Source organism: Sphaeramia orbicularis, chromosome 3 (assembly GCF_902148855.1).
Source record: "Sphaeramia orbicularis chromosome 3, fSphaOr1.1, whole genome shotgun sequence".
In the NCBI taxonomy this organism is placed as follows: domain Eukaryota; kingdom Metazoa; phylum Chordata; class Actinopteri; order Kurtiformes; family Apogonidae; genus Sphaeramia; species Sphaeramia orbicularis.
This window is the reverse complement of record NC_043959.1, coordinates 23,707,299-23,779,387: the sequence shown is the minus strand read 5'-3', so window position 1 is coordinate 23,779,387 and position 72,089 is coordinate 23,707,299. Positions and strand designations below refer to the sequence as shown.

At 36.6% G+C, this 72,089-nt stretch overlaps 1 long non-coding RNA gene across 1 annotated transcript; it reads left to right on the top strand.

Annotated features, from left to right (window-relative positions):
• The first annotated feature begins 19,281 nt into the window (after window positions 1-19,281).
• On the top strand, window positions 19,282-47,193 carry LOC115413372 (uncharacterized). The gene is made up of 3 exons (XR_003934458.1): window positions 19,282-19,732; window positions 41,769-41,774; window positions 47,182-47,193. It is a non-coding gene; the product is annotated as an uncharacterized LOC115413372 (long non-coding RNA).
• The last annotated feature ends 24,896 nt before the right edge of the window (window positions 47,194-72,089 follow it).

The window sequence follows — 72,089 nt, the reverse complement described above, 5'->3', positions numbered from 1 at the left end:
GAAGTTGTCATTAATTATAGGCATAATGTAATATTATTTTTTTCACATCAAACCAAGAAGAAAATATAGTCATTATTTTTTATACGTTATTATGCTGTTATTTTACTGTAGATCATATTGGTCTGTATGTGGAACCTGAACTAAAATGAGTTCGACAGCCTTGACTGTGGAATTTTTATACTTTGCAAATTCATCCCATGGGCCGCATTGGAACCTTTGGTGGGCTGCGTTTGGCCGTATGTTTGAGACCCCTGCACTATGGACAGTGGTTGTATTGACAGCGACTACACAATAGTGGCTGGATATTGGTAGGGACATGCCCCTAGCGTCCCTACGCAATTCTACGCCCCTGGTTTGTCTGTCTGTTAGCAAGATAACTCAAAAAGTTATGGAAGGATTTTGATGAAATTTTCAGGAAATGTTGATACTGGCGCAAGGAACAAATGATTAAATTTTGGTGGTGATTGGGGGGAGGGACACTGATCTGCCTTGGCAGAGGTCTGTGCTCTATGAGCGCTTTTCTAGTTTCCTCCGCCAAGAGCTAGTGTGATCGCTTTGCTTTGTGTGCGTGTTTGTTTGTTTGTTTGTTTGTTAGCAAGATACAGTCTACTCTCGTTATACCGCCAACTTCCGTTCACAGCCAAATTGGCGGTATAGCAAAAATGGCGTTACAACGGGTTGCGTCCATAATGTGCATGTCTTTACTATATGATGTCTATGCTGCCTCCGTTAACCCGTTCTAATTGCGTTTCTAAATAAATCTTGATTCTGTTATGTTGTAAGGGATCATTTAAAGTGGGGAAACATTTTAAGCATTATTATACCGTGTCGGGAAATGACACCCCATCATCTTGAGGCTTTGGCTTAATCCCACGTCCTCTTCCCGACATCCTGAACCTACTGAGTGTTCTGCGATAAATGAACGGTGGCCGTTCCGTAGACCTACTCGTAGCTTGTCGCGATCAGCGTCTGGCGCGTTTGTTTCAGTGCATTGTTAAAATTTATGTGTACTCGATGGCAATCACGCTGGCGGTATAACGGTCGGGAAATCAATGGTATAAGTGTTGTTTGTGCATGGAACTGGGCTGGCGGATGGCGATAGGCGGAAATGGTGGTAGCTAATAGAATAATGCATTGGGGATTTTTGTGCAATGGTTTTGGTCGGCGGTGAGCGAAAATGGCGGTATAACGGCGGGCGGTTTAACGAGAGTAGACTGTAACTCAAAAAGTTATGGACGGCCACCCCCGATCACCACCAAAATTTAATCATTTCTTCCTTGTGCCAGTATCAACATTTCCTGAAAATTTCATCCAAATCCATCCATAACAGTTTGAGTTATCTTGCTAACAAACAAACAAACTAACTAACTAACACACACGGGAGGCAGATCTGTCCTGGCAGAGGTCTGCGCTCTCCGAGTTCTTTTCTAGTTTAATTATGCATATGTACTATTTTAAAAATAAGCAACTAGAAAAGCAGACCTCCGTCAAGGCAGATCAGTCCCTCCCCCCTGATCACCACCAAAATTTAATCATTTGTTTCTTGTCCCAGTATCAACATTTCCAGAAAATTTCATCCAAATCCTTTCATAACTTTTTGAGTCATCTTGCTAACCGACAGACAGACAAACAGACAAACCCAGATGAAAACATAACCTCCTTGGCCGCAGTAACAATTACTCCACATTGCCTTATAATAGTAACTACAGCAGTAAGAATAACCAGTGCAGTCCAGACACTCTGCTTGAAACACAAAGATTGATGGTCTGTGGGAAGTTCAATAGGAGACACTTCTAATCTATTGTACAACTTCTGTCAGTGTTGGAAACCACGCTACCATCCTGCATTCTCCTTTCAACTACAACTGCCATCTCTGTGTCAGACATACTCTCTAAGCAGCCACTGTTAAATGTTACTTTCTGCTCACTGGTGATGATCACATGTAGGGTTCTATGTGGTGAGGAGCGTCTCCGACATGGCTCCCATCTTGGTTTTAGAATCAAGGACGGATATGTCGAGGTGGGAGGTGGGGGATGGGGGATGGGGGGTCTGGTCTATATGAGGGCAACTGATTGGAACCAGCTGTCTGTCTGGTCATTGAAATGGTGTGAAGATATCCCTACAAAACACACATGGGACACACCTGCAGGTAAAGGCATTAGTAGGAAAAAGAAGATCACTCTCTTTCTTCTTTTACACAACAATGAGGTTTTCTACTTCAGTGGAGAATAGGGCCTGGTAAAACTTAAACCCGTGGTATAGACCAGATTAAAATATGTAGAAAATGTCCAGGAGTATGTCGGATGTTACTAATGTATGTTTCCAGCACTGTTGATATTTCAGACAAATGCATCAAATTATTAGTTGTTATGGCCCATCCCTATGAATTAACATTTGACATAATGTGGCTATTTCATTTATAAGTTGCATAATCGGGTTGTGGCAAAAATTACACATAACAGTTTAAATGACAGTATTAGGTAAGGACTTATATGACACATGCCTGCATCATGAGCAGTGCCCGTTTCATCGTGTTCTTGCAATGTGTCATTTTGCACAATTTCATTAAAGACAATTCATTCATTTATGTGCACATTCATTCATTCATTCATTCATTCATTCATTCATCTCTGTGTAGTGTACTGTATATGCACTGCAAAAATCTAAATCTTACCAAGTGTATTTTTCTCATTTCTAGTCAAAATATCTGATTACACTTAAAATACGACATAATCACCTAAAGAGTAACTTTTCAGTGAGATATAAGAACTTATTTTTAGACAATAGATCTTGAAAATAGTATTTCAAGTAATCTTACCAAGATCATTTTCACTTGTTCCATTGGCAGATTATTTTTTGCTTGAATTAAGTTAAAAAAATAAAAAAAAAATCTTGAATTAAGCAAAAAATCTGCCAAAGGAACAAGTGAAAATTTTCTTAGTAAGATTTCTTGAAATAAGATTTTCAAGATCTATTGTCTAAAAATAACTTCCTATATCTCACTGAAAAGTTACTCTTTAGGTGATTGTCTTATTGTAAGTGTGATGACATATTTTGACTAGAAATGAGAAAAATACACTTGATAAGATTTTATTTTTGCATATAACATCAATAGACTATTCTTCCAACCTGTGATTTTACTTATTAGATGCAATCAAGCATTAAGAAATATTACTGAGCAATTTAAGAGCTATTTTATGTCAGCTTTACAGGTTCATTCTTATTTAACATGGCAATCTACAAATCTCCATCCTCCAAAACTTCGAACAAGAGGACAATTTTCTATAAGATTTAAGGGTGTCAAGGTCTGGAAAATGATCGTGGTAAGATTTTTTGAAATAACATTTTCAAGATCTATTGTTCTTATATCTCACTGAAAAGTTACTCTTTCGGTGATTATGTCTTATTTTAAGTGTGATGAGATATTTTGACAAGAAATGAGAAAAATACACATAGTAAGACTGGTTTTTGCAGTGTGGCAAATGCATTGCTCTCAGGGGCCCTTTTAATACCTGTGTTTCTGAATAAGCCTACATATAATGAAGATGTGTCCTGTTTGTGTAATCAGTCCAGTTCTTAATGTGTTTTGTGTGGATAGTGGTCGTAAAATGAACACGCATTAGCAAACCTCAGTTTTTAAAAGTTCATTGTGTAGGATGTAATGTAAACGCACCATGTACAGTATTTGTGTAACACGAGACACGTGGCCCAAAATGAGCTCATGATGTCTTATAATTGTAAAACATGGTTAATTCTCTTGATTTCTAAACAAACTTTGTGTTCATCTCTGTGAGTGAGCACCTGCTCAGTGATCCAGTGATTCCACCCACAACACAGCTGTGTCATGTCCAGATGCTGCTTGTTGTAATGTCCGTCAACATTGTTTTTTTTTTTTTTGTTTGTTTTTTTAAATTCACATAACTAGTTGCAGAAAAAGGTCTTTCCATTGCAGTTTTTTGTGATATACCAATTGTGCTATGGCCAAAAAAACCCACCTCTTGCCAGCGCAAAAACTTTTAATTGAAAAATGAGAGCTTTGGCAAAATTGTCATTTTTCCATTAGGTAAATTTTTAAGCATAATTTATTTTCGCACAATTTGAGGGTCAATGGAAAAGCGACTATTGATCCAGTGATCCCATCCACAACCCAGCTGTGTCATGTCCAGATGCTGCTCAAACAGCGTTCACAGTATTCAGACACTCCTTATACTGGGGACAATAAAAGGACACCTCAAAATGTCACAGTTCCTCAGATGTCACCATGACACAGATGTCGCAATTCAGGTGGGAACGGTTCCGGATAACATCCCACAGCTCCGTGTAGCCCTCAAAGAGGAGTGGAATAACATGCCACGGGTCACAAATAACAATATTGTCAACTCCATGAGAAGACGATGTGTCTCTCTACAGGAAGCCAATGGTGGGCACACAAGATATGGAGTTGTGATTTCCTTCAACCGGCCCCCACTGTGTCCACATGAGTGTCCCTGAATGCCACATGCCACTATCATGTTCTAACGGACAGTAATCTGTAACACACTGATCAACAAAATAAACTGTGTGCGATTTAATATAATGTGCAACATCTAATACTATTAAAAGTTAAAGTGCCACATGGTGCATTTATCGTTTTGCTCAGTGTAACTACACAGTCTCACTCCCAAATTTTCCCATACAGTTGGTAATTTTGATACACAGAGCAGATGCATAGACTGAATATATTTAGTGTATGGACCCGTCACATGTCGGTTTCTGAACTATGTTATGAAACTAAGAGTTTGTAATTTGGGCATCGCCACATTGGGTTTTTGAAGCTGGAAGTGACCATATTTGGATAAACAGGGAGGGACTGTGGGCACACGAAAGATCACCAGTGAGCTAATGCTATACGCTAGCTTACTTATTCTGTAAACCAGTAAAGTTCATAAAGTATTGTGTATCAAAGTAATGTTACAGTCTTAATCAAAATTATTAAACACAATTAAATGGAGCTGTATGTCAGGGGAAAAATGTAGTTTAAATAAATAAATAACGTGAAAGCCCAGCTTTTCAGGTGAGCTACCTCACATCAGAGCTTCTATTTGACCTGAGTTCTAATTAACCCTCCGGTATCCCGTCCAGCAAGGCCCTTATTAAGCACCAAGTGTGCCTTTTTGGCACACTTGTGGAATAATATCAAAAAAAAATTCATACAGTTTGTTTTTAATTCTTTTACACTTTTTTCTATTTCACCAACTTGACCCATAAATAAAAATACCAAATACTCAATAATTCTGACATTTTTTAACCCTTTAAATGCTGTGTTTGTAATGTAAACAAACCATTTTTTTGGATGCAAAAAACACAAAAAAATTATTTTTTTCAATATACTACATAAAACGTGGATCACATATTATTTGACTTTTGCAGCCTAGCATATGTCAATGATTAACTCCAACATTGGTTAATTTGCATTATTATTTTTGGCGCTAGGTCAAATGTTCAAAAATACTAGCATCTGTCACCAAGTGTGCCAAAATGGTGCACCTATAAATCAAACTATTAAATATTATACATTGATTGATTTGTCTGCTCTAATTTGATTTTTTTTATTATTATTATATTATTTTCTGCTCTAATTTGATTTTATTTTTGTAAATCAAGGTCAACATACATATCAAATGGAAGAAATAGTGCATTTTAGGCACACTTGGGAGACAGATGCTAGCCTTGTAATTTTCTTTTGTTTACAATGTGCAAATTTTAGTTGGTGGCCAGAATTTTAAAGATCATGCACCAATGAACAACTTTTGAATTCTAACCTTATTTAAATTGTGAAAAATAATATGAAGTCTTTTAACACGAAATGCCAAGTGTGCCTAAAAGGCTCACCCAGATACCGGAGGGTTAAGGATGAAAAGTTGGACCTGATTATTAATTAGGGGTTCCAAATAATACAGATGAAACCAGATTATCTCCTGAAAAATAATAAAAAACTAAATAAATTTATAAAGAAAAAAACATTGATTTAATGTTGTCTCAGTGAGGTCCAATAGAGGTCTATTGCCGCGTTTCCACTGCATGGTACCGGCTCAACTTGACTCGACTCGGCTCGGCCTTTTTGCGTTTCCATTACAAAAAAGGACCTGGAATCTGGCACCCGGTACTAGTTTTTTGGTATCACCTCCGCCGAGGTTCCAAGCGATACTAAACCGTGACGTATCACACTGCAGACCGCTGATTGGTCAGACAGTTTTCTCTGTGACCCGCTGTTTTAGAAAAAACAGATGCGGAAGTGGACAGTAAATATAGCGGTACATTAATCCACATGATAACAGCCCAAAACTACTCCATGGTCGGTCGAGGAGGTTCAGTCTTTGGTGGCCGATGTAAAAATTCAGACGAGACAACACGCAACAAGCGAGTTTTCAGCAACTCTCTGAGCAGACAACACGGAAATAATGTGCCGCATCACTATGACGTCCAGGTACTGTAAAGTCAGTTGTATCCAGTAAAGGAAACAGTCTGCAGGAATACCGAGTTGAGTCGAGCTGAGTCGAGTTGAGCTGGTTCCACGTAGTGGAAACGCGACATATGGTACCAAAGGCATTTTGGAGCCGCCCCTAGTGGCCATCAGTGGTATTACAACATTAAGATACAGTCTACTCTCGTTAAACCGCCCGCCGTTATACCGCCATTTTCGCTCACCGCCGACCAAAACCATTGCACAAAAATCCCCAATGCATTACTCCATTAGCTACCGCCATTTCCGCCTATCGCCATCCGCCAGCCCAGTTCCATGCACAAACAACACTTATACCATTGATTTCCCGACCGTTATACCGCCAGCGTGATTGCCATCGAGTACACATAAATTTTAACAATGCACTGAAACAAACGCGCCAGACGCTGATCGCGACAAGCTACGAGTAGGTCTACGGAACGGCCACCGTTCATTTATCGCAGAACACTCAGTAGGTCAGGATGTCGGGAAGAGGACGTGGGATTAAGCCAAAGCCTCAAGATGATGGGGTGTCATTTCCCGACACGGTATAATAATGCTTAAAATGTTTCCCCACTTTAAATGATCCCTTACAACATAACAGAATCAAGATTTATTTAGAAACGCAATTAGAACGGGTTAACGGAGGCAGCATAGACATCATATAGTAAAGACATGCACATTATGGACGCAACCCGTTGTAACGCCATTTTTGCTATACCGCCAATTTGGCTGTGAATGGAAGTTGGCGGTATAACGAGAGTAGACTGTACTTAGGCATTAGCTTTGTTTTGGATTTGGGATCCTTGGCTCTTGGGTAGATGTCATTTTTCGACACCTTTGTATGTCTGAAAGGCATCCTGACATTGCCGTGGTTATGGTTTGGTTATGTTTAGGCATTAAAAAAACAACTAAGGATGGGGAAATGGTTGTGGGGAGGGCTGAAATAAATACGACAGAAAACACCATCACCACCTGAGCCACATCCTGTTAAGATTTTTGCTGTTGAACTATGTCACTTGGACCATATCGCCAAGTTCTGACATCTACAAGCTTACATTAACTTCCGTCAGGGAACATGTGCATCAAAAATTAATGCTATGGGACTCATGAGCAGGTGGTTATATGTTACGCATACAGAGTATATATGAGCCCCATGTAGTGGAATGTGAAAACTGCAACCAACTCAGTACTGCTCATGTCACTACATCAGTACTAAAAATCTAAATTACCCAGCATCTGTTTTGTCCATTCTGAGCTTTTTAATTGAGAGGGCATTGTCTCCAATCCACACTCTAACATAGAAGATGAAACACACCTGGACCTGCCTCTTCTTTCACCACTGTAAAAGGAAGTCCGTTTGGGGCTAGTGTAGAAAAAAGGCTCATTCTAAAGTTATGTAAACATAGAGATTATTATTTTCAGGTTGTAATCCACTAATTAAAACAGAAACATGAATATTATATCCCATTTCTGGACAGGGACACCCCTAAGTCTTTAATCAAGATATTTTCTTAGAATTAAAAATCAATATTAAAGTATTTGGCTGGGCTGTGCAGTTGGCAGTAAAGTAAAACTCTGAATATGTGCATGAATTATATGCATTCATCCAATGGCTTTTGATATTACTCTCTTGATCAAATATGATAGACCCAGCAACAGACAGACTAATGCTGTAATCCATAATACTGCACTCCTAGTATGGCTAAAGATGTACTAATTTAATTGCTAATAATACTATGCAACTGCTTCGTACTACATGGGGGGGAAGCAGTAGCTCTGTTACTATGGGTAGTTTTAAGGAAATATTGATGTTTATAAACTATATGGACAAAAATATTGGGACACATCATTGGCTACAGCTGTAAGAAGTCCTTTTCATGCAGATTTGAGATATATACATCAGTATTGCCTTAAAATTTAATAGCAGATTTAATAGAAAATGATAATTTACAGTCGTAGCACGAAATATATTTTAGAAATTTAGAGGTAGAATCAGAGGTAGAATCAGTCATAGATAAGAAAAAAAAAAAAAAAAAAGAAAGTAAAATCAATGTTGAGAGAAATTAAGTAAAACCATCTCATTTTGGAAGCAAAGATAATAATTTAAACAAAACTAACCAATACAATGATATTTATCACCATATAAAACTATATTATGACATTTTTCATTATTGTTTTGTATTCCAGATCCCTGTTAGAAAAGAAACACCTGAATTCAACGTGTCCCAACACTTTTGTCCATATAGTGTATCATTCAGATCATTAATCTAATACTAGTCATTGCTCATTTCATGGAGGTAATATGCAAAAAAAATAAATAAATACATAAATTTTATGCAACCCCCCCCCCCCCCCAAAAAAAAATAACAACAACAAAAAAAAACAAAACTGTTAATTATAGTCTCATAATAATAACAAGTAATTGAGTTACACTAAACATGTTAGTACAGATCAGGTTTATCAAGAACAGCAAAGTTACAGTAATGGTCTGAATGTTAGTGTATTATGGGATGGTGCATGAGCGTCCACTGTGTTGGCTCATATGGAACTAAAACCAAACCCATGAATATACAAGAGAACAGTTGGAGAACAGCTGTCTACTGTAGTGACCACTGTGCATGAAAGGGTTAATTTTTATTATTATTATTATTATTATTATTAACAACCCATTTTTCATGGAGTTACAAAAATTGGACACCATGCATTTAATTTTAGAAGCAAAGAAATGTATTTACTGATATACTGTGTGAAAACTATTAAATAAAATCATTTTAATGCTGCTAATCTGATGGGTTTTTTTTTACATTTTAACATACTCCTATACTAGTTATGACTTACTTCATGGAGATAATATGCAAAAAAACAAAAACAAAAAACAAACAAGTAAAAAACAAATTTTTGTTTAAAAACGCAAAAAAAAAAAAAAAAAAAAAAAATCTGTTGTTTACAATCTAATAACAATTTGCATTTTTTTGCACTCAAACATGTTACTGCAGATCGGGTTTATCTAGAACAGCACAGTTACAGTAATGGTATGAATTACAGTGTATGGGATGGTGCGTAAGCGTCCACTGTGTTGGCTGATATGGAACTAAAACAACAAATTCCATGAATATACAAGAGAACAGCTTTGAACAGCTGTCCACTGTAGTGACCAATATGCATGAAAGGGTTAAATGCATGGTGTCCAGTTTTTGTAACTCCATGAAAAATGGGTTAATAATAATAATAATAATAATAATAATTATTATTATTATTATTATTATTACCCCCGTGAAGGAGGTTATGTTTTTGCCAGGGTTTGTTTGTTTGTCTGTTTGTTTGTTTGTCTGTCCGTTAGTGTGCTACATAACTCAAAAAGTTATGGACAGATTTTGACGAAATTTTCAGGGTTTGTTGGAAATGGGATAAGGAAGAAATGATTAAATTTTGGTGGTGATCGAGGGGGGCGGGGGGGGGGCGCAGACCAGAAAATTTCATCAAAATCTGTCCATAACTTTTTGAGTTATGTTGCACACTAACGGACAGACAAACAAACAAACAGACAGACAAACAAACCCTGGCAAAAACATAACCTCCTTGGCATGGGGGGGGCCCACGGGGGGGGGGGGGGGGGGGGGGCACTGATCAGCCTTGGCGGAGGTCTGCGCTCTCCGAGTGCTTCTAGTAATAATAATAAATTCAATCACATTTTTTTCATGCCTGAAGAGGAATAAAAACACTCAGGAAAATTTCTTTTATTAAGGTTCTCATTATTCGTGCATGAAAGGGTTAAGTTGAAATGTGAGAAATCATCAGACTGGCAGCATGATAAATGTTTTTATTTCATAGTTTCCTCAGTGAATACATTTCTTTGCTTCAAAAATTAAGTGCATGGTGTCCAGCTGAGTGGACATTTTTTGCAACCCCATGAAAAATAGCTTCACAAAAAAAAAAAAAAAAAATTCAATCACATTATTTCTTTAATGCCTAGAGGAATAAAAACACTCAGGACAAAAAAGATCTTGATTCAGGCTTTCATAATTCATGCATGAAGGGTTAAATCTCCCCTCACATTATGAACCTTCTCTACACTGCCATCCCACGCTGAGGCGACAGCATTTAGTCAGTCGAAACATGGACAACAGATTGATAAAGCTGCTCCCTTCCCTCTCTTCCTTCATCCGTCCATCCCTCCATCCACTCCCAGGAGTCTGGTATTGATCAGACATGTCCACATTAGAGGGAGGGGAGATGCTTTTATGATAATCCACCCACCCTCCCCGCCACTCGTAATGGCTGCATTAGACGCTCATCCCCTCCGCACCCGACACCTGGCCCTGGCTCTCTTCGGACTTACTGTTTGCATTACAACACTGTTTAATGGGCTCTTTAGAGGGGCTGTGGGGGCAGGGGAAGGCAGGAAACTTTCCAAGAGTTTCCAGTAGATGAGGACCCAGCGAGGAGCCACTGGGAAGGTCCGGTACGAGAGTGATAGATGGCACTATGTTGAAGTGAAGGGCGGAGGGAGCTGGAAGTGGGGGTCCATTACCTTCTGTATTACTGAATGCCCTCTCTGTCTAGCCACAGCAGTGGGCTGGGTGTCTGATGGCTAACAAACTCTGGGAAGTGAAGCTTTCGATGAGTGTGTTCTCTGACCGGACCCAGACAGAGGGCCAATCAATAACTTGCTCCCATTACTTTCCAGTCAAGAGAGTTCAGATACTTTCTGACACAAATATAAAAAGTTCGTCTGCGATTGTACTGAAGCTGAAACTGAAGATCCAGGTAAGATACTCGGTTTGGTGAGCACCGGCGCTAATGGGAAAGGACAGATGTATTGAAAAGAGTATACTATCTACCACTGGAATAATAGTAGTGACCAAACCAACTGAGGTAATGAAAATATGTCATGTGACTAAATATACTTACCTGTTTAACTCTGACCATATTTTCAGGGGAAAATGCCTAAAAAGACATACCCACAGTAAATGAAGAATTACTCCACAATAATTAGGTTCATATGGATGTTCTTGGTGTCAATGGACATTTAGAGACCTCACAGAATCTATTCCCATTGTCTGAAATATTGTATCTATTACTATGCCTGAGTAAACTGTAACAAACTGAAAGAGAAATTAGAATTTTTTATCCTCACCTGTTTTTTTTCGGCTGGATTGACGATGATATGCATAAATTAATTGTTCGTGTCGGAGATTTTTAATAGCGTATATTTCACCCCACAAAGATTAAAAATCATGTTTGAACATTAAAGTTTGCATTAAAATACACTTTTGATGTACTTTTATTAACATTAGGGTCTAAACTTTGAGCAAAAGTTGAAAAAAACATCTATTGTCCTGATTTATTATATTTTTATAGTAGATGAATATTAATAGAATTTTTTAGCCCTAATATAATTTTTTGGCTTAACAGTATATGACTCTAGTGCAGTGATTCCCAACCTTTTTTGGCTCGTGACCCCATTTTAACATCACAAATTACAGGTGACCCCAGACATTCAAAACAAAGACTTTTTTTTTTTTTTTTTTGCTAAAATTAATTTGTTTTTGATCACGTAGTAGTTTGCTATACTATGTTGCAAATAAACGCTAATTTTAGATGACATTTAATCTATATAATGTATATTATTATGGATGGAGGCAGAAAAGCCAGGTGTAGATTACTGCACAAAGTGAGAATTTTATTTTCTTGGTCAGGATATGTACAGTCAGTCCAGCTTGGATTTACAAGGCTGACAATTAATACTGAAAAAAAAAACCCAAAAAAAACAAAACAATACCTCAAACTATGAATTATGAAAGAGCTGCAGTATCTTAAGCCGACCACAATGAACATTTGAAAGATAAACAGTACCACAGTGCTTCAGTTTCAGCTTAAGAGTTTGTCATGTCTTTTATGCATTGGGAATGTGTCTGTCAACTCACCATATATTAGTCTTTTTTTTTTCTTTTTTTATCAATTACTAGAAATTTTAGGCAATCCCGTTTGAATTCCAGGTAACCCCACATGGGGTCCCGACCCCAAGGTTGAAAAACACTGTTCTAGTGTGTTATTATCATGGTCCTCCTCTTTAGTTTAACCCTTTCATGCATGAATTATGAGAACCTTAGTCAAGATTTTTTTCTTGAGTGTTTTTATTCCTCCTCAGGCATAAAAAAAAACAATGCGATCGAGTTTTTTTTTCTATAGAGTTACAAAAATATCCATGCATTTAATTTTTGAAGTAAAGAAACGTGTTTAAAACCCAATATCAGAAAGTGATATGAAAACAATGAAATAAAACCATTTTTAATGCTGCTAATCTGATGTCTTCTCACATTTTAACATATTCTAATGCTAGTAATTGCTCACTTCATGGAGATAATACGCAAAAAAAAAAACAACAAAAACCTTTTCGTCTAACAAATAACAATTGATTTACACTAAAACATGTCACTGCAGATCAGGTTTATCAAGAACAGCAAAGTTACAGTAATGGTCTGAATGTCAGTGTATGGGATGGTGTGTAAGTGTCCACTGTGTTGGCTGATATGGAACTAAAACAACAAAACCCATGAATATACAAGAGAACAGCTGGAGAAGAACTATCCACTGGAGTGACTTATGCATGAAGGGGTTAAGTATTTAATGAGCATTACCACTATCTACTAAACTGGAATAAAGGACAGAGTTCCTTATTTATCTGGGAATTTCATGAGATCAATGGTATAGATTGGGGTAGGGATCGCAGGAAAGAGTTTGGAATGGCAGTATTTCAGGCAGTTTATCTGTATTATTTTCCACATTAGAAGTCTATACATATAATCAGAGAACTGGAGTTACTTCTGATATCCAGTAATTCTCTCATGTTTGCACTGCAATGGACACGTGGAGCAAGGTTATTTATGTTAACACATTACACTGGTCAACAACAAATTTATTGTTTAAGTTTTTTGAGCTGATTTAGGATAATTTTGGTGTGCTGAATCCAAAAATCACATTAATTTTGCTCAATCAGGTCAACTTTCTGAACTATGCTACATATTGGCTTTTTAACATTTTTGCTTACATTTATAGGCATTTTCACATCATATGATACAAAATTCTTTCATATTTCTTGCAATAAATGAGTTCTGAAGATTTTACTTTTGCCAATTTATGATAAATGTTTTTTTTTAATATTACAGGTGAATGAAATGGCTTCGACTAGAAGATCTTGCAAAAATAAGCCTGACGTATTCTGCTACAGTTTGTAACACTTAATAAATACATCCTGTTAGAAAATGATTTTTTTTTTCTCTTAAAACCTATTTTGGGTGAGAACTACATAAAAAATCAACTGATAAAGTCACAAAAATGTAATCAATTTTGTGAGAAGATCAAATTTTTCAAAATCATATTAGCAAAAAAACCTGACCTGATTGAGAAAAACAGATGTCATTTTTGGATTTAGCGGTGCAAAATGGTCCTAATTCAGTTGAAAAAACCTAGACAACTTGCAAAAAACATTTTTTGTAACCCAGTGTAATTATACTTTGTGATACGACCACAAAAAAGATAACAGGAACTTCTTCATCAGCCACATTTAAACTAATAAGTGATGATGCAACTAATCTGAAGCCACTAATCCTACTTATTGTAAAATAATGATAACTTAGTGTTAACTAGCAGTATAACCCTGCCTGCCATCACCTGCAGGCTATTGGTCAGGTGGGAGCAGTATTTAGCACATGGATGCACTTACAGTATCATCTCACAAAGTGAATTTCAGCTTAGGGTTAACATGAAAGTTGAAGCCAAACTCTCAAACACCCACGCAAGTAATTGTTTTCATTGATCCAGGTTCACTAAAGGATAAGATAAGATAAGATAAGATAAGATAAGATAAGATAAGATAAGATAAGATAAGATAAGATAAGATAAGATAAGATAAGATAAGATAAGATTTCATTGGTCCCACCATGGGGAAATTTCACAGTTGACAGCAGCAACATACAACACACCAGTGCAAGAGAAAGACAGGTTGAAAAAACAAACAAACAAAAAAAACAAAAAAAAAAACACAAATGAGAGTGAAATATGAAGGAAAATAAGAAATTTGGTACCTATTTGTTGCAACAAGCAGTTTTAAACCACTATGTTGTCATCCATTGTCCTTTGGACTGTAGGTTTGAAACCCTGATTTTGTATGTTGCCGGTCACCATTGTGGTTTTCTGGAACCAGCAGTAACCATAATTTTGATTTTTTTGTATTTTATTAACAAATACTGTCAAGAGAGAGATTGTTTTGGTGGAACATAATCTCATAAGGGAGGATGTCATGTATTTAAAATATCTAAATCTCTACAAAACAAAACAGTACATATAATCAAGTGTGTCTTTGACAAAACTTGCCAATTTCAGGGTGTGGTTGAAGGTTTATGGTAGCTGTTCTTCCATGTAACAAGACAGAGATTTTCAAAATGCACTGTATATGTAAGAAGGATGCCACAGTGCGTTATAAATATTCACCCTTATTCCTGCAGAGTACCAGACTAATGCTACAAATAGACATCGGTAACTGATAAGAACATACATGTCTTAAAGGTCCCGTATTATGCAAATCTCACTTTGTGACAGTTTTCTTATAGTAGTGTGTGTTGCAGTAGCCTCATTATGAGGTTCGAATTTGAAAACTGTCTGTTTCCTCCCTGCCTTGCTACACCACATTTTGTGAAAATGCCTGCTCAAACGGCCGAGTTTGAGTTGGGTCCGCTTATGACGACATAAGCGGATTTAACTCCTCCCCCTGACTGTGCCCCCACCCTGGCAAAGCGAGCCCCACCCTGGCAAAGTACCTCTTGGACAACAAACATGGCGAAGGCGAGACACGCAAGTTGTGCTGTTGTTGGCTGCACACACCAACACGATAGTTTATTTTTGCTCCCCACTTCCGAGCCTCTCCGAAAAAAATGGCTGGATTATATCTTTGATGGTCATGTACCAAACAACATTCCCAAACGCTTGTATGTGTGTGCCCGGCATTTCACGGACGAGTGTTTTTCGAACATGGGCCCATACAGCTCCGGCTTAGCACAAAGACTCCGAATCAAGAAGGACGCAGTACCAACGCTTCGTGACCCAAGTACAAGTGTGGGAGATGTAAGTTCTTATCATTTTTTTGTATCTTTACTGCATAACCCTACATTACGGATAAGCTGGTGGTTGTTGATGTGTACGTCTAACGTTAGCATGGCAGCTAACATAGCTCGGTTACTGCTGCTAACGTTTGCGTCCCCGTTAACATGCAAGGGCTGATAATATCAAGAGACATTCAACATTACTTTGAACACGGGCCTTTTGTGGTTGGCATCAGTAGAGTTAGCATCAAGCTTGTTAGTAGCTGCCTGCATTAGTGGCGGCAGGCGTCTTTCCGTGTCAGGTCCACGAACCCGACACAACACCGCTGTTTTCCGTCGGGGCTCAATCACACCTCAAGGCAAAGAAAGCCAGTGTTTGGAAAGATGTTCTGTCTGAGACATGTGTATTGTAGACGAGAGAGGGGCTTCACAGTCAACATTAGCTCGTAGTACCGCTAGCGTAAGCCGCGTCCTCTCCCAGAGAGGGGAGGGGGAGTGGGCGTGGACAAATGCGTTCATTTGCATACCCGGAAGCAGGCCCAGAAACAGCCTGTTCTGAGGAGGGCTGGTGAGAGTGACTTTTTCGACCGCTGAAACTCCGAACAAGGGATGATTTTGGGGCGAACAAACTTAAATACTATGTTTTTGGGCTCTGAGACCTATATGACGTGACTGAGAAATAGCATAATATGGGACCTTTAATAGTCTGATTATGTTCATACTATCTACCGAAAAAAAATCAACTTTTTTTTCCATCTGTCTAACAAAAAACAAAAGAAATCTTTGTAAACTCATATCTTACAAATGATTTCATAGATATTTTTAACTAAAAATATAACAAACATCTGCCGGGTAATTGTTTCCATAAGCCTCATGATTCTGTAGTACACTGTGTTAACTCTCACATACAACATACCGCACTGTTTATTATGGGATGTAACATGTAGTATAGAGTACTGACATAAACACAGAATATAGTGCCCACTGTTGGATTCTGAACATGGTCAATGACACAGCTGATAGAGGTGGGGCTCTTAAGATGCCTGGCTCATGGAAAAAAAAAAGTGAAAAAAAGGAAGAAAAAAAAAAAAGAGGGAGAGGGAAAGCCACCTGGACACCATCAGTCTCAGCCAAGGTAAACATCTCCGACATTCCTCCCAGCACACTGGCCTACAAGGGTCAAAGGTCATGATGACAAACGAGTGACCCAGGAGCCCTGAGAGGCCAAGAGAGGAGCCTCTGGAATCTCTCAGCAGGAGGACAGGGGGACACAGAGACATATTCACCAGGCAAAAAGTCTCAGAGGGCCACAAATAAATGGCTATTGGGCTGCGGGGTCTCTGGGCCACTACGCAAAACCTTCCCTGTGGCTCTTCAAGACATAAAAGCACATGTGCACGCATTCAGAAAGCACTAAAACCTGCTGGACTAATCCCCAGATCCTCCCTGCCCCCTTTTTTACCCCATATGGTAGTTAATGCCAAGCCATCATTTTCATCAAAGACCCCCACTTATCAGGTTCAACAAGGGCCCATTACAAATGTCAGTTCAGTCCCGAGAAAAATGTGTCTAGAAGTTAAGTCACCTCACATCGGAAAACAAAAAAGAAGAGAAAGAGGGTGTTGGCTTAAGCCCCTCACTTAAGTAGTAGGATGTCAGTGGGAGCGGAAGAGTGTATGATGTTCATGTGTGAAGCATAGTTGGTATGCAGATGTGGGTCTGTGTTCAATGGGCTGTGTACTGCTGATACTAATACTGAGCTAAAATACAAACGCACCATGTGACACTTGAAATTTTAATAGCATTCGTTGTTGCACAATATATTAAATCGCACACAATTAGGGATGGGAATTGATAAGAATTTAACAACTGTGTTCCATTATCGATTTTGCTTATCAATCCGATTCCTTATCGATTCTCTTATCGATTCTCATTGGGTGAAGGAACAAAAGAGTACAAACGGGTGTGTTTGCATTAACTGTCTTTTATATTTCCATCTTTGCACAGAAAATATAACATATATTAGGCCTGTAACGGTACAAAAAAATTTCGGTTCGGTACGTTTTCGGTTTTGAAAGCCATGGTTTGTTTTTTTTTTGGTTCGGTATGGGAAGAAAGAAAACTCCTCAAAATGTCTTTAATACATTTATGAATTTTTGAACATTTTTTCCCCAATTTTTGGACACAATAGAATATAGGAAAACAGGAATAATATAATTCTGCTGCTATAAATCAAATAGAAAATAAAATAAATTATTAATATTACTAAATGTATTTTAAACATTAGTATCACACTTTTCCCTGACAGGTAGTTTTGAACAAACAAGAAAAAGCTAATCACAGTTCTGTCAGTTCACATTCTGCATAAAATGTACAGTGAAAGTGAAACTTAAGACACTTTACTAATTCCTCTATTGCTGCATTTCCACTATGTGGAACCGGCTCGGCTCCCGTTGTTGTGCACCTCATTTCCTTCCCCCTACCTTCGGAAAAGTTGTATTTGAGGAGGCAGGATGTTTGTTGCCCACACCGGAACTGGGCCCGGATGATGGCCTGGTGTTTGCTCTGCCACTAGATTCACAACCGTCGCTAAGTAGCAGATCAAACATGTAACATTCCTGTAAATGAATCACATGCTGTGGACAAATGTTGGAGCATATTGGAGGGATTCCACGCTTTCGAAGAAATGGAAGCTTTGACAGTGTTCCCAGTGTCGTCTGTTTGGAGCGTTTCTGCCTCAACGCCATGTTGGCTACACCCTGACCAAAACAAGGCAGTGTGCGCATGATGTCATCACGCATGCACAACGAAGGCAGAATCGTTAAGCAGGCAGGCAAACCATTCCAAGTAACTGAGCGACTGGGAACCAGTTCTCAAAAAGAACTGGTTCTCGATTCCCATTCCTACACACAATTTATTTTGTTGCTCAATGTGGTCACAGGGGTTCTCTGCATTGAAAACAGATGCAAAAGCTACATGACTAATAATTATTTTTTTTAGTTTTGTCTAAGTTGAGGAGTACAGTGGCCCTTTGAGGACAGATCTGAATGCCTAAGATCCCCACGCAATGCAGACGTTGCATTTCTTTTCCCATAAAAGTTGTCAAGTGGCTGGAAATTGAGATTTTTCTGAAGCTCCTTAATCTAAATTACCATTTGTGCTTAACAACTCGACCTGAAATCTCATCTTTGCAAATACTGTTATGACCAGGTCACTTATTTATTTCCAGGAAAACAGGAGGAAAAGAAAATCAGAAAACATGGAAATATTGAGATAGGAAAGCTCAGGATACTTAAAATCCCAGTAAGAAGTTATAAAACATTTTATTGTCATGTGTACAGTAAAGAAACAGGTTTCCCTGTACAATGAAAGTCTCACTTTGCCGTCCACACTGAATACCACTAGAATTTAAGGTAAAAGTATAAAAATAAAAAATTAAATAGAATAATTTAACTAGGAAATTAAAAACACCAAAACAAAGTGGCAATTAAAAATGGCATGCAAAAGGAAAAGAACATAAAAAAATATAGACTACTATTACTAAGAGAAAAATACATATGTACATAAATGTGCAAAATGTGAGTAACTGTGCAAACTGTCAGAGGTAAATAACATAAAACATGTGCAAAACCGCCTGAGATAAGTGAGATGTTAAATGTGCAAGACTGTCAGATGATTAATAAATGAAAAGTACACTGAGCAAAAATTTAAATGCACCATGTGACACCTTAAATTTTAACAGCATTTGCTGTTGCACAATATATTCAATAGCACACAATGTATTTTGTTGATCAGTGTGTTACAGATTACTGTCCATTAGAACATGATAGTGGCGTGTGGCATTCAGGGACATTCATGTGGACACGGTGGGGGCCAGTTGAAAGAAATCACAACTCCATATCTTGTGTGCCCACCATTGGCTTCCCGTAGAGAGACACATCGTCTTCTCATGGAGTTGACAATATTCTCATTTGTGACCTGTGGCATGTTATTCCACTCCTCTTTGAGGGCGACACGGAGCTGTGGGATGTTATCCGGAACCGTTCTCACATGATTTGCGACATCTGTGTCATGGTGATCATCTAAGGAACTGTGACATTTTGAGGTGTCCTTTTATTGTCCCCAGTATAAGGAGTGTCTGAATACTGTGAACGCTGTTTGAGCAGCATCTGGACATGACACAGCTGGGTTGTGGATGGGATCACTGGATCACTGAGCAGGTGCTCACTCACAGAGATGAACACAAAGTTTGTTTAGAAATCAAGAGAATTAACCATGTTTTACAATTATAAGACATCGTGAGCTCATTTTGGGCCACGCGTCTCGTGTTACACAAATATTGTACATGGTGTGTTTATAGTTGTATTGTGTAGTGTATTTTGAAACTAATTACACACAGCTCTTCTCTAGTACCACTGATGGAATACAAGCTAATGCGTTAACTAGCACATTTTCTAGATCCTCTGATCCTGTTTCATTCCTTTACTTTCTTTACTTTCTTGGTCAATTCCACCGGCATTTTCAGTCTAATAACCTCTCATTTGGCATGTCTGTTTCTCCATATGAAATTTGATACGACAGCATGGCCCTGTTGTTTATTTGTTGCTAGGTAACCCACTTCAGTGATGATTCTATGATTCTGGGCAAGAAGGCGCTCTGTAAGGCTGTTGTATTCCAAAATTACAAATACCTCCCAAAATATTGGTCCTGTAAACTTACCATTTTTGCCAGTCTCTTCCTTAATCAAAAATACATAAATATGTCAAACTGCAGCAGTCAGCTCTTTCCAGATTTTGTGTGATGCCTTAGACACACAGACACAGAGTCCACTTCCCTTTTACTCTTAGGTACTGTACTTAAAAATACATCACCTGTACTTTCGATGAATATGTCAATTTTATTCAGCATCATACATCTACTTCACTACATTTCAGTGGTAAATACTGTACTTTTTACTTGACTGATTTGATTTTTGTTTGATATTTATAAACTACATGAACCTAAGTGAGATGTGAAGAAAGTAGACAGTTGTGGTGGAAAATGATTATTTACAGTCAGAGCACAAAAAATATTTTTGGAAATCTAGAACATTTAAAATCATAGTCATGAATAAAAAGTGATAAATAAACAAAAATTGTAGAAATTAACTAAAAATCATGTCTGGGGCATTTTGGAAGCAAAGATAATTCAAACCAAACTAACTAATGTAGCACAATGATATTTATCACAATATAAAAGTACATTATGACATTTGTCATAATTGTTTTGTTTTTTTTTGCTTAGACCCCTGTTAGAAAAACACCTGAATTCAACATGTCCCAGTACTTTATGTTACATTTCAGATGATTTATTTAGCACCTTTTTCCAAAAGTGTTGATTGTGATTAATCTGATAAACTGAAAACTAAAATGTTTCCTTTATGAGTTGAGTCTGAATTCTCCTTCTTGAACTAAATAAAAGGTTGTAAAAACCCTCTTTTATTCCTGGGAAAATGTATCATCACCAGGCTGAAAACAGGTCTGAGCACAGAAAGAGTTGTTCTGAAAGGACAGTGATACTACAAACATGATGATCTTCTAGAATATGATGTGTCGCTGTAGATAAAAACTACCAATAGTTTGTAAAGTGTTCAAACAAGTTCAACCTTAACCATGCACTGCACTAAAATATAATACAGACATGAATGCAACAGGAAAATGAATCCAAATCATCAGATGTAGTAACAAAACAGAGTGGTGTCATTATACTTAGAGACTTTATATTTCACCGATAATACTTGTAGATACTTTTACTGAAGTGTTTCGATTGCAGGACTTTTGTTGTGGAGAATTTTCACATGGTGGTATAAGCACTTAAACTGAACTATAGTAACTATATGTGAAATAAAACTAATTTACTCCCATTCAGAGTCTGGCTCAGACAACTCCTCTTTGGAAACAAATGAAATGCTGTGGAGCTGTAAAAACTGGGACTAAAATCTCAATCATTAAATTCATGCAATGTTTAGTTAATATAAAAGAAAATAGGTTAAATTTAGTTTTTGCTTTTTTTTTTTTTCCTTTTTCTTTTAAACAATTTTTTCACCAATTTTTAAACTTGCACCTAATGTTGTTGCTTTAATAGATGTACAAGTAATTTTTATGAAATACTTAGTCCATATAACTCCCCTTTAAAACAGGTGTTTAACAAGGTTGAATGAATCTAATGATGGTGAACAATTGCATATGTTTTACTGTATGAGACAAAACATATCAGGCAAATAATATCAGGTAATACTTACATAAAACAGCTACTACTGGACAAATAAGTCAAAAGGACAATGGGATGGATTCAATTCTAAAAATTAAAATGAAGATAAATAAGGACTTGTTTTGAGGATGGTCTATAGACCATCTAGATTAGGCTGTGTTAAACTGAATAAAAGAAGGGTTTCAGTCGGATTTTAAATTTTAAGGGCATCATTCTAGGCTTTGATACAATGAGCTCATTTACATGCACACTAATTCTCTGATCATTATCTGATTTCTGGAATTATCAGATTATTCAAGTGTTTATCTGATTCTGAGAAATCGGATTAACACACCAAGATTTCTCCCCAATACTCTGATGTCAGGTTAATCTGATTTCTTTTGTTCTTTTACATCTATGCATGTGTCAAAAAAAAAAAAAATCTATCTAAACAGAAGTTAAGCAGCAACAACATGAGCCTAAAGAAAAAGATAAACAAAAATGGCACGTAGCAGCAAAAAGTCAGCAAAGACACTTCTGGAGCGAAGAGGAAACAAATTTCATGGTACAACAAATGAAAACTCAACATCCTCCATCTGCTTGACAGGAGGAAATACAGGAATGGTGACATATTCCAAAAGTTGTCCTTTTGAATGTCCGTGACAAGCCCAGATGTTTTGAAAATAACAGGAAGTGTACGTCTCACATCATAATGTATGAACATGCTCCGAAAGAAATCCAATAATGGACTGACACATGTAAACTAGGGTTTTTCAATTATTGCATTTCTGGAGTGCATGTAAATACGTCAAATCTGATTACGACAGTTATCGGATTACTCTCATTTATCGTATTTTTATGCTCATGTAAACGGGCTTAGTGACTACATCTGTTAGTTGAACTAGTTCATTGTTTGTTTGAGTCTTTTCGTTGTTTTTTTTTTTTTTTTAAATTAACAATAACGAAAACAAAGACCCTTTCCAGTGGCCTCCTTTTATTTACACATGCGTTACATGGTGTCGTACATATTGGCTGCTTTGTCTTCACTCTGTGGTCCATCTCATCTCAAACCATCTCAGTTGGGTTTAGGTCAGGTCATCGCAGAGGCCATGTTATCTGACACAGTGTCCCATCACTCTCCCTCTTGGTCCAACAGCCTTTACGTAGCCTGGAGGAGCATTGGGGTCATTGTCCTGTTAAAAAGGTAATGATGGTCCCACTGAGGATAAACCAGATGGGATGGCATGTCGCTGCAGGCTTTGTGTTTTATATTTAGCCTACTTTTTGGCTTTAATGATGGCTTTGCACACAGTTGGTGTTCTCTCAATCAGCTTCATTAGGAAGTCACCTGGAATGGTTTGTGGATAATAAGTGTTCCTTGTCAAGAGTTAATTTGTGGAATTTCTTGCCTTTGTAATGATTTTGAGATCATCAGTTGTGTTGGTGCACTACTCAGACTACTGCTCTGATGCATATTATTACAGAAGATACTCAACTAAGAAAAGATAAATGACAGTCCATCATTACTTTAACTGATAAAGACCCAGTGCTACTTCTGTGGCACTTCCCAAATGAATTTTTCTATTCAATAATTTTTTTCGTGATTTATCACCATTTATTATAATATTATTCTCAAGATTTTGTGTTTTTTCAGTGTAAATCATTTATTTTTCCCATATTTAACTTATTGATCATGTAGACATTTAAAAAAGCTCAGATTAAATTAATGTTTCACTTTATCAAAAATAGGACCAATGGCCCTGTAGCTTACCGGCTAAATTAAAAGCTTTGGGAAATGTATCCAGATGCCATTTATTATCACCCAGTTCTGTGTATTTATTATATTACAGAAATAGCTATGTTTTGGTCATATTCCAATCAGATCTGTAAAAAATTCCAATTCCAACTTGATATCATTGATATTTACTGATTTATTGGACCAATCCACTTCGTATCTGTTATAATGGGGAAATTTGTCAAAGTCGCACCAAATCCAGAATCAGATCCGGATGGAAATAATTTCAATACCTTGTGTTGACATCATCATACAGAAGCTGTATACCAAGTTTGAAGTCAATCAGAACTGGAGTTTGGGAGAAAAAGACAATTGAAATTTTTTCCCCATAAGAGCCCATGTTAAATTTTCCGTAAGTTCCCGGATCCAGAAGAAGATCCTGATCAGCATGTGGACATTATGTTTTGGTCATCTCCCCATCAGGGCTGGACTGTAGAAATTTACACTGGATATCATTTATATTTACTGAGTTATTGCATTGATCCACTTCCCATCTGTTATAATGGGGAAATTTTTCAAAGTGGCACCAAATCCAGAATCAGATCCAGATCCAAATAGTTTCACAAACTTTTGTTGACATCATCATAAAGAAGCTGTATACCAAGTTTGAAGTCAATTGGAATTGTAGTTTCGAAGAAGAAGACGATTGAAATTTTTGTAACGGACGACAGACGACGACAGACGACGACGGACACCGCATGACGACAATAGCTTACAGCCTGTCAGCTGGTAAGTTAAAAACAGAGAAAACTGAAGAAAAAGTGACTTTTTCAACAAAGTATTTCATTAATTGAACATAAAACAAGCGTTACCATCCACTGTGATTGATCCAACTCCATGGGTTTTTACTGGTGAATCAGTGTTGTAGAAGATGATGGTGTTTCCACGGTAACTACGGAGCCTCTGAATGCCCAAACAGATCATATCTGATGACCAGGAAAAGATGACAAACTGCACTTTACACCAATTATTTACATGGACTGACAGACTTAGTCAATCAACAGGTATTAAACAGTTTAGATCAGTTGGTGGTTTTGGTTGCTGGTGGCTGTTCAGATTTTTATGGGTTAAGACATGAAGGTCAGTCAATCCAAAAAATTTAAGACCTTTAACGTAACCTCAAATACAGTCATCAAAACTATCAAACTTATACTGAAACTGGCTCTAATCTTTGACCATCTCAGGAAAGGAAGACCACAGGTTACCTCTACTGCAGAAGGTAAGTTTCTTAGAGTTACCAGCTTCAGAAACCAGCACTTATGATTCAAATCCACTGAAATGCTTCTGAGCTGAGGTCGCAGACACCTCTCCACATCAACTATTTAGATGATACTGCAGCCCCTTTTACACAGCACTTCTGTTATGGGAATATTTCACCTTTACTCCGCAACGACGTCTGTGTAAATGAAATGGTGGATCATTTGGTCCCACTTTTATCGTGGCTTTGTAATGCCTCTGGAGGTAGTAACAGAGCCCTGATAAAGGTAGAATCATGACTCTGGAACGCTATGTAAAAGGAACACCTCTCATTCCGCAACCAAGGTATGGCATTTTGATGATGTATTGCGTGTACGACCCCTGAGCCAGGGGATTTAAAAATGAGCGTGGGCCGTGTACAGTAAACAAACATATCAACACGACCCTAAAGATATCGAACTGGGGAGATGATGAGATCTGCGAGCTGTTGTCACTACAGGTGGAGGACTCTAGCCACGCTAACATTAGCGGAGCGGTGAAAGATGGGCTGACTCTGGAGAGGTTAGCTAAGAAAATATGCTTGGGGTATCTCCAACATGCAAGTTATATGTCACACTATACGAGGGGTGTCCAACCCTGGTCCTGGAGGGCCACAATCCTGCATGTTTTAGATGTATCCCTCTTCCAACACACCTGATTCAAATGATAAGCCTATCATCAAGAGCTGCAGAAGCCTGATAACGACCGTCAGGGGCGCTGGAAGAGGTAAACATCTAAAACATGCAGGGCAGTGGCTCTCCAGGACCAGGCTTGGCCACCCTTGCAGTATACGCCACGCATTGTCACCGCCCCTTTGTTTCTGGAATGCAGGTCCACTGTGTAAAAGTCCAACCTGTCTCACCTCTGTTACTCCTTTGGCCTGGCTGTGGAAATCGGTCGATGGTGGCAAAAAGGTGGGACCACCATCTCACCTTTTTTACGGGATCTCTGTGTCAGAGTGGCTTGTATGAATCAGGCCCTCATGGTTGAATTGTTTTACTAAGAACTGTTCCCTTATGCAAAGAAAATATATTTCTCTATATATTGACTGTCAATATATTACTGACTGAAAAATATATTACTGTACAATATATATTTATATTTAAAATATACAGAATAATGTATTGTGTCAATATATTTTGTATTATATTACAATATATTGAAAAATACATAAGGAATTGCCGCTTTCCATATATTGAAACACATATGACAATATATTTAGTTATATATGTAAATATATGTCATTATATATTTAGTAATATACTTCATAATGAATGTATGCATATATACATACATACATATATTGTCTAGTGTATTACTAAATATATATAATTATATATTTAGAAACACACTTCAAAATATATGCATGTATACAGGGTGGGGAAGCAAAATTTACAATGAACATTTAGTTGTTTTTTCTCAGCAGGCACTACGACAATTGTTTTGAAACCAAACATATATTGATGTCATAATCATACCTAACACTATTATCCATACCTTTTCGGAAACTTTTGCCCATATGAGTAATCAGGAAAACAAACGTCAAAGAGTGTGTGATTTGCTGAATGCACTCGTCACACCAAAGGAGATTTCAAAAATAGTTGGAGTGTCCATAAAGACTGTTTATAATGGAAAGAAGAGAATGACTATGAGCAAAACTATTACGAGAAAGTCTGGAAGATACTATTAAAGAAGAATGGGAGAAGTTGTCACCCGAATATTTGAGGAACACTTGCGCAAGTTTCAGGAAGCGTGTGAAGGCAGTTATTGAGAAAGAAGGAGGACACATAGAATAAAAACATTTTCTATTATGTCAATTTTCTTGTGGCAAATAAATTCTCATGACTTTCAATAAACTAATTGGTCATACACTGTCTTTCAATCCCTGCCTCAAAATATTGTACATTTTGATTCCCCACCCTGTATATGTACATCTTTTTCATCCTATGTTGCCAAAATGACTAAGAAGGCATCTTTTATCAGTTAACACTTTTTTCATGTATATGCATATTTTCATGAAATATGTAATTATGCATACCAAGTAATGTAAGTGTTGATAAATATCTGCTTTATGTAAACTTGTGTCAATGGAAAGAATTTGAGTTTCAATAAAACTATATGTAAAAATATAGGGCAGTTTTTGTCTTCATTGCAATATATGTTTTATATGTATCAATATATGATTAACGCATATATTGCAGTATATTGGAAAATATATGCACTACTTTCCCATATATGGAAATGTATTTTTTAATATAATGCATTATATTTTTCAATATATTGCCATATATTTTTGTTTCATAAGGGTTTGGACCAAAAAAACAGAAGGTTTGGACTTTGGATATTAGTGCTTTGGTATGAGGAGTCCAAATATGAGATTTTTTAGTTCAACCAAAAACAGAGCAAAGGTTAGCTTTTCGCTTCTACATGTATGGTTTCCATTGTGAAGCCTGGGGGGGATAGTGTGATGGTGTGGGGATGCTTTGTTGGTGACACTATTGGGGTTTCATGCAAAATTCAAGGCACACTGAACCAACATGGCTACAGCAGCGTTGTGCAGGGACATGCCATCCCATCTGGTATGTGCTTAGTGGGACCATCATTAGCTTTATAACTGGACAATGACTCCTCCAGGCTGTGTAAGGACTATCTGACCAAAATGGAGAGTGATGGAGCACTGCTTCAGATGACCTGGCCTCTGCTATCAGTTGACCCAAACCAGATTGAGATGGTTTGGAATGACTTGGACCATAGAGTGAAAGCAAAGCAGTCAACAAGACCCCAGCACCTCTGGAACTCCTTCAAGACTGTTGGAAGATCATTCCAGGTGACTACCTCATGAATCCCAGATAATGCCCAAAAAGTTCATAGCCACTCTCAAGAATCTAAAACAGGGATGTCAAACTCATTTTAGTTCAGGGGCCAATTTAACCTCAAGTGGGTCGAACCAGTAAAATAATAGCATAAAGCTTATAAATATTGACAACACCAATTTTTTTTTCTCTTTAATACAAAAAACAAACAAAACAAAATCATTAAATTATGAATATATTTAGATTTGCAAACTATCCAAACAAAAAAGATGTGAATAGCCTGAAAAAACTGAAATTCCTTAAGAAAATTAAGTGCAATTTTACAACATTATGCCTCAACTTCTCCTTTATACAAGTGCATTATGGATTAGATCTACAAAGGCACAAAACATTTAATAATAGGCATAAAATTGTTAAAATTGCACTTAATTTTCTTGAAACATTTCAGGTTATTCACATTTTTGTCAGGTCTGCTCCCAGACTGTGTCTGTCTTTTCTGTTTTGTCTGTCATTTCCTGTTTTATTTTGTTAAGTTTCCCTCTTGTGTCATGTCTGGTGTTTTTACTTCCCCTCCTTGAGTATTTCACCTGCTCCTGATTACCTGACTCCTCCCTGATTGTCTCCACCTGTGTCCTATTGTCTTCCCTCCCTCTTGTGTATTTAAACCCTGTGTTTTCCCCTGTTCCTTTGCCAGTTTGTGTTCTACCTTTGTGTGCTCACTTACCAGCGTTCTTGGATACCTGTCAGTCTGTCTGCCCGTTTTGACCCGTTTTGCCTTCCGACCACCGATTCTGCCTGTTCCTTGTCTGCCTGCTCGTCTGGTTCTGACCTGGTTTGTACATCGACTTCTGATTCTGCCAATTCCCTGACTACCTCAGCCTCCAACGTGTTACCTTGTGTTTCGACCCTCGCCTGGACTTTGACCTTGGGGTGCTGTCGGGATTCCTCCGGCTCGGCCGTGCTGTCCACCCACATTCCCCGCTCACAGCCCGGACAAAGAGTCCAGAAGCACACGCCTTCACAGACGTGTTAACAATTCTGTGCTGTGTTTTTCATACTGTGATTGTGTTTAATAAACACTCTCAATTGGTCATCTGCGTTCTGGTCTTGCATTTGGGTTCAGCCTTTGTACTAGCCCCATTACAATTTTATTGTTTAACCCTTTCATGTATACTGGTCACTACAGTGGACACTTATTCTACAGCTGTTCTCTTGTATATTCATGGATTTTTTTTTTTTTTTTTTGTTACACATATCTTTATTAAAGTTTTAAGACATTACATATCGTTTCTGACATGAATTGGTAACATTGTGTAGATCTCCCCTGAGTGTAATAGTTATTGTTTTCACACAATTATCAGTAAATGCATCTTCAAAAATTAAATGCATGGTGTGCAGCTGAGTGGACATTTTTGCAACTTCATGAAAAATAGGTTCCTGAGAATTTTTTTTTTTATTATTATTACTATTTTTTTTTTTAATGTATTTTTTTTTTTTTTACTTTTTTAAAAACATTTATTTATTTTTCATAAGAAAATTTTCAATCGCATTGTTTTTTTCATGCCTAAAGAGGAATAAAAACACTCAGGAAAAAAAATCTTGATTAATGTTGTCATAATTCGTGCATGAAAGGGTTAAGGATAATTTGTTCCTGTAAATATTTTCCTAATTTATTGCTATTTTTTGCACTAAAACAAGGAGAAAATTTTGAAGTTGTCATCATTAGTGGCATAATGTAATATTATTTTTCACATTAAACCAAGAAGAAAATTTGGAGTCATTATTTATAAGTTAAGCTGTTATTTTACTTGAGATCACATTGGCCTGTATGTGAAACTTGAACGAAAACGAGTTCAACAACTTTGGTTGATTACATCTTCAGTTTAATTTTTGCACTTTGTAAGTTCATCCTGCGGGCTGGATTGGACCCTTTGGTGGGCCGGTTTTGCCCCTCGGGCTGCATGTTTGACCCCCTTGTTCTAAAACATATTTTGTTTTCACACCTTTTTGCTAACAACATAATTCCACATGTTTTTTCAGGATTTATACCCTCGTCCAAACTGGTCACAGGGTATTGTCATCAGTTGGTCGTCCGTCCGTCTGTCCATGTATGGGCTTAAACTTTGGCATGCACCGGTGGTTCTCAACCACGGGGGGCAGCAGATAGCCAACAACAATAAGGTGAGGGGAGCTCACTTTCACTGTCTCACAGCTTTATCGAAACATCCTCCACATACATACAAGTTCGTCCCGTTACTTGTAGAATTATGTATTGAAGTTCAGATTGAGGTTTGTGAGCGGGGGGGCGTCCGGCACAATGCCCCCTCCACCCCAGCCCATCGCAAATTGTTTTCGGGTAGCAGCAAGTCAGTGATAAGGTGAGGGGAGCTTATTTTCACTTTCTCACAGCTTTATCGACACGTTCCCCACATACAGGTCCGTCACGTTATTTGTAGAATTATGTACTGAAGTCCGAATTGAGGATGGATTGAGGTCCATGAGCAGGGGGGGGTCATCTGGCACAACACCCCCCCACCCTGTCACAAATTGTTTTTGGGGAGCAGCAAGTCATTGATAAGGTGAGGGGAGCTTACTTTCACTTTCTCACAGCTTTATTGACATGTTCTTAACAACTGAAAGGGTCAGGGCTCAAAATTAACTTTTTGACCTAGGAGCACTGTGCTCCTAACCCTAAAAAGTTAGGAGCACAGGCTAAAATCTAGGCGCACCACTATTATATAAAAAATTTGGAGAACAAGCAAAACTCTTGGCCATACCAAGTAATATTCCTATATGTATTTAAGCAATGTTAACAACCTAGAATAAAGTATTTGAATAGAGTATGAAAAAAAAAGCTTACATTGACACAGGTGCAAAACAATTGTCAATGTATGGTATATACTTTAGTTGGTTCTTGGAGAAGAAAGACGAATCACACCATTATTTGCAACAACCAACTTTTTTATTTCATGGCCTAAAGGCCCTTAGTCACTGTGGTCTACACCACGCCTGAAGTCAGGCCTCCTTGACCTGGTGCCAGAGTGTAGGTACTTCCTGACCGCTGGCAGTGCATCGAAGTCATGCAGTGTTGGACCATCCGCAGAGATGCGCACGCGAGGGGGCGGGGACTAGATTTTCCGCTTCAGTCAGCGGGGCGTGGAGCTTGTTTATTTTCAGCTGACGAGTTACTTCTGCAGCCATTATTCTAGGCGCACGTATTAATTTTCGCTCATTTTTTTATTGGCGCACCGTGCGATCGTAATCTCAAAAACAGTCGCACTACCGAAATTCTCAGGCGCATGCGACAGTAATTCAGTCGCAGTCACGAGCCCTGAAGGGTTCTCTTTTACTTTGTTTTAGTTGATTATTATTTATGTTTTATTGATTATTAGGGGGCCAAGCCCGCGGGGACTGTGGAACGCATATGCCAGCATACGCGTTCCACAGTTCCAGCGGTGCTGTGGAACCCTATTGTTTTTGTAAGGATTTTTTTATTCTTCTTCAATATTATTTTTATTCTTCTGTTGATAAAACTGTTACTGCAGCCTAAACTGTACATGGTACGGCAGTGCAATTTGAAGGATTGGTCCAGACCCCTGCAGGGACCTCGGACGCAAAAATGCGCATATATTCACAAGCAGGGGGCGCTATAATCAAGGACAATGCGTTTTGGTCTATAACTCCCACACTGTATGTCGCACATTCAAAAACCTTATATCCTCAGATTCCCTGAATAGTACTGAATCAAGTGAGCTAGGCCACACCCATTTCCGCCAGACTTTTCTCCCCGTAAAATGGCAAAAACTGAAAAACCTACTTTTTCGAACTCCGATGTGAGAGTTTGTCCGATCTGCATGAATGTTGGCACATACACTCTTCTCATGGGCCTGATCCAAAGTTATTACAAGAATTTTGTCTGGTAGAAAAATGCACAAATAATTAAAGAACAAATTTCTGTAGCTAGCTAAAAAAATGCTAACTCTTACATATCTCAGTCAAAGTAAATGCTATCAACACCAGATCTTAGATCCTTGGTTCTCATGTGACTGTGAGGGTACGAGCCGAATTTGGTGAATGTTGGCCACTAGGGGGCGCTGCAAATGTGGAAAATTTATATCTCCTAAACGGCAGCACCGATTTCTACAAAATTTGGTGGGTATGATGAAGGGCCCTTCCTGAGGCCATATCTCTAAGGTGGGCGTGGCTGAACAATGTGGACATGGCTTATTACAAGTTAAACAACAAACATTTCCTACAGCTGAACAGTTCTGCTGAGGGCTGTGAAATTTCTATGGACCCTATAGAATAGGACACAGATCTACCAGAGCAAAAACTGTGGATGTACTCCACTAGGTGGCGTTATAACGGACAAATACGCGTCTTTGCCTCTAACTTCCACATTTTAAATGACACATTCATAAACTTTACATCTTTGTATTCCTTGGATAGAGATGAGTCTACTGACATAGGCCCCGCCCACTTCCACTACATATTTTAATTTGTAAGTTGCTACATATCGAAAACACACTTTTTCGAACTCCTACTAGGGTTTAAGCCCCGTTGGCTTCAAATTTTGCACAGACAATCTCCAGAGGCTTCTGATCTAAAGTTATCACAATCAGTTTGCTGCTGTAAAAAATGTGCTAGTTATAAACGAACAAATTTTTTTGCTAGCTAAAAAACACATTGTTGCATATCTTTGACAAAGTATATGCTATCAACATCAAACTTAATATACTTATTTTAGACATCAACCAGATGCTCTGTGCCAAATTTGGTACAAATCAGACAATAGGGGGGCGCTATAAACAGAGAAATATCAAGTCACAAAAAAGTTGGTCCGATTCACAGGAAATTTGGTGAGTATGATGACGGGTCACTCCTGAGACCAGCTGTGAAGTCTGGTAATGATTGATCAATATGGGTGTAGTTTATTACAACAAATCCCAGTCCCACACATTCCTCCTTTAGCATTCCTAATGCATTGGTCCCATTCCAGTGAATGCAGGGAATCCGGCTCCAACTGTTCCTGCAGCCTAAAGCGTACATGGTAGAGCGCTGACATTTGGAGGGTTGGTCCAGACCCCTGCACGGAACTGAGACGCAAACAATTATATATGTCCACCAGCAGGGGGCCATAGAACCAAGGCATATGCATTTTGGTCTATAACTTACACACCGTATGCCGCACATTCAAAAACCTCATATCTTCAGATTTCCTGAATAGGGTTGAATCACATGGGCGTGGTCAGGCAGATTTGGGGGACGACTTTTTAACCGGCAAAATTGCAAAAACTGGAAAACCTACTTTTTCAAACTCCTACTTGGGATTTGGTCCAATCTCCTTGAATCTTGGCATGTACGCTCTTCTCATAGACATACTAAGTTATCAATAGAATTTTGTTCAGTCAAAAAATTTGAAAATTATTGATGAATAAATTTCTGTAGCTAGCTAAAAAATGTTAACTATTACATATCTCGGACAAATTAAATGCTATCAACACTAAATATTAGATACTTTTTTGACATCTCAATGTGAGAGTATGAGCCAAATTTGACGAATGTTAGCCTCTATTGGGCGCTGCTAATATGTGAAATTTTTATCTCTGAAACGCCTTTACAGATTTCTATGAAATTTGGTGAGTATGATGTGGGGTCACTCCTGAGACCAGCTGGAAAGTTTGGTAATGATTGGTCAACGTGAGTGTAATCTATTACAACTAATCCCAGTCCCACACATTCCTCCTTCCACTCTACTGGTGCATTTGTCCCATTCCAGTGAATACAGCGGCTCAGACGATGGAATACTAACTCCAACTGTAAACCCTTATGAACAGGGCCCAGCCTCCACCAGCTCGGCCCCAGGCCCACGTCCTTCGGGGACGACTTCCGTGGGCTCTGTGGGGCCTGGGGTCCGAGTGGGCGGGGAGGGTTGGCCCCCGTTCATAACTGCTCGCAGTTCTAGTGTTTTAATTGTAATTGTGTGTTTTTAACCTGTCCCTTTTCCATTTTTGTAAAGCACTGTGAATTGCCCTGTGCATGAATTGTGCAATACAAATAAATCTGCCGTGCCTTGCCTTCTCCACATACGCATTATTTTTATTATGTACTCAGGTCCAGACTGAGGATGGGATGAGGTCCGTGAGCGGGGTTCTGTCTGTATATGCAAAAACTTTTTTTCGTAGACTGAAGGCCGAGGGTTTTCAAGTGCCCCCATGTTATGTTAATATCATTGGCATAGATCAGGGGTGTCAAACTCATTTTAGTTCAGGGGCCATATTCAGCTAAATTTGATCTGAAGTTGGCCAAACCAGAAAAATAATAACATAATAACCTATAAATAATGACAACTCCAAATTTTTGTCTTTGTTTTAGTGTAAAAAAAAACCAAAAACATTAAATTATGAAAATACTTACTTTTATAAACTATCCAAAAAAAAAAAAAAAACTTGAAAAAACTGAAATTCAAATTTAAAAACGTGAGAAAATTAAGTGCAATTTTAACAATATTATTCCTCAACTTATCATTTCTACATGTGCATTATGGATCAGATCCACAAAGACACTAAACACTGAGGAACAGGCAGAAAAATTGTTAAAATTGCGCTTAATTTTGTTTAGACATTTCAGGTTGTTCATATTTGTTCAGGTTATTCACATTTTAGTGTTACAGGATAGTTTGTAAATGTAAATATTTTCATAATTTAATGTTATTTTTTGCACTAAAACAAAGAAAAAAAAATTAGTTGTTAATTCTAGATTTCTTTTGGCTTAATTCAAGATTTTTTTACTTAATTGAAGATTTTTTTTTTTGGCTTAATTGAAGATTATTAAACTTAATTGAAGATTTTTTTTTTGGCTTAATTCAAGATTTTTTTACTTAATTGAATTTTTTTTTTTTTGGCTTAATTCAATTTTTTTTTTGCTGAATTTGAGATTTTTTTTGGCTTACTTGAAGATTTTTTTTACTTAAATGAAGTTTTTTTTTTTTTTGCTTAATTGAAGATTTTTTTTTTACTTAATTGAAGATTTTTTTTTAAATTTCTTTTGGCTTAATTCAAGATTTTTTCCTTAATTCAAGCTACAATTTTTTTTGCTTAATTCAATTCAAAACTGTGGAATTTTTGCACTCGGGAAAAACATCCCAGGGGCCGAACTGGACCCTTTGGCAGGCTGCATTTAGCCCCCAGGCCGAATGTTTGACACCCCTGGCATAGATCTTCAACGTAGCAAATAAGAAAAATTCAAAAAAATTATTGAATGAGAAGGTGTGTTCGAACCTTTTACTGCTTGTTAAACTGAAAAGTAGGACACGGCTTCGGGGTGTTTTGTAGGAACAACATCGGAAAGAGATTAGCCTTTTGCATGGTTTCATTCAGTAGCCAGTCTGGAAGGTAATTCGTAGCATCCAGGTTTATGTGAAGATCTGCTAGATGGCTCCAGGCCTGCTGATCTGACCTGACCTCTGACCTCTCAGACTTCAACGCTCTGATACCGGCAGCTTCTTTCATAGGTACCGTATTCAAGTCGGTTTGTAACACTCCTCACTTGAACATCAGCCGGTGTGTAGGCAGCAATTTGTCTACATACGATGAGTGTGAACATGAGTCAGTGGAGCTGTGGCTACGAGTTTCATCCCTGCTTGACCTCTGACCTTCCACCCAGCTCTTCACATGCACACAATGATAAACACACTCGTATTGCAGGGAATAATAATATCTGCAGAACAGTGCTTGAGAAAACTCACGGTAAGTCATGGGTACAGTGACTCACACGGATCCGTTTACAGCCCGGTGCAGGCTTTGCATAGACGACTGATGAGGCGCAGGGATGTTGAAAACGAACAAATAACTATTCTCATTTTCCATGTGTCAAGGTGGGGTTTTCAATGTTAGTCAATCTGATACGGCAATGTCATCAGCGTCACATTTGAGATGCTGCTAACTTTCCATTTTATAACCCATGGCCATTTATTTAGCCGTGATGTTATTTCCTGTTTCCAGGTCCATTCAATCTGCTGCATATCTATGTCCTTTATGTCTATGTCCTTCTCTCAGATTAATTTCCAATGAAAATGAATCATTAGCTATTCCTACTAATCAATACACATGAATAATACAGTCCAGTGACACACATGGCAGTAGTATTTAATAACAAACTAGTAAACAGATCGACATGAGCAATAATAAAGGTGAAGCAGCATTTATGTGTTCTATTGTAACATGTAATAATTTTAAAAAATTAACCCAAGTGTCAAATCGAAAACATTTTACGCTTAGCAAAAATATAAACGCACCATGTACAATATTTGTGTAACATGAGACGCATGGCCCAAAATGAGCTCATGATCTTTTATCATTGTAAAACATGGTTAATTCTCTTGATTTGTAAACAAACTTTGTGTCCATCTCTTCGAGCCAGCGCTCGCTTTGTCAGTAGTTGCTTTTCCATCGGACATATGCACAAAACTTTACCGATATTTACTAAATGTACAAAAAAAAAAAGGAAAAAAAAGTGTGTAATGTTGGTTCTTCTATTAAATCACAAATGCGATTATTTGTTTATTTATTATCGCGAGATGACACGAGAAGTCATTCTATAAACATGGCGATGAACATAAATATTGTGTTGATTTACAGATATATTCATTATTATTATATATTACCCCTCTATCCCGTACTAGGCAAGGCAGGTGTATTTCTATAGCATATTTCATGTACAAGACAATTCAAAGTGCTTTACATAAAACATTTAAAGCATTACAGCATGGAAGCAATAAAAAGTATAGGGACGAGAAAAACAAACAAAAAATCAGATAAAATGATAAAACAGATAAAAACTTTTAGCTTAAAATAAAGGTCTTTAACCTGGATTTAAATAAACTGAGTATTTGAGCTGATCTGAGGTTTTCTGGAAGTTTGTTCCTACTGAATTAAAAAATGATTCGGTTTCCTTATTTGTCCATACATACCATGTTTCTTTTAAAACTCTTCTTCTTTGCTTGTTGTAATGTCCGTCAACATGTGTTTTTTTAAAATTCACATAACTCTAGTTGCGGAAAAAGGTCTTTCCGTTGCAGTTTTGCATGATATACCAATTGTGCTACGGCCAAAAAACCACCTCTTGCCAGTGCAAAAACTTTTAATTGAAAAATGAGAGTTTTGGCAAAATTGTCATTTTTCCATTAGGTAAATTTTTATGCATAATTTATTTTCGCACAATTTGAGGGTCAATGGAAAAGTAACTATTGATCCAGTGATCCCACCCACAACCCAGCTGTGTCATGTCCAGATGCTGCTCAAACAGCGTTCACAGTATTCAGACACTCCTTATACTGGGGACAATAAAAGGACACCTCAAAATGTCACACTTCCTCAGATGTCACCATGACACAGATGTCGCAAACCATGCGGGAACAGGTCTGGATAACATCCCACAGCTCCGTGTAGCCCTCAAAGAGGAGTGGAATAACATGCCACGGGCCACAACTGACAATATTGTCAACTCCATGAGAAGACGATGTGTCTCTCTACGGCAGTGTTTCTCAAACTGTGGGGCGGCCCCCCCCTGGAGGGGGCGCGAAGACTTTCCAGGGGGGGCATGGAATCAATCCTAGGTGTTTTGTTTTTTTTCTTCAGGTTAGAACATGTATCAGGTGGAACTAATGTTTTAGCGTTGGAGCACCCTGGACTCATTTTAGGGACGTACAACAAACAAATCTACTGCCATAGTGATCTGTCACTGGACTAGACCAAGAGTTTAGGTTTGAATGGACAAGGACTGGACTGGAAAAGAAAAATGTGCAATGTTTCTGGTTTTGCACAGTTTGTACAGATTGCACTTTAATGTTCTGAGATGTGCAACGGAAACAGGCTCATTGCAGCCACTGATATTGTTAAAATGTTCATCTTTGTTACCAAAATTTGCTTGTTGTTCTACAAAAATAATTACCTTATTGTCATAGTTGTAAGATAATTACACATTTCGTATTTTTAATTGGAAAAATAATGTCTCAGGGAGCAGTTTTGTTGAGGTCATTTATATTGTTCAATCAAAAATCGAAGTTATTTTTAATTTGCACAACAAATTATTCAAGGAAAAGCAAAAAGTATTCTAACGATATTGATGTTTCTTTCAGTAAAAGTAATAATTGCACCACAGGTACAATGTTGTTGGGGTTGAGGGGGGCTTGGAGATTTTTCGTGGTCCAAAAGGGGGCCCGACAGAAAAAGTTTGAGAACCACTGCTCTACAAGAAACCAATGGTGGACACACAAGATATGGAGTTGTGATTTCCTTCAAACGGCCCCCACCGTGTCCACATGAATGTCCCTGAATGCCACACGCCACTCTCATGTTCTAACGGACAGTAATCTGTAACACATTGATCAGCAGAATAAACTATGTAATTTAATATATTGTGTAACACCTAATGCTATGAAGAAGTTAAAGTGTCACATGGTGTGGTTATATTTTTGCTCGGTGTACATTAAATATCTGAATTGATCGCAGACGTGCAGTGTTGTTCAGTCACAGTCTTTAGCTTGTGCTGCTTTTGAGCGTGATCTCCTTACAAAAGCAACAAAACCAATGGAAATAAGTTGTGTTGAGGAGATTATGCATCATAGTCGGTGACTCCAGCTGTTCTACTGGGGTGAGTTCATAAATCCAGTGCAGACAACTTGAGGAAATGTCTCTCCTGCTTTGTACACGACACTGTTTAACAGTGGTTGCATTTCCACTGTACTAAGTGTGGCCGCATTTCTGTGCTGTGCATATGGTTGTAATTACACAGCTGGTGTTGATGGGACTGAAGGAAGTTGTTTATGCTTTAATTTATTGTGTAGCCTCTTAAAGTTTAATGTAACTTTAGTCTTTCTTTAAAATTCCTTCAGTCTTTTTGCATTTGTCAGCAGTATTTTGTTAATTTATATCATTTGTAGCTTCTCATATGTTCTGTTTGCTTTTTCTTTTTTTTTTTTTTTTCCCTCCACAACAATAGCCTTGCATTAATATATGGGTGCTTCTATGAAACTGGGATTATTTTGGTATCTGGCACTTTGACAACTTTTTAGACCCAATAATAAGAGAATATTCAACATATTTCCCCCCAGGATGTACTTAATGATGATCTCAGATAAATGCGAAAAAATTATACTCTTGCTCTGATCCATCCGAAAATTAATGATTTTTTTAATAAAATATTGGGGCCAAAAATAGGACCAAAATTGGGACATGAAAAACTACCTTGGTGTCAGTGCAATTGATCTGAAAACATGGCTGTAAATGGTCTTATATACCGCTGTAAACAAAGACACTGTGTTAAATTTGATGATCCTAGCGGTTTTTTTAATCCAGACATGTGGGTTTGTCATGAATTTCAGTCTCATTTCAGGTTTCGTATGTAATCCATTGTGTCCACTCGTGTTACACACAGAACCTGCCCAGTTAAATGCATATAAATTGTGAATTATTTTGCAACAGCGCTCATTTTTGCGAAGCACTCTGCCTGGCATAATTAGTTCAATTCCCAAAATATACCTGTGAGAGAATAAAAAGATTAAAAAAAAAAAAAAAATAGCAGTGCGTAATTTTCGTGTCCTTTTTACCACGTTACATGCGGATTTTTGTATAAAAATGATATTAAAAAAAATATATAAAATGTGTTTTGTCTGAATAATAGTTTCTCTTTCATCTCAGTAAATATTTATTTTTAAAACAGACCCAAAGTGCTTCCAAACTTACTTCATAACATTAGTCTACATCATGTTTGAATTTTTAGCCCCTATGTCCTTTTTTTAGGACCAGTTTCATAGAAGCACCCATCTGTAATTAGTATGAACTATCCAAAAAGAGTTTTCATATTGGACACGAAACAAAGAACCAAAGGTCAGGTATCAGATGTTTGATCCGCACCAAAGGTTTCACCTCTGTAAATATGATGCCGATTAAACAGGAAAGTGAAAAAGTCTGGACAAAATGAGGTTAGTGGAGTCAACATAGCAGCGTTAGTACAAAAATAGATAAGACTTACATGTGGGCAGTATGGGGGTCATATTTTATACAGAATATATGATCATATTTAATGCCATCTAAAATTAACATTTATTTGCAACATAATATAGCAAACTATTACAAGATCAAAACCAAATAAATGTTAGCGAAAAAAAAAACAAAAAAACTTCTGCTTTGAATGTCTGGGGTCGCCAGAAATTTGGATGTTAACCCTTTCATGCATACTGGTCACTCCAGTGGACAGCTATTCTACAGCTGTTCTCTTGTATATTCATGTATTTTTTTCTTTCCGTTGTTTTTTGTTTTGTTTTTTTTTACACATATCTTTATTAAAGTTTCAAGACACTACATATCTTTTCTGACATGAATTGGTAACATTATGTAGATCTCCCCTGAGCATAAACCCCCAGAATCAAAAGCCTTCGCCATAGTTTTCACACAATTTATCAGTAAATACATATTTCTGTGCGTCAAAAATTAAACGTGTGGTGTCCAGCTCAGTGGACATTTTTGCAACTTTGTGAAAAATAGGTTCATAAGATTTTTTTTTTTTTTCATTATTATTTTTTTGAATGCATTTTTTCAAAAAAATGTTTTGGTATTTTTATTTTAGTTATTTTTTAAATTTATTTTTCAGAAGAAAATTTTCAATCGCGTTGTTTTTTTCATGCCTCTACAAGACACTACATGTCTTTTCTGACATGAATTGGTAACATTATGTAGATCTCCCCTGAGCATAAACCCCCAGAATCAAAAGCCTTCCCCATAGTTTTCACACACAATTTATCAGTAAATACATGTTTCTGTGCGTCAAAAATTAAACGTGTGGTGTCCAGCTGAGTGGACATTTTTGCAACTTCGTGAAAAATAGGTTCATAAGATTTTTTTTTTTTTTCATTATTATTTTTTTGTATGCATTTTTTCAAAAAATGTTTTGGTATTTTTATTTTAGTTATTTTTTTAATTTATTTTTCAGAAGAAAATTTTCAATTGCGTTGTTTTTTTAATGCCTACAGAGGAATAAAAACACTCAGGAAAAAATTTTGATTAAGGTTCTCATAATTCGTGCATGAAAGGGTTAAAATGGGGTCACGAACTGTAAAAGGTTGGGAACCCCTGATGTAAGTAGTCCATACAATTCACAAATTAACATTCAGCAAACCCTCTCGATCATCATCTAGATTCTTGGATGATGATAAAAACAGATTTCATTGATTACAACACATGAAAATGCCCACAGAACCGTTGGCGGGCCTGCGGTTGAGTGGGTCGGCAGTGCTATCAAAGGTCCATAAAGCAGATCCAGCCCCCACCGCTGGGGTGGATCAACATCGACAAGTGTTGCTGCCCTTCAAAGACAGGGATGGGGGCTTTTGAAGGAGAACTGATCCGTTCATCTCTGTCCCCACTTCTGACAGCCATGTGATCTCAGTGAAAAGTAAATTATCAGACACACACACACTCGCTCACACACACACACACACACACACACACACACACACACACACACACACTCCAGCAGGCATCTGGTTAGAGAGGCTCGTCACAAAGCAACTCACAAAGGGAATAATTTAATCGGTGTGCAGCACCTTTCATATTCTTTCTCTGGGTGTCATCACATCAAAATCGGGTAAGGTGTCGGTGGAGGGACAGAGCAGCTTCAGCCACTTTTACACAAAGGTTCAACTGACGTGACACGATACTGTTTGGGTTTACATTTTGGGTACAATTAATCGTTCCATCAGGTGCTCCAGATAACCTTAGGAAAGAAGCAAAGCTGTGGAAATAATCATGAATACACACTGAATTAACATTAGGCGCTGAAAATGGGCTGTGACAGGCACAGTGCCATGGTTTTTGTAAGCTCTGCTCCCATAGTGTTAACATGTCTCGGAGTAAGAACATATGGTTGCACTGTGATAGAACAAAGTGGGTTAGAAAGACACGAAAGGAAGCCAAAGGAGGTGGAAGGTTCAAAAATGAACAAGTGAAAGTAATGCAGTGTAAGTATGAGCTGGAATTGTTGATTCAAGCAGTGACTGGAACAGACGTTTAATTGTTTATGTAATTATTTTAAGGCAACAAAGAACATTGGAGGTTACAGTTTACTCTAGCCCCGAAATCACATTCATATAAAGCTTGAATAGTCCACTTTTACTCAGCTCAGGTCATTTTGAATTTTTAATAACATTTTTTTCTATGTTGTATTGATAATTTCTTTCCTGCTACTTTTTATTACATCTGAATGGAGCAACTGTAACACACAGGAATTTCCCATGGGATTAAAGAACTATTCTGAATCTGATTTGATGACTGCACTTAGATTCTGCTAATGTTTTGCTAGTTGATCATTTTTCTGATATATGTATGTATACATACATACATATATATATATATATATATATAAAAGAAATGTGATTAATATAGATTCAAAATGAATCATATTAGATTGTGATTTATCAAAATTAATCCAGAGCAACCCTATGATTAATCTGATCCAAAATTTAAATAATTTTACAGCACTTATATATATATATGTTTATATATATATATATATATGTTTATATATATATATATATATATATATATATATATGTTTATATATATATATATATGTTTATATATATATATATATATATATATATATATATATATATATATATATATATATGTTTATATATATATATATATATATATATATATATATATATATATATATATATATACGGGGTGGGGGAGCAAAATTTACAATATTTTGAGGCAGGGATTGAAAGACAGTGTATGACCAATTAGTTTATTGAAAGTCATGAGAATTTATTTGCCACAAGAAAATGTACATAATAGAAAATGTTTTTATTCTATGTGTCCTCCTTCTTTCTCAATAACTGCCTTCACACACTTCCTGAAACTTGCGCAAGTGTTCCTCAAATATTCGGGTGATAACTTCTCCCATTCTTCTTTAATAGTATCTTCCAGACTTTCTCGTAATAGTTTTGCTCATAGTCATTCTCTTCTTTCCATTATAAACAGTCTTTATGGACACTCCAACTATTTTTGAAATCTCCTTTGGTGTGACGAGTGCATTCAGCAAATCACACACTCTTTGACGTTTGCTTTCCTGATTACTCATATGGGCAAAAGTTTCTGAAAAGGTATGGATAATAGTGTTAGGTATGATTATGACATCAATATATGTTTGGTTTCAAAACAATTGACATAGTGCCTGCTGAGAAAAAACAACTAAATGTTCACTGTAAATTTTGCTTCCCCACTCTCTCTCTCTCTCTCTCTCTCTCTCTCTCTCTCTCTCTCTCTCTCTCTCTCTCTATATATATATATATATATATATATATATATATATATATATATAGATAGATAGTCGCACACACAATACGTCATCAAAACGTTACACTTTGGTCACAGAATGAGAGGTGTTCCTTTTACATGGCGTTCCAGAATCATGATTCCACCTTTGTCACGGCTCTGTTAATCCCTCCAGAGGCGTTACAAAGCCGTGACAGAGGTGGGACCAAATGATCCACCATTTCATTTCCACAGACGTCGTTCCGGAATAAAGACGAAATATTCCCGTGACAGAAGTGCTGTGGAAAAGGGGCGACTGACAGCGCTGGTTAGTCAATGGAACGATAACAGACCTTGGTGTAGAGTCTTCAAAGATGTGAAAAAAAAGACTCTTGGTGTATCTAACATACTAACTAAAACACATCCATCCTTTTTCAGATCCTAAACAAGTGCTTTTCTCACCTACACCTACACTCGCTGGTGTCAAAGTCCTGGATTTATTGTCCACTGTCAACCTCTGCCTCCTCCTGCCTATAGAGGAGCAACAAGTTCAGACGATAAAGCTGAAATCAAGCCACTGACTATGTTATTTATTTATTGAAGAGAAAGGGTATTATTATAATGAATGGAAAATATAAAAATGCAGAGTCAAGTGTAGGTGTTTAGGTAACGCCATTCTGACCAGGAGGATGTACAGGGAAGAATGGCTCTTTGTGTTCAGTCAGTTTATTTATATAGAATTAGAACCATGAGTCTGAACTCAGTGGCTTCAAAAGATTTTTCCTTTCAAAAATCACTTCATGATTATCTTTTCTCTTGCTTGATCTTGAACCCCTCAGGTCATGCGAGTCTCGGGGGCATTTTCAGAGGTAGGGAGGTGCCGCTGAGAGGTGGAGGTGGGGGGCTTACCAACAGGTTCATCTGGAGGCCTTTGCTGCTGTGACACATTGTGACCTCCCCTGGGCTTTGGGCACAGCGAGAACTCTGAGAAGGGGGGGGCAGAGCCGAGGACGAGGGGGAGCCGGGGAGGAAAAGGAGAAGACAGAGTGTGAGCGTGTCTTCGCAGTGTTTAGTTGTGATTAGATTGAGCAGCATCTCTGGGTGGCTGTATATCCATCTGCCGCTCGGGGCTGAGCGGTGTGTTCCTGTTGCCACCCTCATGACCTCAGACCTAAACACACCAATTAACCACCACTGGACTTTCCACTTTTCGTCAAACTCTGGTCCAAACAAACACACCACTACATCTAACCCCCCTGCCTCTGTTCATCTTGGATCTGCTGCCTCTCGCTCTGACCCACAACAGAGAACATCGCCCTCTTTTAGCCAAAAGCACAGGATCGTCAGGAAACACATTCACTAAAAATAAGAACTTGCTCCTGGAATGTCTTGTACTCTACTAACACGAAAGAGAAAAGAGACATAAATTATTTTGCTCCACACTTCTCAGCATTGGAGCTTAGTCCAAGTGTGTGCTCTGTTAACCTGGATGTCATATTTTACCACATGACAAAAACATGCAATTGAACTGAACCTTTTGGATGAGCCCTTTGGCTTCACACTGTTTATCCTCTGCAGAACATGAAGTCCTCACCTTTGCATTACTTTTAGCCCCCTCTGAAAATGCATAATAGCAGTAGTACGCTCTCCTCACACACACTCCAAGCGGTCTATTAATTTAACTTTTTGCCTTAACCTTGACAACATTTGTCATTGTATTTGTGGCTCATGTGTTTCTTTCTCTTTCTTTTTTTTTATGTTTGGAAGGCCATCTCATTCAGTGAAATATAAAACACTATTTATGTGTTGTGAAAAAAAAAAACACTTCTGTATAAATGACATTTCAATTACTACACTGCACCATTCTATTATATAAATAGTTAGTCCAGTAGTAGAGTAGTTAGTATCTTGTGTAAGCAAATAAGACGATTGTGAATGTCACCTTGGGCTTTAGGAAATATCTTTTCAACACTTTCTAGACAAATTGACTTAAATGTAAAAAACATCAGATTAATCTGATGCTGAAAATCATTACTTGCAGCCCTAGTGCTTCTGTGAAGGTTGATTTGGATGTTATTTTGTCCTCGCTGATGGTATTTCTGATCGTATTTCTTAAGATTACAACTGTAGGGATTAATACTGCTACAGGCAACAGAAGAAGTGACAATGTTAAAATATACAAACTGTCAAATGTATGGTGTAGAGTTGGGAATCTTAGTTGTAAGGCCGACATGATACACATTTCGATACAGCATCTCCAATCCGATATATTAAAGATATACAGGGTGGGGAAGCAAAATGTACAATATTTTGAGGCAGGGATTGAAAGACAGTGTATGACCAACTAGTTTATTGAAAGTCATGAGAATTTATTTGCCACAAGAAAACTGACATAATAGAAAATGTTTTTATTCTATGTGTCCTCTGTCAGGATCTGTGCCTGGGTGACTCTTTGCTCCTCCCTTTTGGTCATGGACCTGTGCCTGTGTTACCCTCAGCTCCTCCTTTTCATTGTCATCATTATCATCAGATTCACCTGCTGGCGCTGCGTGGCTGCAGCCAATTACCTTCAGCCTATTTAAGGCTTTGGTTTGCAGCCATGCAGCGCTGGTCCATTTCTCCTCACTCCTTTCCATAGCCCGGACATTTATCCATATTCATCCACGGACTCTGACCCCAGGTTTTGTATGTTTTTTATGGACTCTGTTTTCTACCTTAGTTTTTGTATTAGGTTTTTCGTTGTTTGGTTTTCATTTTTTTTTTGTAAAATAAACTTGTTATTTTTTCCCCTTCAGTACCGAGCATTTGAGTCCTTTCTTTTCCCCCATGTGACATCCTCCTTCTTTCTCAATAACTGCCTTCACACACTTCCTGAAACTTGCGCAAGTGTTCCTCAAATATTCAGGTGACAACTTCTCCCATTCTTCTTTAATAGTATCTTCCAGACTTTCTCGTAATAGTTTTGCTCATAGTCATTCTCTTCTTTCCATTATAAACAGTCTTTATGGACACTCCAACTATTTTTGAAATCTCCTTTGGTGTGACGAGTGCATTCAGCAAATCACACACTCTTTGACGTTTGCTTTCCTGATTACTCATATGGGCAAAAGTTTCTGAAAAGGTATGGATAATAGTGTTAGGTATGATTATGACATCAATATATGTTTGGTTTCAAAACAATTGACGTAGTGCCTGCTGAGAAAAAACAACTAAATGTTCACTGTAAATTTTGCTTCCCCACCCTGTATGTGTGGCACTTTGCAATGCAATATGATACGATTCACGCCCAAATCACAATACAGAGCAATTAAACACATTCTGATTCAACAAACTAATTCTGATAAAAAAAAAATGCAGTGCAATTCAATGAACTTTATTATTTGTTTATCAAATAAGCCCATGACTTTTTACAAAGTGGCTTTAGCTCAATTTCAGAACACGTGCCTCATATTCAGTCAGGTGAAAAAGTTAGGACTTTGCTTCCAAAGTTGCTTCTCTACATGTTTCTAACACTCAACTTCTTGCTCCCTCTCTGAATCATTTTGTAATGTAACGTATTTGTAATGTAGGTTAAACAGAAAAAGGTTCTGTCACTTTAAGGGACACCTGTGCAAGGTATTCTGGGATGCGCTGTTACATATGTATCACACTGTTTAAGGAAGTATCTCCAGTATGTACGGCAGTATTCAATGCAATTCATATAGTAAAAAGTACTCGTTCAGAAACCACACGTCATCACCTCCTTCTATGTCTGTCACATTCAAATACAGACATTACAGTTTTCATCTGCGGCGCTCATACTGTCATGTGCAGTGTACACATCTGCAAATCTGCATTGCACTTTCATGTGGGTTTGCAGAGAAGAAAAACTTTCCCCAAATAAAGAGAAACACTTTTAAATGCAAGTAAAAATATATTCTAATGAATGTGTCAAATTTTATCGATACAAACATTCAATAACTAATACATTGTGATATCATTCCAAACTCTTCATTCACTCGCAGCTTCTTTACCAGTGCACTTGGATCGTGCACGCATGTGTCGGCGTATCGGTACGTATCAGATAATCTTCCCATCCCTAGTATGGTGTGATGACGCCACAGCTGAGCTTCGGTTAATTTGATTCTCAAACACAACTTGGTTATGAAAATGATTGGTGCCAAAATAAATGGGGCATGTTGACTGTTGATCATTAGTTTTGTACCAGGGGCTGTGTCTGTTTTTGATACTAGCTGACTCAACCTCTAACAGTTACATTCTGACAAAACTGTGATCCCATATAATATTAAAAAAAATGACAATTTTATACCATAAGTGACAGCTTGAGACCCATTTATAGCAGCTCTGCAGTCTGTCATATAGCCAAACCTCAGACCAAACGCATAATATTTTACATCACTATACAGGGTGGGGAAGCAAAATTTACAATGAACATTTGTTTTTTCTCAGCAGGCACTACATCAATTGTTTTGAAACCAACCATATATTGATGTCATAATCATACCTAACACTATTATCCATACCTTTTCAGAAACGTTTGCCCATATGAGTAATCAGGAAAGCAAACATCAAAGAGTGTGTGATTTGCTGAATGCACTCGTCACACCAAAGGAGATTTCAAAAATAGTCGGAGTGTCCATAAAGACTGTTTATAATGTAAAGAAGAGAATGACTATGAGCAAAACTATTATGAGAAAGTCTAGAAGTGGAGGAAGCAACAAAAAACGTACCAAAGCTTTTATTAAAGCTCTCAAATCCAAAATCCTAAAGGATCCAACCAAATCCATGAGAAAAATGACAATTGAACTTGAGGCAGACAACAAGACCGTTAGAAATGCAGTAAAATATGATTTGAAGTTAAAATCTTACACAAGAACACCAAAACACTTGTTGACAACAGCAACAAATCCACCTTTAGCAATTTTTGGGAATCATGTTTATGGCCGCCTTCTAGCCCAGATCTAAACCCTCTGGATTCTGCTATTTGGGGCGTTTTAGAACATGCTACCAATAGAACATCGCACAGCAATGTCGACTTTCTTAAAGATACTATTAAAGAAGAATGGGAGAAGTTGTCACCCGAATATTTGAGGAACACTTGCGCAAGTTTCAGGAAGCGTGTGAAGGCAGTTATTGAGAAAGAAGGAGGACACATAGAATAAAAACATTTTCTATTATGTCAGTTTTCTTGTGGCAAATAAATTCTCATGACTTTCAATAAACTAATTGGTCATACATTGTCTTTCAATCCCTGCTTCAAAATATTGTAAATTTTGCTTCCCCACCCTGTATATATATCATCAAAACCAAAAGGTATAAATACCCAGACTCACCAAACATAGAAATACACTATGGACCACAGTCAGCCCCAGGTTATCTGTTTTCATCACAGGTGAATCACTGGATAAGAATCTTTCATCTTTAGTCCTAGTGTAGTTTCATTTTTGGTTCTAATTTATCAGTAGCTAGTGTTTTACACTGTTCAGCTGTAACTGAGCAGAGTGTGTAAGGATTTTTTAAATAGAGACTCTGCATGTTCTGAGTCCTCGATGTAGAAATTAGCGTAGAGGATGCAGAGAGTTAGGGAACACCAAAAAACAGCAGGTTCCCAGCACAGACTTCTTTTGGAATCTTCTAAATAGAACCTTTATTAACCCACAAAACATCCAGTATCTACTGACATAAACTGTGTAATCCCTGTTGAGCCACTAATTCTATCAATACATGTAAATAATTGGTGTAAAATGGAGTTTGTCATCTTTTCATGGTCATCAGATATGACCCATTTGGACGTTCAGAGGCTCTGTAGTTACCATGGAAACACCATCTTCTACAACATCAATTCACCAGGAAAACCCATGGAGTTGGATCAATGACAGTGGATGGAGACACTGGGTTTATGTTCAATTAATGATAGATTTTGCTGAGAAAGTCACTTTTTCTTCGGTTTTCTCTATTTTTAATATAATATTTGTTGACTTTACTCTGAGCTTTTATGAACATTTACATGTTTAGTAAATTAAATGTTGGAAAACACCTGATTTTCACAGAAACAAAAACACAAAATACAAAAGATAATTACAATAAATGGTGATAAACCACTCAAGGTGAGTTAAACATAGAGAAAAATTCATTTGGGAACTGCAGAAAATGTCACACTCCGTCCCTCTGGGTTAAAATGTATTAATAGTTAATATTGGGGAGACACCAAATCCACCAAATCCCACTAGGGAGAAGACACACTCGTGCCATTCTCATTCCATTCTCTAATTTATAAAGATTCACCAACATATGAGACACCTAAGTAAAATAATAAAACTATAAAGGACTCTCATGTGAAGGGGGTTCCATCCAAAATGAATCACGTACACTAAATACTACAATACCCATAAGCCTCAGGTGCTGTTGCAATGACGATTAGGCTTCAAAGTGTTTCATTAAATCTAATCTTTTTGGTGTTGTAATGTGGCGAGATGAAGCTACAGATTACCCTTTGAATAAACTGAAGAAAATGAGACTCTGTGGTTGGACATTTGTTACTAAAATGCATGATGGGAGTTGTAGTCAAACATGGGTCTTGATCTATTGTTATTAACCTTAAACTATTAATCCACCTCTCTTTTTTGAGTTAAAAACCAAATTAGTAATAGTTAAGTATTTGTATTTATTTGATGATGTCAAAGGTAATCGATTCACTCTGGATCTGTTTGTTACTTGTGTGTTTGTTGATTGTTGTGTTTTGTTTGATTGCTGTTGTTGTTTACTTTGTCTTATTGTTTTCTTTATTGTGTATTCGTTTGTGTTGCCTTTAACGATTTATGTACGTACTTATTTATTTACTTTTGATACGTCAATATAGGTGTGTGATAAGTGAGGTTAATCACTGACAAAAGAATCCGTGTAAATTCGTGTATCATTCGTTCATTTGTTTTTCAATTTAATACCAAAAATCAAAAAACAAAAAAAAAACATTTGTTTTCTCGTTTTTCATTTTCAAAACCGGAATGAAAACCTGACAACGGTTTGTTTTTCCATTTCCTGATTTTGTGCTCAAATGAAAAATGGAAAAAAAGGATAATGACCGTTTCATCCGATTTTGCTATTTTTAATATAGTTAAGTTGTCTGATCCGGAAGTATTCATTACAAGGGAAAAAATAAACAAACGGAATCATGGCCGGACTGGAGGAATATTTTGCTATAATTAAGCAGCTGTTTGATACGTACGGAAGCGTATTGCATTCACAAAAAAAAATTAATTCGGAATTTAAATTTTTTCAGAAAACAGTATCTCATTAATTCGGAAAATTCCGTTCGTTTATTTTTTCCCTAGTAATGACTACTTCTGGGTCAGACAACTTAGCTATATTGAGAATAGCAAAATCGGATGAAACGGTCGTTATCCGTTTTTTCCATTTTTCATTTGAGCACAAAATCGGGAAGTGGAAAAACAAACCATTATCCATTTTTCATTGTGGTTTTGAAAATGAAAACAAAAAAACGAGTGTTTTTTTTTTTCATTTTTGGTTTTAAATTGAAAAACTAATGAACGAATGATACACGGATTTGTGTATCATTCGTTCATTCGTTTTTCGATTTAAAACCAAAAATGAAAAAACAAAAAAGACTCGGTTTTTTTTGTTTTTCATTTTCAAAACAAGAATGAAAAACGGATAATGGTTCATTTTTCCATTTCCCGATTTTGTGCTCAAATGAAACATGGAAAAAACGGATAACGACCGTTTCATCTGATTTTGCTATTTTCAATATAGTTCAGTTGTCTGACCCAGAAGTAGTCGTTACTAGGGAAAAAGTGAACACACAGAATCGTGGCCGGACTGGAGAAATATTTTGCTATAATTAAGCAGCTTTTAGGTACGGAAGCATATATCACTCACACAAAAAAATAAATTTGGCTCTTTTTCTGAATGAATGAGATACTGTTTTCTGAAAAAAAATAAATTCAGCTCTGTTTTTCTGAATTAACGAGAAAATTATCGTGTTAATTGAGAAAAACAGAGCCGAATTTATTTTTTTGTGGGAATGCAATACGCTTCTGTACGTATCAAACAGCTGCTTAATTATAGCCAAATATTCCTGCAGTCTGGCCATGATTCCATTTGTTTATTTTTTCCCTAGTAACGACTACTTCTGGGTCAGACACCCTAACTATATTGAAAATAGCAAAATCGAATGAAACGGTTGTTATCCGTTTTTTCCATTTTTCATTTCAGCACAAAATCGGGAAATGGAAAAATGAACCGTTATCCGTTTTTCATTCTGGTTTTGAAAATGAATTTGATTTTTGGTTTTAAATTGAAAAACGATTGAACGAATGATACACGGATTCAAAAGATCTAAGGGACTTCATTTTTCATGTATTCTGCTGATAGGAAGCTAAAGGATAGACTGTTGTGTGGAGAAGGGGTGGGATTAAATAAACTGTACTTCCTCCCACTCCTTTTCGAATGTACAAATGAAGTCATGTATATGTATCAGTTTTGTTTTTGGTTTTTTTCCATGACTTCTTACTACCTGTGTTTTTTTCGAAGGACTAAATAAGATTACTTTGTCTTGTTGCATATTTGAAATAAACCAAAAAAAAAAAAAAAAAAAGATACTGTGGATGGCCGTGCATGGTTTCCAGTTTTAGCAAAGTATGTCTTCTATTATTATTACTATTATTTACGTTTCTTACAACAATGTCTTGATGGCGATATTATAATATATATATATATATATATATATATATATATATATATATGTGTTATTCTATTCATATGTAATGTTTGAGTTGACCAGTAACAGAACTGACCAAATGGGAATGAAGTTTCTTTAAATTTTTTATCCAAGTAAAATATAAATAATTTAAAGAAAGAGAAAATGAAAATGGACATTGCGATTAATTGATGAGCGCCAAACACTGATGGCTACAACACACTGTTGTTTACACAAACACTGAAAACTAATGCATCGCTCTGATTACGTCAGCGTCAACAACCCCCTCGCCCTCCCGACATGCAATCAGGATGAGAAAAGTAAGCGATGCCTTTCACAGCAGCACAACATGGTAATGGAAAAACAAGTGCAGCTATGCCAGCCTCTGCAAGCCTGATCGGGACACTTTAGGCCTTGTCTTAGCATGACTATTCTCCATGAGTGAAAACCCTTTGTGTTTTTGCATATATTCTTGGACATATCCCTTGGCTAACTGCGGTGGCCCAGAGGTGCAACAACCCAAAAAATTATCCACTATAAGAAAAAAAAAGAGAACAGCCCAAAAAATTAGCTACTATAAGAAAAAAAAAGAGAGCAGCCCAAAAACTTATCCACTATAAGGGGGAAAAAAAAAAACAGCCCAAAAAATTATCCACTATAAGAAAAAAAGAGAACAGCCCAAAAAATTATCCACTATAAGAAAAAAAGAGAACAGCCCAAAAAATTAGCCAATAGCCCCAAAAAATTATCCACTATAAGAAAAAAAGAACAGCCCAAAAAATTATCCACTATAAGAAAAAAAAGAGAGCAGCCCAAAAAATTATCCAATAGCCCAAAAAATTATCCAATAGCCCAAAAAATTATCCACTATAAGAAAAAAAGAGAACAGCCCAAAAAATTAACCAATAGCCCAAAAAATGATCCACTATAAGAAAAAAAAGAGAACAGCCCAAAAAATTATCCACTATAAGAAAAAAAGAGAACAGCCCAAAAATTATCCACTATAAGAAAAAAAAGAGAACAGCCCAAAAAATTATCCACTATAAGAAAAAAAAGTGTACAGCCCAAAAAATTATCCACTATAAGAAAAAAAAGAGAGCAGCCCAAAAAATTATCCAATAGCCCAAAAAAATTATCCACTATAAGAAAAAAAGAACAGCCCAAAAAATTATCCACTATAAGAAAAAAGAACAGCCCAAAAAAATTATCCATTATAAGAAAAAAAGAGAACAGCCCCCAAAAAATTATCCAATAGCCCAAAAAATTATCCACTACAAGAAAAAAAGAGAACAGCCCAAAAATTATTCACTATAAGAAAAAAAAGAGAGCAGCCCAAAAAATTATCCAATAGCCCAAAAAATTATCCAATAGCCCAAAAAATTATCCACTATAAGAAAAAAAGAGAACAGCCCAAAAAATTAACCAATAGCCCAAAAAATGATCCACTATAAGAAAAAAAGAGAACAGCCCAAAAAATTATCCACTATAAGAAAAAAAGAGAACAGCCCAAAAATTATCCACTATAAGAAAAAAAAGAGAACAGCCCAAAAAATTATCCAATAGCCCAAAAAATTATCCAATAGCCCAAAAAAATTATCCACTATAAGAAAAAAAGAACAGCCCAAAAAATTATCCACTATAAGAAAAAAGAACAGCCCAAAAAAATTATCCATTATAAGAAAAAAAGAGAACAGCCCCCAAAAAATTATCCAATAGCCCAAAAAATTATCCACTACAAGAAAAAAAGAGAACAGCCCAAAAATTATTCACTATAAGAAAAAAAAGTGAGGAGCCCAAAAAATTATCCAATAGCCCAAAAAATTATCCAATAGCCCAAAAAATTATCCACTATAAGAAAAAAAGAGAACAGCCCAAAAAATTAACCAATAGCCCAAAAAATGATCCACTATAAGAAAAAAAAGAGAACAGCCCAAAAAATTATCCACTATAAGAAAAAAAGAGAACAGCCCAAAAATTATCCACTATAAGAAAAAAAAGAGAACAGCCCAAAAAATTATCCACTATAAGAAAAAAGAACAGCCCAAAAAAATTATCCATTATAAGAAAAAAAGAGAACAGCCCCCAAAAAATTATCCAATAGCCCAAAAAATTATCCACTACAAGAAAAAAAAGAGAACAGCCCAAAAATTATTCACTATAAGAAAAAAAAGAGAGCAGCCCAAAAAATTATCCACTATAAGAAAAAAAGAGAACAGCCCAAAAAATGATCCACTATAAGAAAAAAAAAAAAAAAGAGAACAGCCCAAAAAAGTATCCACCTTTTCAATTAGGGGGGTGCTGTTTACCCGAAAGGTCTCTTGCTTTAAAATTTAGGCCACCAGAAAAAATAAAAGCATAGGCTGACATTTTTAAGGCCTTCAGCTAATGTGGCTAATACTTACGAAGTATCCCACCAAAAGTTGAGGTCAGTGCACTAAAAATAAAGTTATTTTAAAAATATATAGTGGATATTTTTTTTGGGCCAGTGGATAATTTTTTAGGCTGTTCTCTTTTTTTTCTTAGAGTGGATAATTTTTTGGGGCTGTTCTCTTTTTTTTCTTATAGTGGATAATTTTTGGGGGCTGTTCTCTTTTTTTTCTTATAGTGGATAATTTTTTGGGCTGTTGTCTTTTTTTTTCTTATAGTGGATAATTTTTTGGGCTGTTCTTTTTTTTCTTCTAGTGGATACTTTTTTGGGCTGTTGTCTTTTTTTCTTCTAGTGGATAATTTCTTGGGCTGTTGTCTTTTTTCTTATAGTGCATAAGTTTTTGGGCTGTTATCTTTTTTTTTTTCCTTATAGTGGATACATTTTTGGGCTGTTCTTTTTTCTCCAATTGTGGATACATTTTTTGGCTGTTCTCTTTTTTTTTTTTATAGTGGATAATTTTTTGGGCTGTTATTTTTTTCTTATACTGGATAATTTTTTGGGCAGTTGTCTTTTTTTTCTTATAGTGGATAATTTTTTGGTCTGTTGTCTTTTTTTCCTTATAGTGGATAATTTTTTGGGCTGTTCTTTTTTTCTTATAGTGGATACTTTTTTGGGCTGTTGTCTTTTTTTCTTATAGTGGATAATTTCTTGGGCTGTTGTCTTTTTTCTTATAGTGCATAATTTTTTCGGCTGTTATCTTTTTTTTCTTTATAGTGGATAATTTTTTAGGCTGTTCCATTTTTATTCCTTATAGAGGATAATTTCTTGGGCTGTTGTCTTTTTTCTGTAATTGTGGATAAGTTTTTTGGCTGTTCTCTTTTTTTCCTTACAGTGGATAATTTTTTGGGCAGTTGTCTTTTTTTTCTTATAGTGGATAATGTTTTGGGCTCTTGTCTTTTTTTTCTTTATAGTGGACAATTTTTTGGGCTGTTGTCTTTTTTTCTTAGAGTGGATAATTTTTTGGGCTCTTGTCTTTTTTTTCTTTATAGTGGACAATTTTTTGGGCTGTTGTCTTTTTTTTCCTATAGTGGATAATTTTTTAGGCTGTTCCATTTTTATTCCTTATAGTGGATAATTTCTTGGGCTGTTGTCTTTTTTCTCTACTTGTGGATAATTTTTTTGGCTGTTCTCTTTTTTTCTTCATAGTGGATAATTTTTTGGGCTATTATCTTTTTTTTTTTCCTTACAGTGGATAATTTTTTGGGCTGTTGTCTTTTTTCTCTACTAGTGGATAAGTTTTTTGGCTGTTCTCTTTTTTTCTTTATGGTGGATAATTTTTTGGGCTATTGTCTTTTTTTTCTTATACTGGATAATTTTTTGGCCTGTTCTCTTTTTTTCTTAGAGTGGATAATTTTTTGGGCTCTTGTCTTTTTTTTCTTTATAGTGGACAGTTTTCTGGGCTGTTGTCTTTTTTTTCCTACAGTGGATAATTTTTTAGGCTGTTCCATTTTTATTCCTTATAGTGGATAATGTTTTGGGCTCTTGTCTTTTTTTTCTTTATAGTGGACAATTTTTTGGGCTGTTCTCTTTTTTTTCTTATAGTGGATAATTTTTCGGGCTGTTGCACCTCTGGGCCACCATAACTAAAACTGTGCAAATCTGGTTTGAAGTTTCAGTCCTTGTGGATGTTGCGTCCAGTTTTTATTCTGTGGGTTTATGAGTGGGATCCTATGGTGATATTGATTGCGTGTTTATTTAAATCCCCTTTATAACTCTTTAAACACTGAAACGCCACTGAAACCGACGTTGTAAATAACTTGAACTTGACCTTTAATTGTGGTTTATGCACCGGATTAAAATTGTGCATATAAAGCATGTCACGCATCATTAACATACATGGAAACTTGAAGTCTACAGAGAGTGGCTGTGATAGAAACGTGAAGTTCTCAGCCAGAAACTGCCAATGAAATCGGCTTGTGGTTTGGAAACGTAGACGGTGGCGCTGTAAGCTAAATCCGAATAAATACATACGGTTTTCTCTCAGTTTAACCTTCCTTTAAAGTAGGTTCAGCTGCTTTGGATCAGATGAATTGCAGTGAGAGTTTGCTGAATTTGCACTTGAAAGTGTTTTTAATTGTCCTCTGTATAATCCATCTCTTGTCTACTTTGCTGCCAGGGGGGATGATGACTCAAGTTAAAGCTTTAGAAGTCTGTGTGCATGTGGAAGCACAGAGACACAGAGACAGATCACCTTAGGGCCCGTGTTGTGGCATGGCTTTGTCGGGGCCGTGTTGGGACTTGTAGCAGCTGAGTCTTGACACTGAGCCCAGCTGCACCCGAGGGGCCCCGAGCACGCCGCGGTGGCCTGTGTCGGGGACGGCACAATGAGATGACAGCGCCATTCGTCACTGTTTTTCCGGGAGGTGAGAGGGGGACAGTTGTTCTCGGGGCTGGTAAAACACGGGTGGGTGCAAAGGTAAGACAGGAGGTAAAAGTGAACCCTGAGGACTGCCATTAGAACAGGCCGCCTAGATTTCTTTATGTTGTTTTTGCAATAAAAGTGTCAGAAAATATCTGTTTTGCCAATTCTTTTGCACCTTTTTTTAGGAAGAACTAAGAATATCTTTTAATATACTGTATAATTGCTCAACTCAAATTTATTTTTAAAGCATTTTTAAAAAAAAAACACAGTTAGCCAAAGTGTGGTACACAGAGCAATAAATAATAAATGTTTATTTTTTTATTTTTTTGTATGTGTGTTTTGTTCTGTTCCGTATAAAAACAACAATTCTTATTGTAAAGACTTTTTTTTTTTTGCACTAGTCATAGATTCAGATGTAAATGTATTGTATAGTGTAGCAGTAAAATTTTACACAGTGGATCAGAGTTCATACTGTTTTAAAATGAACTTGTTTTTAACCTCAGGAAAAAACAAAACAAAACAAAAAAAACATGTATGCATTTTACTGTCAACTTCAGTATTTTATAATTGCAATTACTGCTGTAAAAAAAATTTTTTTACAGCATTTTGGGCAATTTTTACAGTTGGGATTCTTGCACAGCGCTTTTGACTTTTTTTGTGTGTGAATTGATTTGAAACACACTTTTTTTAATGACCAGACATTGTTTTATTTACAAATGGCAAAAATGACCAAAAAAAGACAAAAAAGAAATGAAATATCCTTAACTTTTTGTTTGTACAGGGTGGGGAAGCAAAATTTACAATGAACATTTAGTTGTTTTTTCTCAGCAGGCACTACGTCAATTGTTTTGAAACCAAACATATATTGATGTCATAATCATACCTAACACTATTATCCATACCTTTTCAGAAACTTTTGCCCATATGAGTAATCAGGAAAGCAAACGTCAAAGAGTGTGTGATTTACTGAATGCACTCGTCACACCAAAGGAGATTTCAAAAATAGTTGGAGTGTCCATAAAGACTGTTTATAATGGAAAGAAGAGAATGACTATGAGCAAAACTATTACGAGAAAGTCTGGAAGATACTATTAAAGAAGAATGGGAGAAGTTGTCACCTGAATATTTGAGGAACACTTGCGCAAGTTTCAGGAAGCGTGTGAAGGCAGTTATTGAGAAAGAAGGACACATAGAATAAAAACATTTTCTATTATGTCAATTTTCTTGTGGCAAATAAATTCTCATGACTTTCAATAAACTAATTGGTCATACACTGTCTTTCAATCCCTGCCTCAAAATATTGTAAATTTTGCTTCCCCACCCTGTATGTGTGTTTTGTTCTGTTCTGTATAAAAACAACAATTCTTATTGTTAAGACTTTTTTTTTTTTTTTTTTGCACTAGTCACGGATTCAGATGTAAATGTATTGTATAGTGTACAAGTAAAATTTTACACACTGGATCAGAGCTCATACTGTTTTAAAACAAACTTTTTTTTAACCTCAGAAAAAAACAAAACATGTATGCATTTCACTGTCAGTTTCAGTATTTTATAATTGCAATTACTGCTGTAAAAAATTTTTTTACAGCATTTACAGCATTTTGGGCAATTTTTACAGTTGGGATTCTTGCACAGCGCTTTTGACTTTTTTTTGTGTGTGTGAATTGAATTGAAAGACATTATTTTTAATGACCAGACATTGTTTTATTTACAAATGGCAAAAATGACAAAAAAAAAAAGAGACAAAAAAGAAATGAAATATCCTTAACTTTTTGTTTGTAGTGTAGAACGTTAGGAATCGGTGGAACTGAATAACCCAACACATGGTACAGTACGTCTCCAATCATCTTCCAAAACACAGTAACACAGGGTGACCCAAAAAAAACGGGAATTTTTGAAGTGCGTATTGGCAGACATGAGCAAATGGCAGCACTGCGAGACAGTGACCTTGAGCAAGTAAACACACCCCCATTTTAGTAACCATTGGCGGCTGTGCGAGAACTGTTCGGTAACCGTGTGATCTCAAGATTCGGTAACGTTCCCTGGCCCCCTAGATCACCAGATTTGTCCGTTTGTGATTTTTTCTTGCGGGGCTATCTCAAGAATAAAGTGTACACGACTCGACCAAGAACTCTGGATGAGTTAAAACAGAGAATTCAGGATGAAATTCACAGTATCCCAGCTGAGATGTTGCAGCGGTCAATGAGGAATCTCAACAGCAGATTTCAAGAATGCATTCGTACAGGAGGACGCCATCTACAGGAAGTAATTTTTAAAAAATGAAAATTCCATCATTGTTTCTTAAATGGCATGGTTTAAGGTTTCAGTTACTATGAATAAAACATTTTTCTTCCATCTCTCTTGGTTTTATTGGATTGTTAAAAAGTTCCCGTTTTTTTGTGTCACCCTGTATATAGACATTTGTTCAGGCGTTTTGGTAATTTCTGTGAATGCAAAATTGTAGCACCGGAGACACAGTTGTCTAAAAAGGGTTAAAGACTATTACTCAGAGGGACATAGAAAAGTAAGTTCCAGTTGGAATTTAACACTTTGGAAAACCTCCGGCTCTGGAAAAGCTGCCATTTCTGTTCAGTTAAGTGAGTTTAAATGATCTAATAACGTATTATCTGTAACAACTTCACCATGAGGGCAAACAAACCTTCAATTGAGTGACATTAAGAACCCTAGGATACTTTTGTAAAGTGCTGTAAAGGTAGTGCTGTCAGTTATGATTGACACCAAACAACGCAGCACTTAACCAACAAATAGATACATTTTCCCCATAAAACTGGCCGACCAAAAACACTTAATGTGCTCCCACCACACCTTCAGATGGATGCTGCTTTTTGTCTGCTAGATGTTTAAACAGACATTAAAGCAGTTTGATGACCTGAAATCTCACACACATTCAGAGCCTTTACTTTCAGTGGAACTTCACCTCTATTTTGAGTTTAACCCCACCCACCATCTGACTCTGAAAATGGATAGAAACTCAGAAAGAGGCTGAGGTGGAGGTGATTAGAGTCTGAATGCCCCGCTGTAGGCATCAGATGGAGATAGTTCAGACGTAGAGAATCAGAAGATATGTATGGCAAGGCAAGGCAAAGCAGGTTTATTTGTATAGTACATTTCATGTCCAAGACAATTCCAAGTGCTTTACATAAAACATTCTAAGCATTACAGCAGGGGTGTCAAACTCATTTTCTTCCGGGGCCCACATTCAACAGGATGATAGCCATTAAATAATGACAACTCCAAATTGTTTTAGTGCAAAAAATAACATTCAATTATGCCAATATTTACATTTAAAAACTAGAAGCACTCGGAGAGCGCAGACCTCCGCCAAGGCTGATCAGTGGGCCCCCCTACCCCCGATCACCACCAAAATTTAATAATTTGTTCCTTGTGCCAGTATCAACATTTCCTGAAATTTTTATCCAAATTAAAGGCACAGTAGGCCAATAAGTAAGGGCACCCCCATTTTTTATATAAATTGAGATAAAATCCGCCTTCTGGATCAGATCCGGATCAGCCTTTGAAATGTGATAGAGGACCCCATTGTCAATTCCTGAGTTAAATTTCATGAGTTTTGGTCAATAATTAAGTGAGATATTGGGAAACAAAAATTTTGGCCCCATTTACCACAATGTTAACGAAAATTTCAAAGTGATCCAGAATCCAGGATTTCTTCCGGATCACCCCCAAAAGTTAATCATTTCTTCCTTATCCCATTTCCAACAAACCCTGAAAATTTCATCAAAATCTGTCCATAACTTTTTGAGTTATGTTGCACACTAACGGACAGACATACAAACAGACAGACAAACAAACCCTGGCAAAAACATAACCTCCTTGGCGGAGGTAACTATCCAAACAAAAAGGATGTGAATAACCTAAAAAAAAAATGGAATTTGTTAAGAAATATAAGTACAATTTTTTTAATATTATGCCTCAACTTATCATTGATACATATGCATTATAGGTCAGATCTACAAAGGCACAAAACATTTAGTAACAGGCAGAATATTATTAAAATTGCACTTAATTTTCTTCAGACATTTCAGGTTGTTCATATTTGTTCAGGTTATTCATATCTTAAAGGATAGTTTGTTCATGTAAAAATTTTCATAATTTAATGTTTTTTGCACTAAATCAAAGAGAAAAATTGATGTAGTCATTTTTTATAGGTTATTATGATATTATTTTTGAGTTTGATGCCCTAACTTGCACTTTGCAAATTCATCCTGCGGGCCGGATTGGAACCTTTGGCGAGCCGGTTTTGGCCCCCGGGCCACATGTTTGACACCTGTGCAGTACAGCATGGAAGCAATAGAAAGTACACTGAAAAAAATGGGGGTGTTATTTACTTAGGAAAACTTAGGACAGTATTTGCACTTAGAATTGTAAGTAAATTCTACACGGACGATCATCAAGTAAACTTTACTTGCAGATATATGTTTATTTTACTGGCAAACCTCAGGTAATTTACTGATGATTATTAATATGGTCATTGAATTTTACTTTCTCCTTCTTTGTAAGTTTTATTTACAGTCTGACTGCTTTAAGCTAAAAAATGCTAATGCTAATGCACCCAAAGCTAATGACTTTTCAAGGTAATTTTCAAATACAGTAACATTTTGGTACAACTACGTTACCAGAGAGTGAACATTGGTTATACTTCTCAACAGTGACATTTATTTTCATAAAACAATGCATGTTAAAAACAGCATAGAGTGTATGACAGCAGCACAGACCATTCAGTCATGGTGTCAAACTGAAATATTCCTTCCACCCAGTTCACTCAGATACTCTCCCCTATAGGCAGAACTTGAGTCATAGAACTACAGAACACAGAACAGCAACTTGCTTTTAACAAATATTTACAACTTGCAAGGTAGCGCCCCGTCACATGACACAATGACGCTGTAAACTACGTGAGTCACATGACTCGGCATAAACTGCCCCCATTACAATCAGTGTGGCTCGCTACAATACTTTTTGTAACTTTTATTAATGGACAATATTTGAGTAACATTTACACAACATTTTACAAATTTTTTCTGCAGTTTACATTGTCTATTAAAACTTTCTTGGTATTTCTAGGTTCATGTGTAATGACTATAACCTTTGAATATTATGTGAAAATACACAATACAACTTACTCTTCCCACACAGTTTATTTATTACACAAATGACATATTTAGTTTTACTTCCAGTTCTCACTGATACTTACAATTAGAAAATAAAAATTGTGACAGATAACCTAATAAATATTACTGCACCAAAAACATTTTTTTTCAGTGTATAGGCATGAGAAAAACAAACAAAAAAACCCAAAAGAAAGTAAAACAAAATCAAATAAATAGATAAAACAGACAAGCAGATAAAACAGATCAAAACTTTTAGCTTAAACGGAACAGTGCAGATCTGAACTGATGAATAAAAACTCTGTTCAAATGTAGCTGAGAACAGGTGGGTCTTTAACCTGGATTGAAATAAAGTAAGTGTTTCAGCTGATCTGAGGTTTTCTGGGAGTTTGTTCTAGACATGTGGAGCATAGAAGCTGAACGCAGCTTCTCCATGTCTGCTTCTGACTCTGCAGAACAATGTGCAGCTCTGAAAGCAGATAGTTTGAGTTTTTGTACTGCTGTCACTTAAGAAACGCTGGCACTTTTATAATATTTTTTGCAGCTTTTTCTTGCAATTGTAGGAATAGTGGAATAGCATGAATGAAAAATTTTTAATGTTACTGTACAGGTCGGTTGAGTAGCGATGTGGTACGCCTTCATAGTATAACTGCCTCAGTCATATTTTTGGCCCAATTGTAATATCTGCATAAGTTTACTCTCCTAACATTACCGTACTTTTTGGACTATTAGCTGCACCTGACCCTTCCTGTCTCCAATGTCTCAACATCGATTCATTGATGCCAAACTTTCGTGCAGCAGCTCTATTTCATTCTTCGATAGCCGGATCGATCGTTAGCCCGGAAAACAGAAATTAGCCTCATCATGTTTGAGCTGCGGGTTCACAGCCTGTGGGAAAAGTAGTGGCTTATAGACCGGAAAGTACGGTACTGCTTCAATTTGCATCATTGGTTAAGACCTGAAAAAAAGCACGACTTCTGTAATTATGCAATGGGGCTAACCATATCATAATGTCTTGTACAGGGTGTTTGCGCTTTATCCAAATAATTCCAGACTTTTTCAAAATTGTTATTTTTTTCCCCAAAAACCTTGACTTTATGTACTTTTATACTTTCGTTCTTACTTTTTGGTTGAGATTGAATCTGTTGTGTGTAGGAGAAAAGTTCATTTTAATAAATATATGAATGAATGAATGCATAATTTGCAATAAATTATGTTTTACTGGCAGAAACATGTTTTCAAAATATAAAAAAAACTTCATACTTAACCCTTTCATGCATGAATTATGAAAACCTTAGTCAAGATTCAAGATTTTTTTTTCTTCAGTGTTTTTATACCTCCTTAGGCATACAAAAAATTGCAATCGAGTTTTTTTTTTTTTTTTTTCATGGAGTTACAAAAACGTCCATGCATTTAATTTTTAAGTGAAGAAACATGTATTTAAAACCCAATATCAGAAAGTAAAATGAAAACAATGAAATAAAAACATTTTTAAGGCTGCTAATTTGATGTTTTCTCACATTTTAACATACTCTCATGCTAGTTATTACCTCATATAATATGCAAAAAACAACTCTTTTTGTCGAACAAATAACAACTGATTTACACTTAAACATGTTAGTGCAGATCAGGTTTATCAAGAACAGCAAAGTTATAGTAATGGTATGAAATGCAGTGTATTATGGGATGTTGCATAAGTGTCCACTGTGTTGGCTCATATGGAACTAAAACAACAAAACCTATGAATATGCAAGAGAACAGCTGGAGAAGAACTGTCCACTGGAGTGACCACAGTGCATGACAGGGTTAAATTTTTATACTTTTAAGAACTTTTATTTCTACCTTCCTTTTCTTTTGCGCTGGTGTGTTGCATATTGCTGCTGTATACTGTTAAATTTCCCCATCTATCTATCTATCTATCTATCTATGAAAATCACAAAAGTGCCACAAGTTTCACTAGAATCCTTCCAGTACTGATCGGTTAGTGAAATCATGTTTTTTTAAATGCCGTCATGTATTTCTTATCTTACAAGATTAAATGCCTTTGAGCATGCTCTAAAATTCTACTATGACAGAAACTTTTTTTCATACAAGTTAAAAACTGTAAAAGTATTTTTTTTTTTTTAAATGACTTGATTCAACTAGGGTTTTTAAGTTACCAATTAAAAAAAACCTTAAGGAAAAAAGTGAGTGTGTGGGGACAGGACTTACCACAATATCTGAGTGAGAGAAACTGTGAAACTGTGAAACAGACTTTTCTGCCTCAATTAATGTCACAATGTATAGCCAACCTCAGTCCAGCTAATTCAGACGAGCCTCCTTCAGGACTTTTTAGTCCAGGTGTTAGTTATTGCTACTTAATCCATTTTTTCAGAAAGCCATGATTAACTCCTCTAGATTAAGGCGTACCTACGTCTTACATTAAATCCTGTCTACGGTCCGCCCTGGAAAGCTTTTTTTTGGGAGTTGTGAGTTTAGATCATACTATACAATTCAATACAATCTATAGTAGCACATTACAGTTATTGACCAGATTCTATCCAGATGTTTTTATACTTTTAATTTATTATTTATAGTGTTTGCTCTTGTGTTGTATTACTTTTTTACTCATGTTTGCTGTGATACTTTATCGTGACTATATGTGTGTCACGCTGCTGCTACAGTAATCTATCTATCTATCTATGCGGAAAAAAATTTATTAGACCATCAAAAGTCATCAAAAACAATGGTTATGCAATCCACTACTAAAGTTCATTTTAATAAATATATGAATGAATGAATACATAATTTGCAGGAAATTATGTTTTACTGACAGAAACATGTTTTCAAAACATAAAAAAAAGTCATACTTAAATTTTTATACTTTTAAGAACGTTTATTTCTACCTGCCTTGTCTTTTGCACTGGTGTATTGCATATTGCTGCTGTATACTGTTACATTTCCCCATGGTGGGATCAATAACATCTCATCTTATCTTATCTTATCTTATCTTATCTTATCTTATCTTATCTTATCTTATCTTATCTTATCTTATCTTATCTTATCTTATCTTATCTTATCTTATCTTATCTATCTATCTATCTATCTATCTATCTATCTGCGCAGAAAAAAATGATTAGACCATCAAAAGTCATCAAAAACAATGGCAATGCAACCAAGTACTAACGCCTGTGTGTATCATGTGACTAAAACAGACAGAAAAGAAAACATGGAATGCCTAAAAGCACTGTTTTTGTCAATATAATGCTGTAGATATTGATGTAAGAACTGAAGTGATTTTGGTTTTTGTCAAGAAAACATAGAAAATGGCTCAATATCAACTCTGAAATTAAACTACTATGAGCTATTTTCATTGTTATCATTATATTTGTCCAAACAAATGTACCTTAAGTTGTACCAGGCATTAAAATGAACAAGAAATTGAAGAAAACAAGGGTGGTCTAATAATTTTTCCCTCGACTGTATTAACAATGGTGACACGGTGGTGCAGTGGTTAGCACTTGTGCCTCACAGCAAGAAGGTCCTGGGTTCGATTCCAACACCAGTCGACGGGGGGTGAGACCTTTCTGTGTGGAGTTTGCAATTTTCTCCCCGTGTCTGCGTGGGTTCTCTCCGGGTACTCCGGCTTCCTCCCACCATCCAAAGACATAATCTAAATTGCCCATAGGTGTGAATGTGACAGTGATTGTTTGTCTCTATATGTCAGACCTACGATGAACTGGCGACTTGTCCAGGGTGTACCCCGCCTTCGCCCCTATGTAGCTGGAATAGGCTCCAAGCGACCCCCGTGACCCTAGTGAGGATAAAGCGGGTTCAGAAAATGAATGAATGAATGTATTAATAATCATTGGTGTCAAAATCATTTTAATTCAGAGGCCACATACAGTAAACAGTCTTGTAAAATACTATCATAATAACCTGTGAGTCACAGGTGTCAAACATACGGCCCGTGGGCCAAAACCGGCCCACCAAAAGGGTCCAAGCCAACCCAAACTGAATATGTAAACAATCAGTGGTGTGAAAATCATTTTAGTTCAGGGGCCACATAAAAGATAATTTGATCTCAAGTAAAATATTGTTATTATCTATATTTTATAGGCAAGTGGCTTCTCTGTGCATGTGTGTCTTGGGAATCACACAAAATCCAGAAAGAGCTGACTGCTGCAGTTTGGACTATGTATGTATTTTTGGTCAAGGAAGATAGTAGCAAAAACAACAAGTTGATAGGACCAATATTTTGGGAGATATCAGTAATTCTGGTAAACAATATCCTTACAATCATGTTGCTATACCCAGAAACTGAAGAAAACAAGGGCTGGTCTAATAATTTTTTCCGCAACTTTATCTATCTGTCTATCTATGAAGTAGTTTTTTGTACTAACGTCACATGTTTTGTTTGTGTGTGTGAATGCCTACATGGCGTCTCTCACTGCTCAAAGCTACAGGAAAGTCCTGACGTTCTAAATGCGTGTGATTGAGTAACGCTTTAATTCACAGCTGCTCGCTTTCCTTCCAACCAAACTTGACCCAAGATGGCATCAGTGAGGCAATTTGAAATGAATACAGGCAAGGTAGAAAATTGGATTGTGGAAGCTGTTTTACAAGTCTGGGCTGATCGATGCACACACAAAAAAATCTTCTCTGAGGCTATCATTTCAACATAAGACGAGAGGTGCCTCATTAGGAAGGCTGGCGTTCCAGGGCTGAAGACTTCAGATAAACTTATCAGTAAACAAGACTCGTTTCAGGGAGCGTTCGCAGGACTTGGCGCAGTCAATTTTGGCTTTGTCTTTTTTTTTTTTTTCTCTCTCTCTCTCTCTCTCTCTCTCGCTCTCGCTAAAAGTCAAGGCAAATGGGTTTCAGGCCTTCTACATCAGCAGACGGAGACAGTGGAAATCCCACGAGTGTGTGCTGGATTTGTTTACTACACAGTCAGCTTCTCTATTTGACACTGACACACTCTCTCAGGACCCAAAAACCGGGTCGCCTCCAAGATGGCAAAGAAAAAGAAAGGGCGTCTCTCTTTCTCCATCACACACACACACACAAATACATGCACACGTGTTGTGTTTCCATGTGTTTAGGGGACTTTACATTGAGTCACATTCATTTCCTGAAGACTCATTCTAACCTTAACTATGACCACAACATGCCTAAACTTAACCTTAAACAAGTCCAAACCTTCAGATTTAATGACTCACACTATGGGAACACTGCCTTCTGTCACACAAGTCCCCACAAGCGACTATGTGAACATACTTATTCAGTTTTATTTTTTAATCTATTTGCCAAATGCAGGCGTTGTTACATTAAATAAGATGCGAAGTGTACAGGACTTCCAGCCGAAACCAATTTGTATACCTCGTCCTTGGTTAGGCTCCAAAAGATATATACATACACACACACCAAAATGGCATATAGTCTAACAATAAACAAACATACACACTCTGAGGGTTTTTTCAACTGCAGGCACATCGAATTTGTTTCTCAAATCAGACCTTATGAGAATATCAATAAATAATTTACACAGGCCCGTATATACATCTAAATATTTCACAAGGACCCATTTATTTTACACAGCAGTTTTAAATATGGACATAGAACTTACTTTTAATAAGATATTTAATTCGAGGTTTTTTTTTTTTTTTTTTTTCATAAACTTACACCCCAAAACATATGAATATTCTGATTCTATAAGTCATAGTTAGAAAATTACCTCAAACACGGAGGACGAGCCTGTTAATTCATCTTGTAATTGGAAACATTACGACACACACACCTGCAGTGACCGAAACCAGATATTAAAGGAGTGATATTTGGCTTTTTTAAATGTAAATTATGCATTTTCAAACATTTCCCTGTGGTCTACATAAACTGTAAATGCTCTGCTTGGGTCTGAAGTCTTCATTAATTCAACTCTACAGGTCCATCTTCAACAATATTTCTGAGTAATGACACCAGAAAGGTCATTTTGAGCGCTGGCCCTTTAAATGCACGAGTCACTTCACCCCCCCCCGACCCCCCAAGGTTGTTGGCTGTGCTGCTAGGTCCCATTCAGCCATTTGTGTTTGTTAATACAACCAACAACTGAACATTTTAGGTAATTCGCTTGAAGTTTGGACAATTTTGTTGTACTCTGAGAAATGTTCATCAGAAGTCTTGACGTCATATATACAAATGTTGTGATTTAACTAGTTATAAAACATAACAAATGAAGCAGGAATTGAAATGGGTTGTAGAAATCTATTCGATTTTTGCCAGAATGAATCTAAAGATAGCTTTGCAGCACCTGGAGAGTTCAAATTCAAACTTTATGAACTATTAGGGTCCAAATACACAAATAAATGAACCAAAGACTAATAAAAGTGACCCCTTTAACACTTGATACGACTGATCTAGAATGAAAAGTGTTGAAAATAGAACCATCATACTACCAAAATCATTAAACTAAAGCAGTAGAAGTGGAAATTTAGCTTAATTAGCACTAGAATTTTATGTTTATATTTTTTACTTGACCTGTAATTGTTGGTTTTTACCCCTCACCCAACATCTGGCCAAAGGGGTATTGTAATTGTTTTGACGTCCGTCCGTTCAATGACATAATCGCATTGTCTGAAGAATGCATTGAGATATCTGCACCAAATTTATACTGCGGATACATCCTGGCATGGAGCAGGAAAATATTGAAAATAGGTGACCTTGACCTACTTTTTAAAGGTCAAATGGCCTTGTACAGTTATATCTGGGTACTGTCAAATATAAATATGTATGTAATAATAATAACACTGGGTTACAAAAAAATGTTTTTTGCAAGTTGTCTAGGTTTTTTCAACTGAATTAGGACCATTTTGCACCGCTAAATCCAAAAAGGACATCTGTTTTTCTCAATCAGGTCAGGTTTTTTTGCTAATTTGATTTTGAAAAATTTGATCTTCTCACAAAATTGATAACATTTTTGTGACTTTATCAGTTGATTTTTTATATAGTTCTCACCCAAAACAGGTTTTAAGGGGAAAAAAAAATCATTTCACCGCAGATGTAGCAGAATACGTCAGGCTTATTTTTGCAAGATCTTCTAGTCGAAGTCATTTCATTCACCTGTAATATTAAAAAAAAACAATCATAAATTGGCAAAAGTAAAATCTTCAGAACTCGTTTATTGCAAGAAATATGAAAGAATTTTGTATCATATGATGTGAAAATGCCCATAAATGTAAGCAAAAATGTTAAAAAGCCAATATGTAGCAATTTGTACCTGATTGAGCAAAATTAATGTGATTTTTGGATTCAGCACACCAAAATTATCCTAAATCAGCTCAAAAAACTTAAACAATAAATTTGTTGTTGACCAGTGTAATAAGACAATCTAATCAATATTTTAGGGCAGTAAAATTCAACAGAATCTTACACTATATTTGGCTGAGGGGGATTAAAAGTCTGCAGCATGTTATGTTTATTTGAAGTGTTGCTGCTCTCTCACTTACAGCGTCAGCTCGACTCACCTCCACTTGGCCCAGCTGGGGTCAGTTTAACCCAGGGGTGTCAAACATGTGGCCCGGGGGCCAAATGCGACCTGCCAAAGGGTCCAATCCGGCCCGCAGGATGAATCAGTAAAAATTACGCTTAACATATTAACAATCAAGGATGTCATAGTCGTTTTTGTTCAGGTTCCACATAAAGACCAATGTGATCTCAACTAAAATAATAGCATAATAACCTATAAATAATTACTCCAAATTTTCTTAGTTTAATGTGAAAAACATATTACATTACATCTATAAATAAATAAGGACAACTCCCATTTTTTCTTTGTTTTACTGTAAAAACTTACATTAAATGATGAAAATATTAACACTTACAAACTATCCTTAAACAATAAAATGCAAAAAACCTGAAATTTTGAAAGTGACATCTTATTTATTAATTATTCTTCCTGTTATTAAATATTTTGTGCCTTTGTAGATCCAATCCGTAATATGCATGTATAAATGGTAAGTGGAGTGTGTAATATTGTTAAAATTGCACTTATTTTTCTCAAGAAATTTCAGGTTTTTTTCAGGTTGTTCATATCATTTTTGTTTGGATAGTTTTGCAAATGTACATATTTTTATAATTTAATTTTGATTGCACTAAAACAAAGAGGAAAATTTGGAGTCGTCATTATTTACAGGTTATTATGCTATTGTTTTACTGGTCCGGCCCACTTGAGATCAATTTGGGCTGAATGTGGCCCCTGAACTAAAATGAGTTTGACACCCCTGGTTTAACCACTGGCAGGTTGTTCCTCCTCTGCAGGTACAGTACTTCCTCAGCCTGGCTGGTCTTCATTGTGATGAAGGATGAAGTGTTATGAAGTTATCCTCAGTGTGGCGACAGCTAAGAGTGAGATAAAAATGGAGTAAGATGAAACTTAGAATTATAAGTTAGAATTTCCCTCAAAAAAAGTTATATTAAGATTTTGTAAAATGAGAACATAGTTGCCCAGAATCAAATCTATGGACGATTTATCAGGATAGAACCTCCTTGAAATGATTTTTTCCCTGCTAGAACGGAATAGATCTGTATTGTCACTTTCACAGGTACAATGAAAATCAGTTTAGCAGCTCAGGTCAATTTAGCAGCAAAACACTTAGTGCAAAAGGGGACTGTAGAAAAAACTAAATATGACGCAGAATGTTAAGAAAATGTAGGAATGTGTAAAGGCTCCAGAATAAAATATTAATACACATATGCTACTGAAGAAGTGCTCGATTGGCTTCATGATAATACACATGATTTATGATCCAGTGATGAGGTTCCATAGCAGATCACAAAGGTAAGACTAGAAAGTGTATCAAATTGTACTGGTGGTCCCTGGTCAACCCCCCCCCCCAACACACACAAACACACACGCACACACACACGCACACACACACACATACAAAGCAAGTTGAGTTGATACCATCAGTGGATAAGTGGTATATGTTTCTTTGAGTGTTTTAACAACATAGTGGAATTATCCCTCATGGTGGATCTGATCTAAAGGGGTGAGGGTCTAGAACAACCCCCCCCGTTATACCACTCCTTAACAAGTTGTCAAGTGAGTGGGTCTGCCGGTAGTACCCCCCCCCATGTCTGGGTTTGTGTGTGTGCGCATTACCACAGATGTTCGCCATTGACATAACATGTTGCTTGATACTTATACAGACTAACGCCCCCCATTTCAGTCTCAGCGCCCCCCTACCAGCTTACTCATTACAAAACGCCCCCCTGACAGTGTCCCAACACCCCCTGGGAGATGTTAATGCCCTCGTTGAGAAACACTAGAAAATCAGTAGTAAATTACACTGGTCTACAAGTAAAATGCCTCCAGAATAAAAGTAGTTAAACTTCACCAAATTTGATTCACTACTCCAAAGTTCTAGTTGGTTGTAGTTTCTAAGATACAGATTTGGGTCAAAATGTGAAATTCTGAGAATTAATGAGAGAATGGGTTTTATTCAAAAGGAAAAATAGTGTCAGAGTTACAGATCTACCTCAAAATAGTGTCTGAACATTACAATATATTCACTTTACAGGTTCTTTCTAGTGGAACATTTATAAATCCATTGTATAAATGTACATAAACCAACATATATGAGTAATTACACACCATCATATATATTGAAAACATGAGCTAACCAGCATTTTTGTAATTTTTTTTCTGATTCATGTTATTAAAGTATGTACAATTTAGCACATTTAATGTCTGAAGACGATATTATCTAAGAAATTGTAGAACAGTATTACGCAGCTGAATATTTTTTGTCAAAATTGCCTGTAAGCCATATTAAACCCTTTCATGCACAAATTATGAGAACCTTAGTTGAGATTTTTGTCCTAAGTGCTTTTATTCCTCATTAGGCATGGAAAAAATCAGTGCAATTGAAATTTTTTTAATGAACCGATTTTTTTTGAAGTTACACAACACTCCACTCAGCAAAGAAACATGCTTTTAAAAGCATCATCAGAAAGTGATAAACTGTGTAAAAACTGTGAAATAAAAACATTTTTAATGCAGCTAATCTGACGCTTTCTCACATTTTAATATACTCTAATACTAGTTATTACTCACTTCATGGGGTTACATGCAAAAAAAAAAAAAAAAAAAAAAAAAGACCTATTTGTTTAAGGAAACTGTTAATTACAGTCTTAATGACAATTAGCAATCGATTTACACTCAAAGATGTTAGTGCAGATCAGGTTTATCAAGAACAGCACAGTTTCAGTAACGGTGTGAATTGAAACTCATGAATATACAAGAGAACAGCTATAGAATAGCCGTCCACTCTAGTGACCATTATGCATGAAAGGGTTAATCATATATCGTTAGCCTCATAGCATAATTACCTATAAGTCATATTTTTGGCCAAATTGTGAAATCAGCCTAACTTTACTCTCCTAACACCGCTGCTTCATTTTATGCAGATATCACAATTTGGCC